We start from the raw sequence: 72089 nt of genomic DNA on the forward strand, positions 1-72089 counted from the left end.
CTGGCGGTAACTGCTCTTCCGATCTCTTGTGTTCGCCATAATTGTCTTTTTTCTTTCTTCCTGTACCCCATATTTTGTGTGCCTCCATTCACTTCTGTACCCGGTTAATTGTACTCACTTCCTGGTAATGTGTACCCTGTTCTGTTAGTCACCTTCGGTGTTTGACCGTGCTTTTCCCGCTGCTGCTGCCCCGGCGGCCCCGACCACCAATCTAGCTCGCTCCCGCCCCCTTCCAGCTCCCGCCCCCTGCCCCCCTCCCCTTCTTATGGTGACCGGGGAGGGGGAGCACGTGTGAAGCCTTGGCACTCGCCCCAGCAGCCTCACTTGTACACTACGCTCCTGACTGTCTCTCAGCTCCGGGTTCGAGCCAGCAGTCCGCCCGGCGGTAACTGCTCTTCCCATCTCTTATGTTCACCGCAATTGTCTTGTTTCTTTCTCCCTGTACCCCTTATTTTGTGTGCCTCCATTCAATTCTGTACCCCGTTTATTTTACTCACTTCCTGGTATTGTATACCGCGTTCTGTAGGCACCTTCAGTGTTTGGTTGCGCTTTTCCTGCCTGTGCTGCCCCTGCGGCCCCGCCCACCCATTCAGCCCGCCCCCTTCCTGCTCCCCCCTCCCCTTCTTATGGCGACCGCTGTGCGGTCGCGTGCAGCAGGCATGCCGCTAGTGTGCCAAAGGCATGCCTGAGGCAAGCCCATCTGCACCTGTCCGCGCCTGGACCGTGCCCAGTGCCAGAACCCTTGGCCCCCGTGAACGCCACGAAGCCCGGCTCTGCTACGATGCCAGCACCCTCCACGCACTCAACACCGGACGAGAAAACACCTGCTTTCAGGCCACCCCAAAACGCACCCATGGACCCTTCTCCTGCCGGAACTGCAGCTTAACGAGTACCAGAGCCACCAATCCGCCCACCAGGACAGGACCCAACCACCTCCGGTGCATACTCCTGAACACCCGCTCCGCACGCAAACACGCCGTCGAACTCTGGGACCTGCTCGACACATAATCCCCAGACGTTGCCTTCCTGACAGACACCTGGATGAACACCTCCTCGGCACCTGACAGCGCCATAGCCATCCCGGATGGCTACAAGATCACCCGCAGAGACCGCACCAATGGAGTGGGAGGAGGAATCCACCCTCAAAGTCTCTACCAACTCCAACGACACCCTCAACACCGCGGAACACCTGCACTTCCAGATCCACACCGACCCCAACACCACCCTCAGAGGAAACCTGATCTACCCGGACCCCGACCACAGTTCAGCGACTCCATCGCCTACTTTGTCGGTACACACGCCCTCGCCTCCACAGACTACATCCTCCTCTGGGACCTGAACTTTCACTTTGAAAACAACAACGACACCGACTCCACCACCCTAATCGACAACCTCGCCAATCTCGGATTCAAACAGCTCGTGGCTATCTTCTCTGCAAGCTCCCACGTCTCCTTCATCCACATCTCCGAACTGCACTGGACATACCATCGCTACATCCCCTTTACCTTCCAGAAACCGACCTCGCACCACCGCTCCCAACAGACCCCGCCACTGCTGGAGCAAAATCACCGAAGACCAACTAACCACCACCCTCGCCCGGAGCCCACTCACTGAACCCACCGACCCGGACACCACAGCCAGCAACCTCAGATGCTGGATCGACGACTGCCCCAACACCCTCGCCCCGGTCAAGAACCCCTCCAACAGACGCTCCAACAGGAACCCCAGCTGGCTCACCGCAGATCTCCAGACCGCCAAACAAAACTGCCAAAAATTGGAGAAGAAATGGCGCCACGAACAGACACCGGTGAATCAAGCAGCCCACAAATACGCCAGGCGCCAACACCATCACCTCATCAGATCCACCAAAAAGGCCTCCTTCAAAGACTGTCTGGACAACAACGCACACAACAGCAAAGAGCTCTTCAACATTGTGAAAGAACTCTCCAACCCCAGCTCCAACACCAACGACATCCCACCATCGCAAGACCTGTGCAACTCCCTTACCTTCTTCTTCCACCGCAAGATCGCAGACATCCACGACAGCTTCGACATCCAGACCCCCACGTCAGCCAACGACAACTCAGACCCCACGACCACCGCCAAAAAGCAACCCCCTGCTTGCATGGACTAACATCAACGACGACGATACCATCAAAATCATGAGCACCATCCACTCCGGCTCCCCGTCAGACCCATGCCCTCACCACATCTTCAACAAAGCCAGCGCCATCATCGCATCCCACCTCCGCAAGGCCATCAACATCTCCTTCGAGACCGCGACCTTCCCAGAGAGCTGGAAGCACACCAAAATCAACGCATTGCCCAAGAAACCCAAGGCAGACCCAAGGGACCTCAAGAACTTCCGGCCCTGCTCCCGTTCCCGGCGAAGGTCATCGAGCAGCAACTACAGCACCGAAACAGCCCTCACCGCGGCCACCGACGACATGAGGGTCCTGCTGAACAACGACGAGACCGCAGCCCTCATCCTCCTTGACCTCTCAGCCGCTTTCGACATGGTCTGCCCGAGCTACCCTACGCACTCGCCTCCACAACGCAGGAATCCGCAACAAAGCACTGGACTGGACCGCCTCCTTCCTCTCAGACAGAACACAGAGCGTCCGCCTCCGCCCTTCCGATCCGAAGCATCCAAAATCATCTGCGGCATACCCCAAGGACCATCCCTCAGCTCGACCCTGTTCAACATCTACATGGCCCGCTCGCCCGCGTTGCCAGACTGCACAACCATCTCCTACGCCGACGACACACAGCTGGTCCTTTCCCTCACCAAAGACCGTCGCACCGCCAAAACTAACCTCCACGAAGGAATGAAAGTTGTCGCTGAATGGATGAAGAACAGCCGTCTGAAACTGAACTCGGACAAGACGGAGGTCATCATCCTCGGTTCCGCCCCCTCAGCCTGGGACGACTCCTGGCGGCCGACTGCCCTGGGCACTGCACCGACACCCACCGACTACGCACGCAATCTGGGATTCATCCTCGACGCAACACTCTCCATGACAAAGCAAGTCAACGCCATCTCATCCTTCTGCTTCAAAACCCTCTGCATGCTCTGAAAGATCTACAGGTGGATCCCCACCGACACAAGAAGAACGGTCACCCAGGCTCTCGTCAGCAGCAGACTGGACTATGGAAACGTACTCTACGCAGGAGCCCCGGCCAAACTTCTGCAAGGACTGCAACGCAAACAGAACGCCTCCGCACACCTGATTCTTGACATCCCTCGCCACAGTCACATCACACTCTACCTGAGAGTCCTGCACTGGCTTCCCGACAACAAAAAAATCACATTCAAGCTCCTCACCCACGCACACATAGCACTCCACAACACCGGACCAACATACCTCAACAGACGACTCACTTTCTACACCCCAAACTGCCAGCTTCGCTCCGCAGACCTCGCCATCGACACCGTCCCCCTCATCGGAAGAACAACCACCGGCGGCAGATTGCTCTCCTACCTCGCCGCCAAGTCCTGGAACGCCCTCCCCATCCTCCTACGTCAGACCGAAGACCTTCTGACCTTCAGGAGGCTATTCAAGACCTGGCTGTTCGGGCAGTAGCAGCACCGCCCCCCCACCCCCCACAGTGCCTTGAGACCCTTACGGGTGAGTAGCGCGCTCTATAAATGCCTTGATTGATAGATTGTTGAACCATTTAGCTGAGAATGGACATAAAGTGTCTCCGACCAACTTACTGTACTGTAAGAAAGAAGTCCAGTATCTAGGACATCACATTGAGAAAGGAAAAAGGAAGGTGTCAGAAGAGAGAATCTCAGCGATTTGAAAATTACACCTGTTTCCGTGGAACGTTCAGCACAGCAGGGGAATTAACCCCGCATGTGAGCGTTCCACGGCTCATGACGAGCTCAGCTCGTCATGAGCATAGAAGGTGTTAGAGCAGGTTGTGTCAAACAAAATGAGGATGACATTTGGGTTTCAGGAGATGGAAGACCTGTGTAGTCAGATAGCTAGCTATCTCCATTGCTAAGACATTATCTTAGACCTGATCACGTAGGTAGAGAAGCCATGGTGCGCTTGTTTAGGCATACTTGGCTTAACACATGATTTAGACTGATGGCAGAAGGATTGTGTCACAGATGTGTTACGTGCCAACAGCAGAATGTAGGCAGGAGACAACAGAGTATCAGCAATTGAAGTCGGTACTGAAAGATCCCATCCTATTGTTGCTCGAATATGAATTTACCTTAAATAAATGAAAAGACAAGAGGCATTTGGCAAACCATGAATAGATTGGTCTAAATAAACACTGCAGCTGGGAAAGCCTCGACAGAGTGTGTCTTCTCAAAATCTCTCACTGTACAAAGTTTTGGCCATTGTTATATTCAGTTCATGAGGTACAATAAAGCAATTTCTACATTCCCAAAAAGCATCTCAGTCATAAATTAACAAGTGCTGGCATCTGATAAGGACACAGATGACTCTTTCAAGAAGAGCTAGTTTGGGCCAGTGTGAATGTGTCCAGATGTCTGGCATGAAGAGCGCTTGATCAATATGTGTGGTGTGTGTCGTATCCTGATTGGTTGTGCGTTTCTATCTACTTGTGGTATCTAGCTTTGTGGTATTTTTGGGCAATGCAAGCCTTTGGTCAAACATGTTTTATTGGGGCCAATTTACTCGCACCTGTTTGTGGCGCAACTATCTATCTCTGGAATCGATCGGGGTTTTTCTGGGTGCACATTTGTCTTTAGGTTAAGAGAGACCCCACCTGTGACTTGGTTTTCAATAGGAGTGGGTGTGGGTCGTAAGACTTGTCTAGCCACGTATGTCTGACTTGGGGTTGATGGGGAGGTAACCTTGGGTGAATTTGACAGCAATTATGTGAGTTCATCAGAATGCCTGAAAATAAAATGGCAGTTACTGGTATAATTTTTATCGGCATCCTTAAAATGTACACGTAGTTGTCATAGTATACACTGGCATTGTTCTTTCTGGTATTGACATGGTTATGTTTGCTTAGGTCATAACTTGCATCAACATTGTTATTACTAGTAACTGTATGGTAATTTGTGCATGGATTATGAGATACAATGATATTGTCATTTCCAGTGTCTGCGCTACTGTGCTGGTACAGGTAATGACATACATTGACATTGCAGTGACTGGTATTGGCATGGTCATGAAGGCACAGGTTAAGGCATACGCTGATATTGCATTTATTGGCATTGCCGTTGTCGAGCCTGCACATATCATGCTATTCATTGACATCTTATTTACCCATTCCAACATACCCCCTCTTGTTGATTCTACTCTATTCTCCTCATATGTCATGACAGTTACATTATAAGAAAGTGTGTTTTGTGTCTGTACCCTTTACCTAGCTGTGTGCATACTACCTACTTTGAGGACTGCTTTTTTAAAGCAGGAAACCCCACTTGCAGGAAACCACATAACAGAATTACAACAAAGGGACTCGGCATTAGTGATGTGAATTTTTGGGATACCCATAAGGGGATCCATGAAAAGATATAATGCAACCAGTCCTACTCCGGGGCACCTCCCTCCTTCTTAACGCTGGGTTGCAGATGATACAGTTCTTTGATGGCATGAGATAATATCCTGTTTTCCATATTATTTCAAGGAATAAAAGTACAACAGGAAGCACCAATCTTGGCACACACCCCACCGCCTATTGTTGTCATCAAGTCTAACTCATACCGATGTTGCATCACCATGAGGCAGATGGCTCTCAGTTCCTCCTTGGTAGCGTTTAGGCCAAGCTCAGTATTTTTATAATTTTCATCATCTCCCGTCTGGTTATTTGGTACCAGTGGGTGTTCGCTTTTGTTTGCATTATGAAAAAGAATATTGATCCTCCGACGTTTACTTGAGTCTCTTTGAACAGTCTTATTTCTTCTGGAATGTATGTCCTTTTACAGAGCCAAGCCAAAATAATCAGCAGTTCCTTTCCTTCAAGCCTGTTGCAACAGAGTTATTTTCTTCTGTAACGAGTGTTGAGACAACTCATATAGATCCTCTCCAGGGATAACCAGGGTTGGATCACTGACAAAATATAGAATACAAAAATATAGAATACTAAAAATATCGAAGTAAAAATATAGAAAGCAAAAATATCGAAGTCCTATCTACAAATAGGTAAGTACAAAAATATTATATCAAAAATATCGAGAAAAATATATAGTTAGTCAAAATATCGATTTTTTTTAAATGTCTTAAAAGTAATTTAAAATTAATTAAATATATATTTAACTAAAACATACTTAAACATACTTAAATAACTTTAAAAGTATCAAATAATTAATGTAAGTTAAAAAAGTAAACATACAATTTAAATTTTAACACATATATATATATATATATTTACATAATATTAATTATTAATATGCAATATTTTTACTGTAGGATAGCGGGAGGGTAAAATTTACTATTACCACTCCAGAAACTGCAACAGTAGGATAAACGTTGGATAGCGTAGGAGTAAAAATGACTATTCCCACTCAAGTGAGTGCAACAGTAGGGAAAGCGTTGGATAGCGTAGGGGTAAAAATTACTATTCCCACTCTAGTGAGTGCAACAGTAGGGAAAGCGTTGTATAGCATAGGGGTACAAATGACTATTCCCACTCCACTGAGTGCAACAGTAGGGAAAGCGTTGGATAGCATAGGGGTAAAAAATACTATTCCCACTCCAGAGAGTGCAACAGTAGGGAAAGCGTTGGATAGCGTAGGGGTAAAAATGACTAATCCCACTCCAGACAGTGAACAGTAGGGAAAGTGTTGGATAGCATAGGGGCAAAAGTTACTATTCCCACTCCAGAGAGTGCAACAGTAGGAAAAGCGTTGGATAGCGTAGGGGTAGAGATTACTATTCCCACTCCAGAGAGTGCAACAGTAGTGAAAGTGTTGGATAGCGTAAAGGTAAAAATTACTATTCCCACTCCAGAGAGTGCAACAGTAGGGAAAGCGTTGGATTGCATAGGGGTAAAAATTACTATTCCCACTTCAGAGAGTACAACAGTAGGGAAAGCGTTGGATAGCGTAGGGGTAAAAATTACTATTCCCATTCCAGAGAGTGCAACAGTAGGGAAAGCGTTGGATAGAGTAGGGGTACAAATTACTATTCCCATTCCAGTGAGTGCAACAGTAGGGAAAGAGTTGGATAGCGAAGGGGTAAAAATTACTATTCCCACTCCAGAGAGTGCAACAGTAGGGAGCGCGTTGGATAGCGTAGGGGTACAAATTACTATTCCCATTCCAGAGAGTGCAACAGTAGGGAAAGCGTTGGATAGCATAGGGGTAAAAATTACTATTCCCACTCTAGTGAGTGCAACAGTAGGGAAAGTAAATACTTCATATATTAATAAAAATAAATTAAATATTAATACCAATATAAAATTAATTAAAAGTAATTACCAATTTAATATAATATAATAATTAACCAATAAAAAATACAAATAAAAATTAATTATTCCAATTCATTAGCTATTAATAAAAATTAATTACCAATTAACAATTATTCAATTAGCAATTAAAAATTAATTAACAATTAATTCAAAATAACTACCAATAAATATATTAAAATATTTAATTAATTACAATTAAATTACTTCCCACCCTATTCCCTTATAAACCCACAACCCTCTACGGGAAATAAATTTATTAAATTAACATAATTATCAATTAATCAATTTAAAAAAAATAATTACAATTAAAATTTAATTAATTACCAATTAAACATTATTTAACAATTAATTCAAGATAAATACCAATAAATAAATACAAATATTCAATTAATTATAATTAAATTACTTCCCACCCTATTCCCTTATAAACCCACAACCCGCTAGGGAAAATAAAATAATAAAATTAACATAATTATCAATTAATCAATTAAGTAAAATTAATTGGCAATTAAAATTTAATTAATTAGCAATTAAAAATGAATTAACAATTAATTTAAAATAAATACCAATAAATAAATTTAAATATTTAATTAATTATAATTAAATTACTTCCCATCCTAATTCCCTAAAAACCCATAACCCGCTACAGAATTAAATTACGCAAAAATTAAATACCATAAAATTCATTACTTAAAAAAAATTATAAAATAAATATACACTTTTCACACATATACTAACATACAAAACACTTTAAAAAATTCAATATTATTAAAAATTCGATATTTTTAATACCTATATTATATACTTCGATATTTTGACTTTCAATATTTATGAAAATCGATATTAAATTACTTATCTTAAATTCGATATTTTTGTTGAATATATTCTGTCCATTCGATATTTTGTCTATTCTATATTTTCACTTCGATATTAGTGCTATTCTGTATTTTTGATTCGATATTTTGTCTGTATACCCAGGGTTGGGGTGTGTATGGTCACAAGGGTGCAGAGGCCTTGACATCTGGGGATGGGCTGGATGTAGTCAAGGTCCCCACACTGCCAATAATAATCCATCAGTGGGGAGTTGCCCCATTGTAGGTCTGGTATGTGAATTACCATATTTCAATTCTCATTGTTGCCCAATGGTATGGTTCCTTTGCCTCTGAAACATAAATAGTACAATGTAAGTCTCCGTACAATTAGGGGTTGCCCTCCCCCCTCCAACTATGTGTACCTATCGATCTTGCTACCACAGATTTCATGGCATGAGGTGTCTACGCTGGTGTTTGATCCCTTCTGACCCGCTCCCATGGGACCAATTTCCCCCCGCGTGATTATGATGAGCAGCCCTGCACTGGAATTTCCTGTTTGGGGTCCATTTTTCATTAAATAAGGATAGCCCCAAAGATGTTAAGGGCTACCCTGGGACCATAGGCGGAGGCAGGAGTGGACGTGTTTGTGCACTGGTGCGGTGGTCTTGCTACCTCCAGGAACCTCTCTTCTACAAAGTCCCAGGACCAAACAGTGTCCTTCTATGGTGCCCCTTCTGCCCTTTCTGTCTTTAGGCTCATGGAAGAGATACAGTGCAGTGGGGTTGGTCTCATATTTTTTTTGTGATGTTTACTAGTGTCCTACAGAGCTCTACTCTATTGGGTTGGATTTTTGCCCTGATTCTGCATGGGTACAGATGGACAAGGGACTGTGCTTTTTCGGAGGCTTTCGTCTGTGATAAGTAAAGCCTGCCGCGCCTACATTGTGAGGTATCAGTGAACACATATAACATGACTAGTTAATTGTTTGTGTGTCAACATCGGTCATGTATTGATACCAGGTGCTGTGTAGGAGTGCGCTGTGTAGTGCATGAGGAATACTAGCGTTTCGTTCAGTGTAGGTGCATGTGAGGTGAGAGAGGAATCTCGGCATATCCATTGCAAAAATGTAGAAGTAGAGCTCATGCGATTAGGTATACTTTTGGCTCCGAAGGGGCTCAAGAGCACCCCGGCTAGAGATAGCATGTACAAAAATACAAAAACACATAACTTAGGAAGCATTTTTTAGGCTGTAGGTCTGTCTTTAAGGGAGATGTCTGGCCTGTCCTTTGTTGTCTGTTGTTTGTTGTCCAGTGTCTGAGCGTCCAGAGGTGTCTTGCCCTGATGCGGTGCAGAAAAATGCCCTTTAAGACAAGTCTAAAAATGTCAGCTCAGAATTTACATTACTTGAGCGATTGGCCTTGTAAAAAAGTCTTTGAAAGTTTTGATCAAAGGAATGGTGGAACCCTGTAGTGTTGGTGCACTTGTAGTTCTATCGCTGACCTGATTATAAGATCTACAGGTTTTTGGTTAGCTTGGAAAAAACACATTATTGGGCAGTTTTGGGACATTCCTAGAATTGTAAATGGTACGCTCTGGATTTACTGGGGGCAAATTTTTCTTGTTGTACTGGTTGGAGGTGATCGAATTTTAGTGGAATGGTCGGGTTTTTACTAAATTTGAGTAGGTTCTAGAATTTTGGAGAAAATGATGACTTTTAAACTTTTTAATGCTATTTGTATTATGTTTCCCCCCTCTCCTTGCCACAGCGGGGACAGTACTCTTTATTGCCGACTGCTATGTTTAAAGGAGTGATGTTTTAACCAGCATGGGGGGGTGCATGGGCAGCGTACAATTGTGAGGAGAGGTGGATGTTGGATTTTAGGCTAATTTTTCCATTGACACATTGGGGTCGATTCCGATTCGGGAGAAAAACCGTCCGTACGATTTGTATCCGGAGCCCTCTCCGTACGAATTGTACCCGTCCGTCCAAGTCGCGTAGTACGATCCGTATTCCGTGAATCCGTCCGAATCGTCGTGATCCGTACGTATTGCAAGGCTGAAACCGTGAACCGTACGACTCGTACACATGCCGTACGACCCGACGAGTACGATCCGGACCGGGGTATGAGGACACGATTCGTACGGTCCACGTCAGGTAAGGGCGAGTTGTACGGAAAAGCACACAAACACATACACACCAAACGGTGCGTACCCCTGCGATCATGGGGTGTACGAGCCGTACCCCATGTACGATGGGTACACCCATCGTATATGGGGTACGGCTCATACACCCCATGATCTCAGGGGTACACACCGTACCCCTGCGATCATGGGGGGGTACGCACCGCACCCGGGGGGGGGGCATTCTGTACCTGTTTCGCACGAACTCTGCTTTTACGGCAGCTTTCAGCTCCCGTAGAAAAAGGGTCGTACGGTGCATACCCGACACGTATCGTACTTGCTGGGTCGTAAAAACCAGCCGCGAACCGTACAGATGTCACGTACAGCGGGTTCCGAGGGAGAATCGTACGGAGATTAGAGTCGTACGTTCTCTGTACGACTCGTACGGAGTACGGCTCCTGGTACAAATCGTACTTCGTCGTACGTACGGGGGATGTTGCAGGGTACGATTCGTACAGGAAAAACGCTCCGAACAGCTATTCGGAGCGGTTTTTCCCGAATCGGATTCGCCCCTTAGTATGTGCCGTAGTGTGGAAAGAGGTTTCTTTCTAATTGGGCTGAGTTACTGGGTTATACCCTTCTTCTGGAAGGGTCGAGAATCTTTGTGCTGTTGTCAGGCTGTTTTGTGCAGGTCTCAGGGGGCGGTTACTTGTGGTTTTGGGTGTTGCTACCTTCAACTAGGGATACTGGAAGTTGTGTGTGGGCCCACATTGGAACTTACCGACAAAAATGGCTGGGACTATGCTGGCTTGCGGTGTTTTCACGGGCAAGAGTCAGGGATCTCATTGGGCCTTTTATGTGCTCAGCCTGATGGAGTTGGTGCTACTGAATTTGATCGATTTTTCCTATTGGATACTGCTGTCATTATGGCCATCACTGGGCTGTGGTCTCTGGCTTGGATGTGGCCATGGCTGGTGTCGGACTGTCATGAGGTCCATTGAATGTTATTTTGACTAACTGGGCATGGATAGTGAACCTATCCCTGCACCCCAGGCACAGCCTGCAAAAGTCATCTGTGGAGACCATTTTCGTTCCGCCTTAACTCCCCTCTCCTTTGGACCTATGAGGTTCTGGTTTTGCTGTACTTGGTGGTAAACAAAGATTTCCTACCGGCCTATCTAATGGGCAGACCTTAGATGTTTTTGGAAGCTCTTAGGGAAGAGGAGTAGGAGGCCGAATGTTTTGCCCACAATGGGAGTCAGGTGGGCAGCCGGTGCTTTCCGTTGTGTGAGTAAGTGAACGGAACTGGCTACTCGCCTAGGTGGATTTTTCCCACTGCTTGATGCCAGATCTGCACATGTCTGACAGAGGTCTCTGGCATTCTCAAAAACTCCTTCCCCCAAATAACCGGGAAGGCTGCCTGCTGCCACTAGAGCAGTTGCCTTCTTTTGAAACTATAGGAGGGCCTCCATTTGACGATAAACCCTCAGGCGGTTGAGACTTACATAGCCCGCCCAAAGTTGGACTTGGGTGAGTGGTCCTGAGTGCCAGTTTTTATGCACCAGTGGGGGCCCGTCCTGCTCCTTCATTAGACTAACCTCCCACAGGAGCTTGGTCAGTCAACCCTTCCCTTTGTGACCATCAGCAGAGTGGGACCTGTGCACCCTGCGGGCACCCAGATTGCGAACTCTAGTGTGCTTCCCGGTTGACATATCATGGCTGTCCTGAAGACCGGCTTCGGAGGCAGGTAAAGATGTGTGACTATGAGTGATATGAAAGGGGTAAACCATTTTGGGCAATGGTTTGGACTCATGGCATGTTTGTACCCTGTGATTGTGCTAGGGCCTTGCCGCCCAGACAGTTACCCCACCTTGCCATAACTGGGGGTCTGGCCCCTGCTGGACTGAACTCCCTGTCTGTTGCAGCAATTGCTGTATGCTTGGCCCCCAACCCAGTGAGGTGGGTGCAGTCTGATTTCCTTAAAGCTGATTGGGTGATGCAGATGCAATGTTCGGAGCTTGGCTTTGGGGGTGAATGCTTTGTGGGAGCTGCCCCTGTACTATTTCATTCTGGTCATGGTATATTTTTAGGCAGTACCATTTGGTAATGTGGCCCATTCTGTGAAAGAAGTGGCACTCTAAGAGGCCGGCTTGGGCCCAGCCACCCTTATCTCGGCCAGTAGGACTGGGTGGATTCCCTCTGGGGGTCCATATGGAGTGCTCTACTTGAGACTGCTGCCATGTGGACGTTCAGAGCAAACACAGTGCCCGCGAGGGTGGTCTTTTTCAACATCTGTTGGACCAGCTTGGAGATGTCTCTCTGGGCCTGGTCCTGCTTCTCCCTGTCCTTCTACCGTCTCTTCCTGTAATAATATAGTATGTGGACCTGTATTTCCCTCAGGGTTTGGTGTCTAGCCCTGCTACGCTATCTATCCTGGTCTGGATCTCTGTGGGTAATCCCCGCTGGAATATGTTGTAGAAGAATGCAACCTGGGTACCCATGTCAGTCCAGGGCTGTCCTGTCTCCTGCCCCCTCCATTCTCTCATTCTGTCTAGATACTCAATCACGGTCTCCCCAGGCTACACGCTCTCTACCATTAATCCTCCTATGTCTGGGCAGTCAGGGAAGAGCACCCTCAGGGCCATCTAGATTGGGTGTCTGCATTAATTAAATGCAGCCCATCATGCTCGGTGTTCATGAGTGTGACTGCGGGATGTGGACTCAGGAGAGCACTGTGTCGGTCTGCCCACAAATGATGCTGCCGAGCAGACTTTTGATGTCACCTACAGCTAAGTTTATCCCCACAGTGTTCTTTTCAAAACATGAGATCCATTTTCCTGCCCCATCCATCAATAGGGCCAGTTTATTCATGAACCCTTCTGTGTCCATCTGTGCCCAAGGCACATAGATGGTTCCTGCTGCACCTTCATGGAGTAGAAGACAAATCCTGGTTCGGGCAGCTCTGTTGGTTTCTCCCCGATGTAGCACTCCCATAGTATCAAGCACTCCTGCAAGTAGGGGTAGCTCCATTTTTAATCTCCTCCTCCATGCTGAATGCAGTCTTCCACAATGGCCATGTGCTCAGGTTCAAAGGATCCCTCCTCTGGCCAACTGTGATCATACTCGTGGCCCTTACTTTTAGTCCAGCAGGTCAGTAGATGACAAAAAAGCAGTGTTAAGGCCTCGCCCTCTTCTCTGGATATTATCTCTCTAGGGGTTGGTCGTCATTCTCCTCATTCATGCGCAAAGGTGCCATGCTGCTCCTTCTGCGTCTCAATTGTGTCTATGTCATGCTGTTCTTGCTAATTATTTCCTGTTTGGACCCTCTCCAATGTGGATGGCCTGTTGTTGTATGGGCCACGGTTAGGGGCCTTCTTCTTCCGACTTATCCCAGGGTTCATCTCTATATGGTGCTGAGGCTGAGCTCCTGTTTTCCTCCGGGGTAGAAAGTTGTTCTCCCTCCTTGCTGGGCTTCCCAGGTGAGTACTCTCTCTCTCCATCCTTAACTCTTGCCTTTCCTCTAACTCCCACCTGGGTTGCTCTCTTCTCTCAGTGCTACACGCTGTTCTTCTAGGCAATGTTTTGGCCTCAGTCTCACTCCCTGATGCTTCCTCTGTGGCATAGGCCTGCCTCGGTGGAATGTAGCCTGCGGATCCCCCATCAGAGTAGGATCTTGAGGGACTGGTGCTCCTTTTTTCTCCTCCACTGGTGAAATCACCTTCTAGGAGGGCCACCAACCTCCCTTATGGCACTCAGTGTGGCTTTCAGGAGTATGTGCTCCTTGTTTGGTTCAGACCCGCTGGGTCGCGGCCGATTGTTGAGGGATCGAATCCCGAGGGGGCTTTCTACTGGTCTGAGTCGGGCTGATGTTACCCGGGCTCATGGAACTATGGGATCCTTTTCTCCACCCGGCGTTAGCAACCTCCTCGACCAGGGGATTGGTGTAACCCTGCGAGGTGGCAACTGGGATGGCCGGCATTAATGAGAGCATATCCCTGCCTTTGTATGGTGGGGGAGGCCCTGATGCCCTACCCATGGGTTCAGGTATTGTCTCATAAGCTGGGGCACCTCGAAGATGGCCTACAGTTCTAGTTGGGCCTCCAGCTTAGCCTTCTTATGTCCTATATACTTTGTCTGTATATGAGTCTTTGTGTGTTTTATGGTTTAGTTGTTGAATGTACCCCCTCAGGTCAGGGAAATGCATGAGCTTTGGTATGGGTGTGCCACTCGTGACATTTTTTCTATAATTTCCTGGCCTGTGTGGGGAACCATGCTTGCACGTGGTCTAGTGGAGTCTCAATGGTAGATTGAGAAGTTTTGTTTTTTAAGGTCTTTGCAAAATGTTGATTGTCTCAAGATTTTTAAATATTCACAAATTCTATTTGAATTTTGGGGATCTGTGTACACAGGGTGGTACTGAAAACCAACCTAATTGGTCATTAGTTCAAAAAATATTGATGCATCAAAAGAATTGATTAACACTAAATAGAGAAAAAAAATGCTAATTAATAATAACAGCCTGTAACAAAAGTGCAATTGTTAGTTCAAAGCAGTACGAATTGATTTGTGGTTTAATCTAGCAGTCATAGACCTTGGATATGAAAAAAAAAGGTTAATATTACATAAAGCATAGACGTAACATTTAAACATGCAGCATGATTTGGAAAAAATCTAAAAGAGACTAAAAAGCTTGACAGAATCTTTTTTGTATTATGTACAAAAAACTGGGCCCTCTCCTAGATACTATAGCCCGTGGAGAGGGGATGCTCCTCATAGTATGCGGAGCTAGGTGAGTCTGATAATCTGTCACTCTCAGCTCAGCAAACAAAAATTAGCAACAATTTAAGTGGAGAAGAAGGAATAACCTGATAACTATCGGCCCCCTATGGCCTTACAAAAGCTACACCTGATTCACCAAGGTCCAAATTTTCTCTCATTTCTGAATTACACCCTATATCACACCCAGGGGTTGAGTCTATCACTGCCCAATGGCCACCAATCCAAGCGGACAGCAAAAAAAAGGGAACAACTCTCACTTCTTTTAGATGCTACCAGTGTGGAATCAATAGCAATAAGAAAACTTTTGAGTCAAAAAAAAATAAGGTTGGGATGTTAGCTTTATATCATGTCCAGAGCCCATGCATTCCAACTTGCCTCCACACCCAGCGGTCCAAGCTGGGTGTGGAGGCAGAGAGTTACAGAGACAGAGTTACAGAGACAGAGTTACAGAGACAGAGAGTATCCTCTATTCCACGCCCAGTGGTACAAGCGATCCCTTACTAACAACCAGGGATGAGGGGTACCTTGTGCTCCACGCACAAGGTCAGGCACAAAAACCGTAGCTACCTTCGCCTTTTTCTACCGTGCTGACAAGAAGAAAAACAAAAGTGATCTACGTGTTTGTCCTAGTTTGCCATAAGCCACATGGTGGGACTAAGTATCAGATGTAGTCTCTTACCCTATGACAGCTGTCTTCAGACAGACCACCGCCCCACAGAATCAGCAGAACTTCTAATCAATTATGGCATTTGCTCACCGATTTTTTTTGCGCATATGTGAATCCGTTCGGGCTGAGGTCCTTCCTTCGACAGCAGTCGGGTTTGATGAACCAATCTCTCCTATCTGGCTCGCCAAAACGTTGCAGCCAATATGAATTTGCCTTAAATCAAAGAATCAAGAGAAGTTTGGCAAAGCAGGAACAAGTTGGTTTAAGTGTACACTGTGTCCGGGAGCATCTTGACTGGGAGCGTCTGCGCAAAGTCTCATGGTGCACAAAGTTTAGGCAGTTGTTATATACAGTTCATGAGGGACAATAATGCAATTTCTACATCCCAAACAAGCATCTCAGTCATAAATCAAGAAGTTTGGTCATCTGATAAAGACACAGATGGCTCTTGAACTCGGGGAGAGTTAGTGTGGGCCAGTGTGTATGGGTCCAGATGTCCGGCATGAGTAGCGTGTGATCACTATGTGTGTTATGCATGCTTTGTCCTGATTGGTTGAGTTCTCTATCTACATGTGTAGCTTTGTGGTATTTTTGGGGAATGTGAGCCTTTGGCAAAACGTATTTTATTTGGGCCAATATTCTTAGAACTGTTTGTGGTGCAACTATCTATCTGTGTGATCGATCCGGGTTTTCCCTAGGCACACATTTGTCTTTAAGTTAAGAGAGACCCCACCTGCGACCTGGTATTCGATAGGCGTAGGTGTGGGTTGTAGGACTTGTCTAAACACGTATCTTTGACTCTGGGTTGATGGGGAGGTTACCTTGAGTGAATCTGACAGCAATGATGTGAGTTCCTTAGTACTCATGAAAATAATATTGCAGTCACTGGTTTCATTTATATTGGCATCCTTAACAGTGTGCATACAGTTGTCATGGCATACATTGATATTGTTCGTACTGGTATTGGCACGGTTATGTTTGCTTAGGACATAATGTACTTCAACATTGTTCTTACTAGTAACAGCATAATCAGTTGTGCATGGATTATGACATACATTGATATCGTCATTGCCAGTGTAGATGCTACTGTGTAGGGACAAGTTATGACATACATTGAAATTTCATTGACACATATTGGCATGGTCATGCGGGCATAGGTTATGGCATACTTTGATATGGCAATTATTGGTATTGGTATTGTCGTTGTCGGGCCACACATATCATGGTATTCAATGACATCATATTCACCCATTCCAACACTGTAGTGTTGACTTAGCCAGATTCAGACCCTGCCGAAGGGCATATTGCACAGGTAACGTGAGTTGTACCTGGAGACTGATGGCCAAGAAAAGAGAACAAGAGGGGGAGAGAGCAAGAGAAAGAGAGAGAGAGAGACGCTGTTTGTCTGAAGTGCATATGCCACACACTAGCCCTGAAGACACTGAAGGATCTGGTCTAAGTGACAGTGATGAAGAAGGGCCATCAGTAAGGAGATCAAAGAGGGCTAGATTACCTTGTTGGAGGTATTCCTCACCCGAATGGACATAGCTAGCTGTAAATGACTGAGCAAGAACATTTGCACCTTTTGCTATAACAATATGCATCCAATTGAGCCTCCTTGAACTGAACTTTGTGGCAGAACTAAGTTCCAACATTGCATTGCCACTAAATAGACTGAGTCAATTTTTTCTGGAAGTGATCATTAGAGAGTTTGAACTGAGAATTTATTAGAGAGAGAATTTTATAGATTTGCCCAAACTACTAAGAAGAGTACCAAGGCCCAAGACTGCTGGAGAAGCATCAGGTTGTCCCTTAGAAGGACACGGAGTAGAGCTAACGAAGTCTCATGAAGATCATTGTACATACTTTTATTGCAAAATACGTTAGAACTTGGTTTGGTGTTTGCGAAAGTGGAAAAGCTGCAATCTAGTTAAAAGGTCTGACATCAGAAGAACTCATGGAGCCTAACCCAAATACTAGAAGACCTAGACAATTATGTGTAGGAATATTTGTCATTGTGACATTAGTACTAATTGGTTTGCTTGTAATTTTGGGTTTAACCCGTTTTTGACAGGTAGAGGAGCTTAAGTCTACAAGTGTTCTTCAAATATCACTTCCTACTGACATAGTTAATAGCAATAGATGAGAAAGACGTACATGTAGATGCTTCTAGAGGAGATTATTCATGTTTATTCAAAATTGTTTTATGAATATATTGACACTATGGATGCTAGGGACTTCAACATGTGTATGCAATTGCCTGCATCCATTGCTGAGGGGATTATATATCATCATCGTCCCTTGACATATGGAGTTACTTGTAGCTTATTGTTCAGCTTGTTCTTTGGAAAGGGACATTTTCGATACTACTACTCGAATCATGATTTGTTTTTTCAGAAGTTCCAGTGCTGAAGCCTTTGAATCGACAGCCTGGTGCTAAAAACTCTGAGATAGTGGGACATTTCTTTAGACCCACCATGACATTAGATACAGCTTATTCACATAGACATAACATAAGTTGTTTCCTAACAGGTGTAGAAAAGACATTTACAGATTCAGTAGAAGACAGATGAAGAGACATATTGGCTAAAGCAACAAATTATTCAAAGGTGCCACAATGATTGATTGGAAACTTCTAGAGCGCAACAAATGCCCATGGGCCTCAAGGTGCTGTAGTCCTACTACCAGGCAGGAGCTGAAAAAGGGAAATAGATGAGAAAAGATTCCCAAAAGTTGGCTGCGCTAACTATAACTTGCGTCCCTCGCAATGCACTGCATATCACCTCCCATATTACACCACTCATGACATTGAAAATGACATCACTGTTGGCATCTCAAATGACATCACTGATGACAACATTGATGACATCTGAAATTACATCACTGATGACACCATCATGTGATTGTGAGATTTTTCTAAAAGTTACTGAGTATTAAACATATATACTGAAATAACTCACTGTGGAAGTCCCTGTATCGGTGAGTGAGTGGATGTGTAAGAGTGAATGGGTATATTAGAGACTGTCTACATGAGATAGTGGGTTTGTGAGTTTTTGTATAGATAAGCGAGTGGGTGTATCTGTGTGTGTATGAGTAAGTCAGTGGTTGTGTGAGTATCTGTAGAGTTGACTGTGTTGATGTATCAGTGGCTGTAAATGGTGAATCAGAGGGTGCATGAGTGACTGAATAGGTGTTTGAGCAGATACCTAAGTGTCTGTATGGGCGAGTGACAGAGTGCAGAATTGGCTTTCTCATTGCATCAATGGGTGTACATCTGGGTGCATGGGTGAGTGAGTGTGTGTATGAGAGTCTGTATGTGTGAGTGAATGGATGTTTGAGTGGTTGTACAGGTGAGTAAGTAAGTGTGAGAGAGGGTATATGGGAAAGTATTTGGTTGTCTCAGTCACTGTATAGGTTGAGTAAGTATATATATATTAGTATACACATAAGAAACTGAGTGGCTGAGAGAGTAAATGTATGGGTGAGTTAGTGGCTCTGTGAGTGACTGTATGGGTGAGCGAGTAGGTGTGTGAGTAGGTGCATGGTTACCTGATTTACTGTGTCAGTAGCTTTATGGGTAAATGAGTGGGTGTGTAAGTGTGTCTAGGTCTCTATACCTGAATCTGTAACTGGCTGTATTGGTAAGTGAGGAGGTATATGAGTTTCTATATATGTGAGTTAGTTTTTCCCTTAATGGCTCTAGGGGTGAGATGATGTGTTACTGACTGTATGTATGAGTGACGATATGTGAGTGTTTGTGTAGGTTCTGTAAATGAGTTTGTTAGTGATTGTGTGGAACTTGGTCTATGGCATGTTTTATGGGAGTGTAAGTGGGTGTGTCAGTGTTTCTCTGGAGGAAGTCATCAGTGATGTCATTTGAGATGTCATCAGTGATGTCACTGACCATATCATGAGTGATGTAATATGTGAGGTCATAAGCAGTGCAATGTGGGGGCGCTAGTTATAGTTAGTTAGGTTAACTGTAACTGCTGCATTTCTCTGGTTTTGTATAAGTGAAACCTCCCCGTAACCTTTGTATTTTTCAGTAATTTTTTAAGGCTTTTTTAATTATATTTCCTAACTATAACATCCCTATAACTTTCGTTTTTTTCTGTGAATTTCTAAGGTTTTTTTAAATGCTAATTCCTAATTGTAAAATCACTATAACCTTTGGTTTTTTAAGTGAATTTCAGCCACCAACACGTTCAAAACTTATAACTGCAAAATTGATTATAACCAACACATTAAACACATTACTATCTAAATGTCTCTATAATAGCATGTTTTACTCCCTTAATATTTCTATAACACAGTGTATGACTCTTTCAGTGGAATCTGTTTCTGCATGCATCATTGTATCAGCCTAGCAATGGTTCTGTAATGAACTGCCTGACTGTCTCAGTGGATCTATGAGTAGGTGCATCAGTGTCTCAATCAGTCTGCAATTGGTTGAGTCTGTCAGTCGATCTGTGAGTAGTTGCATGAGTGCCTTTGGGCATTTGTAAGTAAGTATATGACTGTGTGACTGCATCTGTGAGTGGCTACATGAGTGTCTACGTGGGTGTCTGAATGGGAGAATGAGTGGGTAAATGAGTGTCTGAGTGGGTCTTTGAGTGAGTTCATGAGTCTCTCAGTGGGTTTATGACTGGGAGCGTGAGTATATGAGTGGCTCTGTGAGTGAGTGAATGAGCCTCTGCGTGTATCAGTGACTGGGTGTATGAGGCTCTGAGTGGGTCTGTGAGTGGGTGTATGAGTGTCTGAGTAGATATGTGAGTGGGTATATGAGTGTCTCAATGGGTCTGCAAGTGAGAACATAAGTCTCTGAGTGGGTGAGTGAATGGGTGCATGCATGAGTGTCTGAGTGGGTCTGTGACTGGGAGGGTGAGTGTCTGGGTGGGTCTGTGAGTAGATGAATGAGTCTTTAACCACATGGCTGCTGCGGGGATTTTTGCCCTGTGCTGGAAAATCATTGATGCCATTATTCATGACGAGCTCAGCTCGTCATCAGCACACGACACCCGTGGGTGATGACGAGCTGAGCTCGTCATCAGCAGCGAAAGGGTTAAGTGGGTGAGTGAGTGGGTGCATGTATATGTGAGTGAGTCTGTGAGTGGATGTGTGAATCGCTGAGTGTATGACTGAATGACCTAGTGCATAAGTCTCTGAGAGTGTCTGTGACTGAGTGTGTGAGTGACTATGAGTGTGTTAGTAAGTGTGAGAAGTTAGCCTGGCATATGATGTCCACTAGTTCTAGTAGGCACCATGAACCAGTCTAATCGACCCTTATTGATGGTGGTTGTAAAGTCAACCTTATAGAAAGCTATCCTAGTGGTAGCATGAACCAGCAGTCTTCAGGCTAAGACTTCAGTAGGCGAGTTAAGCAAGTTGTTTTACCATATATAATCCCTTGAGTACCAAATGAAAGGACACCATACAAGGTATATATCAAATATATATATGTATTTAATCTAAACACAACCCCTCTGCACTCTTTAAGAGGTCAGAGGTCAAAATACAATACAAGTCACACAGTTAATATACAATAAGTTGCACAGTATATGTTATGCCCCAGGGGCCTCACAAACCATATACTAAGAAAGTGGTATAAGTACCACAAGAGAATTAGAAAGCAGGCCTAGGGCCTGTGGAATCGCTGGGGCTACACTAAACAACCAAAGGTTAGGAAGTAGGAGGCCCGCGGGAGACGCGTGCAGTGTCTAAACACAGACGCGGGTTACCATTGACTTTCTATGGGAAATGAAGAAGTTACAATTATGCAATTTAAGGACCCTTCCGGATGGACTAGGATGAAACCCTTTTAAACTAGGACACTTCGAGAGTCAAGACCCACGGTAGCACCGGAGTACTCGTGTTACCTCACCTGGTGAAGCCGGGTGCATAGGTGTCTTTTCGTGTCGGGTTTCGTCGTCGTTTTCTATGGAGAGCTGCAAAGAAATGCTGCAGGCGACCAGAGGAAAAGTGTCCGGTTGGATCCAAGGGTGGATCGGAGATGTGAAGAACCTGAAAGCAGAGGGGACAGAGTCTGGGTCACCAGGAAGGTACCAGGAAGGAACCAGGTGATGTCGGGTGCTTGAAGGTGAAGGCGAGGTCCAGGAGGCATCAACAATGACCAGGTGCTGGATAAAAGCTGCCCCACAATGGATCTAGATGACTGCAGTGTCAGTATCCGATTTGGACCCAACAAGCCTTGGCAACCGCAACCCATGCAGGATGTCGAGATTGGCTCTGTTGCAGACCAGCAAGGTCTGTGGTGCTTCTCCTTTTCAGGCAAGCTGTAGCAAGCCTGGAGCAACCAGGAAAGCAAGTTAGATTCAAGATGGCATCTTTAGGGGGTTCACTAGCCAATGTGCAAGGAGTCAGGAAGACGCATCGAGCTCAAATGCAAAGGTGGGGCCCACGGGACACTCGCAGAGTGTGGGGGCCTGGTCTTGCAAATAGAGCGCAGGGCTGGGGCTTCTCGTACCCCAATGCACAACTTACTGAGGCTTCAAGAAAGGAGTGCAGGTAGCAAAATGCAGGATGTCCAAGATGTCCGGTCCCACGTCTCTCGTGTCTGCCACGGGTCTCAGCTTTGCTGTGGATATGGGTCGGGTCAGAAAAGTCTGGAAGTCCAGTTCTTGAGTTGCAGAGTGTTCGGGTTCCGACGGGAGCCTTGAAACTGAAGACGGGTGAAGTTGCTGTTGGTGCCTGTTTGCACAGGGTGGTCACTCCTTGACCACAAGGGAGATGCCTTCCGTCTTCCAGTCAGAAGGGAATGTCGAAGGTCCAAGATATGTCTTTCAAAGATTCGTCCAGGATAATCTAACGTCCCAGGGACACAGCTCCTATCTAACGTCCCAGGGACACAGCTCCTATATTTATACTAAGGATGGGGGCTGGATTACCTGCCTAGGTCCCTCCTATGGGTGGACCTGAGAAGGGAGTGGTTACACCCCTTTCCCTTTGTCCAGTTTCACACCAGAGCAGGGCTGGAGTGCCCCAGCAACTGGTTTTAACCGGGCTATGCATGGAGCACTTTGTGTGCCCCAGGCAGTGTCTGAAAATGCATCTGCTGATGCAGCCCTCCCTGCCCCAATACACAAAACCCTGTCTGGGGAGGTGCTGGCACCTCCCTGGACAGGAAACCTATTGTCCAGGCCTCCCCTGCAGGAGTTTCGTCCAGCAGCAGGAGGTCAGACTTGTGTCTGTGGCAGCAGCATCCATTTTGTGATGCTGAGGCTCTGTTTAACCGGGTAAAGCAGTAACTACATGTCTTCTCCCTCTAGAAGGGTGGAATGCTACCCCCCACCACCAGAATTGGCAGGGGGGTAGTATTCCAAAGTGTTTGACACCTTACACGACATGTTTTGATAAAGCCAAACCAAAGTTAGCATTATCCGCGAGGATTATAATGCACTTAAGAGTATATGGTATGGCTATATCATAGAACAGCTATAAGGAGATGGTTCCGAAAGCTGTAGAGGGGCTCAGCTCATGCTAGGGCACCCTGTCACATAAAACCAAGCACTCTGCCTCCAGGATTGTTGAGGCCTACCATAGGAGTGGCTTATAGGTGTATATGTGTCTATAAATAAAGGTAGATATAGGAATACTATATCTAAGTAAGGGGTGATTACACCACCTTACCCAGGCTGTGTGAACAGACCTGTGGTGTCAGTTTGGAAGGCAAACCAGGGGTGGCACAATACATGCTGCAGCCCCTGGCAGGCCCAAGGGGCACCTATGCCCTGGGTACCTATGGTACACTATACAGGGGCTCACAAGGGTGACCCAGTAACCAATCTGGTATGTACCTAAAGTACATGGTATCAATTTAGAGAGAGAACAGCTGGGCTGTGGGTCTGATTAGCAGGCCCTCAGCCACACTAAAGTGGAAAAACCAGAGAATCACAGCAAAAAGTGGGGGTGACCATAGGAAGCAGACCCTAATCTCCTACACAACCCCCCCCCCCCAAACGCAGGGACATTAAACTAACCTTGACCAGTTAAGCCTTCGTGTTCTAAGTGGAAATATCTGGAGAGTCATCTGCATTGTCATGGTCAGTCCCAGGTCTATGTTCCACTGTAAAGTCCATCCCCTGTAGTGAAATGAACCACCTAAGCAGTTTGGGATTTTCACACTTCATCTGATTTAGCCACAAGAGGGGCTTACGGTCTGTCTGAATCTTGAAGTGAGTACCAAACAAGCATGGCCTCAGCTTCTTCAGTGCCCAAACCACAGCAAAGGTCTCCCTCTCAATAGCTGACCAACATTTCTCTCTAGGGGTCAGCCTTCTGCTAATAAAAGCTACTGGCTGGTCTTGACCATCTTTATTCAGTTGTGAAAGCACAGCACCTACCCCCAACTCAGAAGCATCTGCTTGAACAATGAATTCTTTGGAGTAGTCTGGACTTTGCAGAATAGGGGCAGTGCACATGGCCTGCTTCAGGTCATCAAATGCCTTTTGACAGCTGAATGTCCACTGAACTTTCTTTGGCATTTTCTTGGAAGTTAAGCATTAAGGGTTGTCACTATGGAACCATACCTCTTGACAAATTTCCTGTAATACCCAGTCAGGCCCAAGAAAGCTCTGACCTGTGTCTGGGTGGTGGGAGCAGTCCAGTCCTTTATGGTCTGGATCTTGCTCTCCAATGGTTGAACCTGACATCCACCTACAAGGTGGCCCAGTTATACAAACTGACTCTGCCCTATCTGGCACTTGGTAGCCTTGATAGTTAGGCCTGCCTTCTGCAGGGCCTCCAAAACATTCTTCAGGTGGATCAGGTGATCTTCCCAAGTGGAGCTAAAGACAGCAATATCATCTAGATAAGCTGCACAGTAGTCATCCAGACCTGAGAGGACTTGGTTCACCAACCTTTGGAATGTGGCAAGTGCATTTTTCAGACCAAAGGGCATTACCACAAATTAATATTATCCACCTGGGGTTGAAAATGCTGTCTTTGGCTTTGCATCACCAGCTAGTCTGATCTGCCAGTAGCCAGCTGTCAGGTGAAATGTACTCAAAAACTTGGCAGATGCCAATCTGACAATGATTTCATCTGCCCTGGGTATTGGATGGGCATCTGTCCTAGTGACAGCATTGAGGCCTCTGTAATCCACGCAAAACCTCATCTCTCTCTTGCCATCTTGGGTGTGAGGTTTAGGCACCAGGACTACTGGACTGGCCCAAGGGCATTCTGAGGGCTCAATGACTCCTAAATCCAACATCTTTTGGACCTCTGTCCTGATACAGTCCCTGACATGATCAGGTTGCCTGTAAATCTTACTTTTAACAGGCAGGCTGTCCCCAGTGTCCACTTCATGAGTGCACCAGGTAGTCTGACTTGGAGTCAGTGAAAACATATGTCTTTAGGACGGTAGAACTTGTCTGCAGTCCTGCTGCTGTTGGTCAATATGGCTGCCTGCCAAGGCTACACCATCAACTGAACCATCATCAGGGTTCTGAGAAAGCAGGTCTGGGAGAGGGTCACTCTCTTCCTCCTGTCCCTCATCTGTAGCTACGAGCAAGCCCATGTCTGCCCTGTCAACATATGGTTTCAATCTGTTGACATGAAGCACCCTGTGGGGGCTCCTGGGAGTTCCAAGGTCAATCAAGTAGGTGACTTCTCCCTTCTGCCCAACAATAGTGTGGGGTCCACTCCACTTGTCTTGGAGAGCTGCTGGTGCCACAGGCTCCAACACCCACACTTTCTGTCCTGGCTGGTAAACAGTCAGCACAGCCTTTTGGTCATGCCAGGCCTTTTGCAATTCCTGACTAGCCTCAAGGTTTTATGATGCCATTTTTATGTGCTCGGCCATCCTGGAGCGGAGACCAAGTGCATAGTGCACAATGTCTTGTTTGAGAGGTTTTAGGGGTAACTCCCATCCCTCCTTCACCAGACAAAAGTGTGCCCAAACAAAAGTTCAAAAGGGCCGTAGCCAACCCCCTTCTGTGGGACCTCTCTGTAAGCAAACAAAAGGCAAGGCAGCAGGATGTCCCATCTCCGCCTAAGCTTTTCAGGGAGACCCTTAATCATGCCCTTTAAGGTCTTGTTGAATCTCTCAATTAGACCATTGCACTGTGGATGATAGGGTGTGGTGAACTTGTAGTTCACTCCACGCTCCTTCCACATTGCAGTCAGATATCCAAACATAATGTTTGCACCTCTGTCTGAGACAACCTGCTTCGGAAAGCCCACTCTTGAGAAAACTCCCAGGAGGGCTCTTGCCACAACAGGTGCTGTTGTGGTCCTTAGAGGAATAGCTTCTGGGTATCTGGTGGCATGTTCCACTACCACCAGAATAAATCTGTGCCCATAGGCTGTTTGCGGATCCATTGGTCCAACAATGTCAATCCCTACACGTTCAAAGGGAACCCCCACCACAGGTAGTGGTATAAGGGGGGCCTTTGTGGTGCCACCTGATTTGCCACTGGCTTCGGAGGTGACACAGGAGCGACAAAACTCCTTGGTATCCTCTGACATATGACGCAAGTGAAAGTGAGGGACAAGCCTGTCCTAATTCTTGTTCTGGCCAAGATGTCCTGCAAGGGGAATATCATGGGCTAGTGTGAGAAGGAAGCCCCTGAATGCCAAAGGTATAACCAACCTCCTGGAAGCTCCAGGCTTGGGGTCTCTAGCCTCTGAATACAGGTGCCCATCATCCCAGTAAACTTTGTGGGTCCCACTAGCATTCCCTGCAGCCTCAGCAGCAGCTTGATGTCTGAGGGGTTCAAGAGAATGGCAGTCCAACTGCGCCTGCCTCAGATCTGCCCTGGAGGGTCCCCCTGTCCCAAAAAACTCAACCTGATCAGACTCAAGCTCTTCTAGGACAGTTTCCTCCCCGGGACTCACAATCAGCTTCCTGAGAAGGCTGATCCTCTTCCTGAGGCAAGGGGGAAGGCACTGCCTTAACCCTACTGCTTCTCCTCCTGGTAGGCAACTGGTCCATTGTTCCAGAATCCAGTGCCTGTTCAGTGTTGCAATTTCTGACCTGTGACCTAGTCACAGCAAGGACATGTGCTGATATCCCTAACATTTCTGCATGGGTCCTATACTCCACTTCAGCCCAAGCTGAAGTCTCCAGGTCATTGCCAAGCAAACATTCTACAGGGAGGTCTGAGCTAACCACCACCTTTTTGAGGCCAGTTACCGCTCCCCAGGAGAAATTAACAATTGCCATACTGTGAGTGGTAGTGACATTGCTAGCATTGGTCACTAGGTAATGTTCACCTAGTATGATCTGTCCAGGGTCCACAAAGCCAGGCGTCATCATTGTGACACTATCACATATGTCCCTGTAGGCCTGAGCCACTTTGTCATTAATTAAAGGAGTTTGTCTGTACTTGTCCAAGTTATTGGGACTCACAGTAGAGGACAGAATTGCGTCCCCATCACAGATCAAAACAGCTTGAGTTGGTATTCTGACTAGGCCAGAATCCATCTCAGTTCCCAGGGTTAAACCTACTACACCCTATTGTTGAGAACCACCACTTCACTTGGAGCTGAACTAGGGGGAACAGTTGCCTTAGGGACAATGGTGGCTGGAGCTGCCTCCTTCTTGGTGCATTCACTGGTCCAGTGAGTATTTACCTTACAAAACTTGCACCATGGTTTCTTTGGGCCTTTTTTCTTCTTAGATTGTTGGGAATCCCCACCATTAGAAGCTTTTTGGGGACCTTGAGAAGACTTCTGGTCTTTTGCTTTCTCCCCACCCTTTTCGTCTTGCTTCTTCTGATCACCACCTTGGTTCTGTACCTTCTGTTTCACCCTGGTTCTGACCCATTTGTCTGACTTCTTTCCCAATTCTTGGGGAGAGGTCAGATCAGAGTCAACCAAGTGCTGATGCAATAACTGTTTTTGACAGTTGTTAAGAGTTTGTTCTCTCATAATAAGGTTATACAATCCTGTATAGTCACTTACTTTACTGCCCAGCAACCAGCCTTCCAGAGCCTTAGTAGCACAATCTACAAAATCAGTCCAGTCCTGAGTCTGTGTCTTTTGGGTATCCCTGAACAGCAACCTGTACTGCTCGGTGGTTAGGCCAAATCCATCTATCAGAGCACTCTTCAGGACATAGTAGTTGTCAGCATCCTGTTCATTAACTGTCAGGAGCTTATCTCTGCCTTTATCTGAAAAGAAGAGCCACAAGATTACTGCCCACTGACTTTGGGGTACCTGCTGTACTCTGCAAGCCCTCTCCAAAGCAGTTATCCATTTGTGGATGTCATTCCCAATCTGATAGGGAGGGACAATCTTGTTCAGGTTTCTATGGTCATGGGACCTTTCCCTATCTCTAGGAATTATGCTGCCACCAGTGGGCTCTAGCCCACACAATTTCTTCTCTCTCTCAAGAGCTAGGGTCTCTTTTGCAAGGGCAACTTCTTGCCTCTTGATCCTAAGCTTGGCCTCTAGAATCCTAGCTTTATGCTCTCTTCTCAGAGGGGAAGTCATCCTCCTCAGAGCAGAGGCATTGGACCCTACTGAGGAATCAGAATGATCAGAACCACTGGAAAGTGACCTGTGCTTTCTGTTTCCACTGTTAGGCCTATATGGAAGGTTAGAGGGGGGCCTACCATGGCCCTCGCCACCGCCAAATAGTCCTGTGTTGCCCAGGTCAGGTTCATCAACCTCATCCTGGTCAGCATCCACTTCATCATCAGAGACCACTGGATCCTCTCCAGTATTCTCTTCTGTTGAGTGATGGCCCCCCTTTCTACTACCTTGGTTACCTGGGTCTGTTGCATTATCTACATCATAAGCCACTAAGATATCTACCAGGTGGTTAAAGGTTGGACTCTGTCCCCGTCTCAGTCTTCTGACCACACACAAGCTTCTCAGTTCCTGAAAAGAGAATGTGTCATACTTAGAAGGCAACCTTTGGTTGTCTTCTGGCAGAGGCCGACTAGGCCCTGCTTCCAAGGACATTGCTAGTGAGGTGTGGTGTGTGCACCTACCTACACTACTTGATTTCCTACTAGAACCTCTCTAGGAGTTGTAGTCAGGGTGTGCTAAGCTCTTACCACCTACGACTACTAAGTTCAATAGAACCTATGTATATAAGACTTGATTTATATGTACCTACACGTACATTGATGTGATCTTTCAGATGATATCTCGAGATTAGTTGGTAAAACAATTGCAAGCTCTTTTCCCAACCGCTGCACACCAATGTGAGAAGTTAGCCTGGCATATGATGTCCACTAGTTCTAGTGGGCACCATGCACCAGTCTAATCGTCCCTTATTGATGGTGGTTGTAAAGTCAACCTTATAGAAAGCTATCCTAGTGGTAGCATGAACCAGCAGTCTTCAGGCTAAGACTTCAGTAGGCGAGTTAAGCAAGTTGCTTTACCATATATAATCCCTTGAGTACCAAATGAAAGGACACCACACAAGGTATATATCAAATATATATGTATTTAATCCAAACACAACCCCTCTGCACTCTTTATGAGGTCAGAGGTCAAAATACAATACAAGTCACACAGTTAATATACGATAAGTTGCACAGTATATGTTATGCCCTAGGGGCCTCACAAACCATATACTAAGAAAGTGGTATAAGTACCACGAGAGAATTAGAAAGCAGGCCTAGGGCCTGGGAATCACTGGGGCTACACTAAACAACCAAAGGTTAGGAAGTAGGAGGCCCACGGGAGACGCGTGCAGTGTCTAAACACAGTCGCGGGTTAACATTGACTTTCAATAGGAAACGAAGAGGTTATAAATATGCAATTTAAGGACACTTCTGGACGGACTAGGATGGACCCCTTTTAAACTAGGACACTTCGAGAGTCAAGACCCACGGGAGCACCAGAGTACTTGTGTTACCTCACCCAGGGAAGCCGGGTGCATAGGTGTCTTTTCGTGTCGGGTTTTGTCGTTATTTTCTATAGATAGCTGCAAAGAAGTGCTGCAGGCGACCAGAGGAAAAGTGTCCGGTTGGATCCAAGGGTGGATCGAAGATGTGAAGAACCTGAAAGCAGATTGGACAGATTCTGGGTCACTAGCCAGTGACCAGGAAGTTACCAGGAAGGAACCAGGTGATGTCAGGTGCTTGAAGGTGAAGAAGGTGAGTTTGTCTCTTCAGCTACGAGGGCCAGACGGCATCAACGATGATCAGGCACTGGATTCGAGCTGTCCCAGGATGGATCTAGATGACTGCGGTGTCAGTATCCAGATTGGACCCAACAAGCCTTGGCAACCCCAACCCATGCAGGATGTTGAGATTGGCTCTGTTGCAGACCAGCAAGGTCTGTGGCACTTCTCCTTTTCAGGGAAGCTGGATCAAGCCTGGAGCAACGAGGAAAGCAAGTTATATTTAAGATGGCATCTTCAGGGGACTCACTACCCAACAGGCAAGGAGCCAGGAAGACGGATCAAGCTCAAAAGCAAAGGTGGGGCACACGGGACACTCGCGGAGTGTGGAGGCCTGGGCTTTGGTGCCAATGGTGCTCGGGCTGGGGCTTCTCATATCCCAATGCACAACTTACTGAGGCTTCAGAAAAGGAGTGCAGGTAGCAAAATGCAGGATGTCCATGATGTCCGGTCCCCCGTCTCTCGTGTCCGCCACATGTCTCAGCTTTGCTGTGGATGTGGGTAGGGGTCAGAGAAGTCTGGAAGTCTAGTTCTTGAGTCACAGAGTCTTCGGGTTCCGATGGGATCCTTGAAACTGCAGACTGGCGAAGTTGCTGTTGGTGCCTGTTTGCACAGGGTGGTCACTCCTTGACCACAAGGGAGATTTCTTCCATCTTCCAGTCAGAATGGAATGCTGAAGGTCCAAGATATGTCTTTCAAAGATTCGTCCAGGATAAAGTAAAGTCCCAGGGACACAGCTCCTATACTTATACTAAGGATGGGAATGGATTACCTGCCTAGGTCCCTCCTATGGGTGGACCTGAGAAGGGAGTGGTTACACCCCTTCCCCTTTGTCCAGTTTTGTGCCAGAGCAGGGCTGGAGTGCACTAGCAACTGGTTTGAACCGGGCTATGCAAGGAGCACATTGTGTGCCCCATGCAGGGTCTGAAAAAGCATCGGCTGATGCAGCCCTCCCTGCCCCAATACACAAAACCCTGTCTGGGGTGGTGCTGGCACCTCCCTGGACAGGAAACCTATTGTCCAGGCCTCCCCTGCCGGAGTTTCGTCCAGCTGCAGGAGGTCAGACTCATGTCTGTGGCAGCAGCATCCATTTTGTGATGCTGAGGCTCTGTTTAACTTTAACCGGGTAAAGCAGTAACTACATGTCTTCTCCCTCTAGAAGGATGGAATGCTACCCCAGCTGCCAGAATTGGCGGCGGGGGTAGTATTCCAAAGTGTTTGACACCTTACACAACATGTTTTGATAAAGCCAAACCAAAGTTAGCATTATTCGAGTGGATTATAATGCACTTAAAAGTATATGGTATGGCTATATGATAGAACAGCTATAAGGAGATGTTCCGAAAGCTGTAGAGGGGATCAGCTCATAGTAGGGCACCCTCTCACATAAAACCAAGCCCTCTGCTTCCAGGATTGTCGAGGCCTACCATAGGAGTGGCTTATAGGTGTATATGTGTCTATATATAAAGGTAGATATAGGGATACTATATCTAAGTAAGCAGTGATTACACCACCTTACCCAGGCTGTGTGAACAGACCTGTGGTGTCATATTGGAAGGAAAACCAGGGGGGGCACAATACATGCTGCAGCTCCTGGTAGGCCCAAGGGGCACCTATGCCCTGGGTACCTACGGTACACTATACAGGGGCTCACAAGGGTGACCCAGTAACCAATCTGGTATGTACCTAAAGTACATGGTATCAATTTAGAGAGAGAACAGCTGGGCTGTGGGTGTGATTAGCAGGCCCACATCCACACTAAAGTCGAAAAACCAGAGAATCACAGCAAAAAGTGGGGGTGACCATAGGAAGTAGACCCTACTCTCCTACAGTAAGTGTATGAGTGTCTGAGTAGATCTGTGAGTGGGTATATGAGTGTCTTAGCGGGTCTGTCAGTAGGTGTGTGAGTGTCATAGTGGGTGTGTGTGTGAGTACATACTCTTGTGTGTGAGTGGGTCAGTAAGTGGGTGAGTGAGTCTCTGGCTGAGTCTGTAAATGGATGTGTGACTCACCAAAAAAGTCTATAAGTGAGTGCATGAGTATCTGAGTGGGTCTATGAGTGGGTGTATGAGTCTCTGAGAGGGTGTAAGAGTCTCTAAGTGGGTATGAGACTGCACATAAATCTATGAGTAGGTCTCTCAGTAGGTGCATGAGTCTCTGAGTGGGTCTGTACATGGGTGCATCACTCTCAGAGTGAATATGTAAGTGAGTTGGGGCTGCACTGGCAATCGTGGTGTTGTCATGAATGTAGCAGGCGATTAAAAAAATACATTTTGTACACATAACTTGTGTCACTAATACCCCCATTTCTCAAACATGGGGTCAGTGTATCTCCACACTGACTCCTTATGTTGGCTTTGACACAAATTTCCGACCCGGGAACCATTCCCAATCAATTAAATGGCAGCCACAACTTTCTGTTCAGGTTTTGTCCAGCCAATCAGAGCATTTCCGTTGGAGCGTGCATTCGCCATTTACCTCCAGAACATCACGATTTAACCAAGATCAATATGAAACCGCTGCAAAATATCCACAGCCCAAAATATCATTATATTGTTCGGTTCACATTTCTCAAAAACTACAAAAGAAATTTGTACCAAATAACAAAAAGCAAAATCTGCGTAACAACATCTAACTTTCTGGCAAATTTGGTGTAATTCAATCCACTGGTTCGGGATGTATGTTCCACAACGCGTTCCTATGGGAATTAACATTACAAACCCACCCTTCTTTTCCACCCCCCTTTCTCAGTCCCCACTGCAAGGATCACCCCCACACTTTCCATGACACATAGACCCTACTTTGACACTTATTTTGGAAAATGTCATGAAGATTGGTCAAATGACGCCAACGTTTTAGGCATGTCAAAAAATGTTTTTCATTGGAAACTAGGTCCTAACTATAACTACCTTCTGGCGATATATATATTCCAAAACAACTTCTCTTTGGCTGGAAGCCCACAAACCTAGAAGGGCAGCATCAGGGGTGGGAAACGTCAACCAGCTATTTATTAAAACACTCTCCAAGACAGAGGAAAGCCATTTGCCTGATTCCAGAAGTTTACAAACATAGGCACTTTATTATCTTGGTGCTTGGCAGGTCACCCTAGTCCAACACATTTCGGCTATCTTAATGAGCCTTGTTCACCGATGGGAATTCTCATTCCCACCTTCAACTTTTCAAAAGTGGCCACACCTCTGAAATGGATGAAAGACTAACATTAGTTCATATACTCTTTCTTCTGGTCATTCTATATATTTTACACTAGTGCTGCTAATGCCAATTTCGTTATAGTAAGGTCTGACTTTCCGTATCAAAGGCCTTTTTTATTTCTTTATTAATTTTGGTACTGTTTGTTGAATCTGCACTAAACGTTCTAAAAAAATTAATTTACTTACCTTGACTCCTTTATTGAAAGTAATCTGCAGGCCAAGAAAAAGGAGGGGTGACAAAACATTGATTTTCAATGTTAATTCCCAGAAAAACTTTTTCTCTCCAAAACTGAACAAAACGTCAGAACAGAAATTTGGTAGGAAGTTAGAACTTTACTCAGAAAGCATGCTTTTCAATATTTGGCGTAAATTCATTAAGTGATTTTTGAAAAATTTGCATTTAAAGAGGTGCTGGGTGTGATCATGATGAATTTAATTTTTGTACTTATATCTGGAGCGTTAATTACTACAGGCTTTCCATGGAATTCTGCAGTACCAAAAATGTAAAAGTACTTGATTCTCATTGGCTGCGGTAGCCTTTTCTACTGTCAACGAATGTGGTACAACAGTCCCCGGGCCAGTACCATGGTACCTAGAGATCCTCTGGCTAGACCCTGCACCCTACCCGCTGCTGGTGTCTAACCACCACTGCACCCCGCCTTCTGCTTTGTGCAGCAAGAGTTGACTATGTCGCCAACATGCCACGGGTGGCCAAGACCCATGACTCCTAGGCAGGGTTGTGTTGAATACCCACCAGGTCTATTGTGCTACAATTCTCTGTGGTTTTAAGAAACCATTGTGCTGCCTGTGATTTTAACCTTGCCGCATTGTATGTTTTTAAACTTGATAATTTTTACCGGGGTTCACTGCTTAGCCCAACCCTCCAGGTTTCCCTCGCTGACGCCGTTCACAGGATCAGCTAATTGGAGAGACAGGGGGCGAGGAACTCACTGTTGATTGGGTGGGCGGACGGGCTGTCAGCAGATTTAAGCACTCGCTGGTGCGACCGCACAGTGACCATTGTGCTGCCTGTGATTTTAACCTTGCCGCATTGTATGCTTTAAAACTTGATAATTTTTATGGGGGTTCACTGCTTAGCGCAACCCTCCAGGTTTCCCTCGGTGCCGCCATTCACCGGATCAGCTGATTGGAGGGACTGGGGGGTGGGGAACTCTCTGTTGATTGGGCGGGCAGACGGGCTGTCAGCAGATTTAAGCACTCGCTGGCGCGACCGCTCAGTGCTGACTCCTGGGCAGGGTTGTGTTCAATACCCGCCAGGTCTATCACGCTACAATTCTCTGTGGTTTTAAGCGACCATTGTGCTGCCTGTGATTTTAACCTTGCTGCATTGTATGTTTTAAAACTTGATCATTTTTATCGGGGTTCACTGCTTAACCCAACCCTCCAGGTTTCCCTCGCTGATGCTGTTCACCGGATCAGCTGATTGGAGAGACAGGGGGGCTGGGAACTCGCTGTTGAATGGGTGGGCGGACGGGCTGGCAGCAAATTTAAACACCCGATGGCGCAAGCGAGAAGCAGACGTGCACGGCGGGCACGACGCTGCCACGCCAAAGGCGTGCCTAAGGCAAGCCTGTCTGCGCCCATCCGTGCTCGGACCGGCTCAGAGCTAGTCCCCCTGGTTCTTGCAGGCCAGACGCTCTAACTTATTTGTCTAAAGCGCTTAGATGTCTGGACCCTGAAGGCGGAAACGCCCACTGCCCTAGATTTTTGCCCAGTACAAGTCCGGGAGAGTTAGAAACGGTTTGCGATCAATGCCACCGGTCCCTCCCTCATATTTTGGCTCTTCCAAGCAATTTTCCTTTTAAAAAGGAGGTGAACCCTCCGAAGTTTGGTGCAGCGACCCATCTTAAATGCCTACTGTTAAATGCCAGGTCACTGGTCAAACATAGCCTGGAATGTAATCTTTTTATTGAAGATCACCAGATTTTGATGGCATTTATAACAGAGGCGTGGACTGACAACACCTCAGGTCCTGATATTGTGAAGGCCTTGCCTATGAACTTTTTGTGCTATACTCTGGGTAGGCCTTTAAGGAGAAGAGGGGGGTTGGCTGTTATATATCACAGCAGTTTTGAACCCACCTTCTCGAACGCCTCCAACCAAGCGTGCCAAGCATTGTCTATCAGGGTTCGTCTTTCTCCCCAAGACACATTTAAAGCTATGTTAATCTATTGTCCTCCAGGGAGCAGGATCACATTTTTGGATTCGTTTGGTACTCTTTTAGAGGAGGGGTTATGTGCAAAGTCTTTTAAGGTCATGGGAGACTTTAATTTCCATCTAGAGAATGTATTAGACCCAGATAATAGGAGACTTATGGAAATCATGAGTGAAGTGGGCTTAGAGCAACGTGTAGTTGGTCCCTCACATGTTGCGGGGCTCACCCTGGATGGGATTTTCTCTAATAATAATGAGCTGGCTATATCTGCAATTGTCCAGGTTCCCTGGTCTGACCATGCGGCTATTATCTTTATGCTTGGTCAAAATCCACGAAATCTGTCTAATAACAAGCCCTGGGAGAGAATCTCCATCCGGGCCTGGAAAAGCATGGACAGCATAGAGATGAGGAAGTTCCAGTCTATAAAAATGCCTACTTTTCCAGCTAATGTTGTAATAGCTGCGGAACCTAACAATGCTTGACAGCTTTTGATATTCCGCCAGAAGTCTGCAATGTTATTTTGGCAGCCTGGCGTCCCTCCACCAAGACAGTGTACACCTGCAGTTGGGGGAAATCATGATATGTTGGTCAGAGAAATAAGTTGACCCTCTTTCTGCTCCCTCATCTCACGTTCTTTTGTTTGTTATTTCTTTGCCCATCACTGTTAAGGGATATCTTTCTGCAATATTTGCTTTTCTGCAGTTGCCTGACCAACCTTCCCTTTTTCAATCCCCTATTGTACAAAGGTTTTTGATAGGGCTGCGAAGCAAAACCAAAGGGGATGATAGACGGAGCGTTGACAATACAAACACTCACCCCCAGTCAACTGATCTGGGTTTAATCCATCACCGTTCTTTAGCTCACTCCGCCACCCCAGTTCAGACATGGCCATATGCAAATCAGTCTGACCCTGTGCCTCATGGGAACAGTCGAGCCCGAACTGCCAAGCCATGTCTTCCATGGACCGGAATCAAGCTTCCCAGGACCGGTTTCTGGCATTACAGCCGTCTTCAGCCGGGCTTGCTTGAATCCAGTGGCAAAGTGAGCAAGGGACTCACGTCTGAGCAGGCCATGTCTGAACTAGGGTGGCAGAGTGGGCTAAAGAACGGTGATGGATTAAACCCAGATCTGTTGACTGGGTGTGAGTGTTTGATTGGTTCAGATGCTCCGTCCATCACCGCCCCCTTTTGTACCGCTTTGTTCGCCATAAGTTGGCAGGGTATGCGGAGACGTGAGTCCCTTGCTCACTTTGCCACTGGATTCAAGCAACCGGGCTGAAGACGGTTGAAATGCCAGAAACTGGTCCTAGGAAGCTTGTTTCCAGTCCAGGGAAGGCATGGCTTTGCAGTTTGGACTGGACTGTTCCCATGAGGCACAGGGTCTGACTGATTTGCATATGGCCATGTCTGAACTGGGGTGGCAGAGTGGGCTAAAGAACGGTGATGGATTAAACCCAGATCTGTTGACTGGGTGTGAGTGTTTGATTGGTTCAGATGCTCCGTCCATCACCACCCCCTTTTGTACCGCTTTGTTCGCCATAAGTTGGCAGGGTATGCTCAGACGTGAGTCCCTTGCTCACTTTGCCACTGGATTCAAGCAAGCCGGGCTGAAGACGGCTGAAATGCCAGAAACCGGTCCTAGGAAGCTTGTTTCCGGTCCAGGGAAGGCATGGCTTTGCAGTTCGGACTGGACTGTTCCCATGAGGCACAGGGTCAGACTGATTTGCATATGGCCATGTCTGAACTGTGGTGACAGAGTGGGCTAAAGAACGGTGATGGTTTAAACCCAGATCTGTTGACTGGGTGTGAGTGTTTCAGATGCTCCGTCCATCACCACCCCCTATTGTACCGTTTTGAAAGGGTTGCAACATATGTTTGTTCCTTTTCCCTTCATTATGCCTCAGTGGGACATTAATCAGGTCCTGACGTTCCTGATGTGCACTCCATTTGAGCCCTTCCATAATTGTCCTCTCTGGCTCCTTACCATCAAGAAAGCCTTTCTAGTGGCTAAAACATCTGCCTGGAGGGTCAGTGAGCTTTAGGCCTCGTCACCCAAGCCTCCTTGCCTGAACATCTACGAAGACAAACTGATGCTTCATATGATGGCTTCCTTTGTTCGGGAAGTGGTCACTCCATTTCATTTAGGTCAAACCATCACTCTACCTACTTTTTAGGCTCCGCCTCTTCCCTTCAAAGAAGAGGAGCAACTTCCCCATTTGGACCCCAAAAGAGGGGTGTCTTTCTACCATAACGCACACAAGAGTTCCAGGTGGACAACCAACTCTTCGTGGGGTATGTCAGAGTGAAGGGAGAATGGTCAGTGCAGAAGCGTACCATCTCCCGATGAATCATGCTCTGTATAAAGATCTGCTATACATTGGCTATGAGACAATCTCCAGAGGATTTACATGCTCATTTCACCAGAACTAAAGCTGCCAACACTGCTTTAACACGCAGAGTTCAGATCCTGGATATCAGTCAGGTGGCAACGTTGGCTTCTTTGCACGTTTGCCAAACCCTACTGCCTACACAATCAGGTCTGGAGGGATGGGCATTTTGCCTGTTTGGTCCTTAAGACTTTCTCATGTGAAAATGGTTCGCAGACCTACCTCTGGGGAGGTATTGCTTGGGTATCTATTCTAAAGTAAGAAATATGCGGTTAGAAATCTCTATCAGATCAACAAGTTACATACCTTTGGTCAAACCTTATCTGGTAGAGCTGCAGATTTCTTATGACCCACCCATCTTCCCCGCTCTGCAAACGGTTTTTTAGGGAGTTGGGTTTTCCTCTTTCAGGACCCTAGTTTTCCAAACCAGTGGTCAGTGTACTCCATGGCTCTGTACCTCTGGCATGGAAAGTCACGAAAAGTATCAGATGCCAGCGTGCCTGGGTGGAGGATATATAGTCACCGTGAAAGTAATTTCTGGTGTGGACAAAGCCAATAATACCTTGCAGAGCCGAACTACGCCACCTACCGCTGCGAAGGGGTACTGTTCAAAGAAAGTTTCCATGCCAAGTCTGATGCCTGGGTATAATTCTAAAGTAAGGAATCTGTGGCTAGATAACGTCTCTACCAGATAAGGCGCTACCGAAGGTAAGTAACCTTCTAATTAATACTTTATTTAAAGAAACTGCATCTTCACAAACAGATGCGGTTGTCTGTTGGTTTTAAGAAATGTGCTGTTTTGCTAATAGTTTTCATAGTGAATGTTAGATAAAGCAAGTGTATGGGCACATGTATTCGTATATGTATTTTTTGTTAATTTTTTTACACTTTTAATAGCACAGGAAGACATTCCCATTTTGTGTTGGTATATCTGGAGCTTATCTTTGCAACAACTGCTGGGATGTTATTGCTTTCACTTTCAAGTAAGCCTTTTTTTCACAGAGGGCTACTACTCTTTAAACTCCCCCATCCTCATTAATTACCAGCATGGGTTTCCTCCTGTCATGCCAGTCTAGCACACTGCCTTTGTGGGATGAATTCGCTGTTTGGTCGACTGGTCCATCATTTTGCAGTGCTTCACTGTATTTCAAGTTTAATTTAAAAAAGGCTTGTTTACATATTAAAACAATATTTCTGAACCAAAACCATCAAGTCAATCCTGGCTCTCTATAAGTTGCTCCCCCCATCTGCCTGCCACAAAAACGAGAAATCTATAAATGAAATTTAGGAGGAAAAAGTGTGATAAGAAAGCAGGACAATAAACCACTTTTTTATTGCATTTACCCAACCTCTACGCTACGCCTGCGCATTTTAAATATAGATTTCTACACCGGTTCTGCACTAGTGCAGAAATAATTTACATATGAAGAACGCAATTTTTACTCATGTTTTTTCCCATTTTTTCCTGCACTACAGCGAAGTAAAAAATAAGGCTGTAAGAAATGTAAAAATTTTAAAAACTGTGCACCCAGGAAGTGGAACAGCATCCATGTACCCAACAGGGCCACACCAATGCTGCTTCAATTTAGGAAAGAGTTGAAGACTCGCCTCTTTAGAGAACACTATATCACAGTGCATTAACAATCCAATCCACATTCCAGCTTCCTCTCCTACTCGTTGACTTTATGGTTGCCTTTGAAAATGCACAGCCTCCGTTGCCTTTTGGCTAGGTTTGCACTATAGAAATACCATATGGATCCATACATACATGCTATGTGTTACCATATCTGCAATGAATGGTGCTCTTCTGTACATGATTGAGGGGTTACTTCTCAGTTTGGTCCTAATTTTAGGATCACCCTTTAAGAGATGCCAGTATTCAGAGAAAATGTTGCATATCTTCTTATTTTCTTTACTGTATCAATAATCAGTCTCATTTTGCCATTTGGTTCTGTTAGTAACATGCTTTGTTTCTTAGTAAATAGTAGCTCTTCACTTCTACTTTGTTTTGATCTTTTATATGATTTTTGTATCACCTTTGGCTGGTAACCCTGATTGTAGAATGTTGCCATATCGAACACCTTCAAGCAATCGGGGATTGTATCTAAAAGGATAATGAACAAGAGCAGTGAGAACTGTACCATGAAGAGACAAAAATTAGGTGTAACATCAAACAGCCTTCTTAAAACCTTGGGCAACACACCATCACAACACGTTGAAAACTCACCGCAATGCCTATGGAATGCCTCCTGGGAACAGAGTAAGGAGACACAGTGATTTGTGCTGCGTTGCCTTGCTTAAGATTTATGAGGCTACTCAAAGCCACTCAGGGTAGCATTGCGTGGCTTCATAAATCTGATATGAGCCCTGCTTCAAGCATGTAACACTTTATCTGGTGCAAAAGTGACGCAGGGCTCTCATATGTAAGCCTCTAAGTGACTAAATATTATTTATGGCTCAGTATGCTCAGAGTCTGGAGTAGAGACCCCATATGTTGAAGGTAAGGGGCTAGCTAACCCTAGGCATCTGACTGAAGAGGCAATTTGACCAGGTCACCAGCTTTGTTGGTAGGCTTTTACATACTCATATGAGATGGACTACCACCACATACCCACCACTCTATTTCCTACCACTAGATCTCCTAGGTTAAGATTTATATGCACCACTAAATCAACCTGCACTAAATGGATTCTACCCCAACACTATTTTGTTACATGCCCTTTTTTAAATTCTTAATTATTTTCAGAATTGTAATAGCAACCCCTTTATTCTGTGTGCAATTTACATATTTAATTATTTTGGATCACATACCTTAACCTCTAAATATATTTACCTATGTTTCAATTATTTTGATATTGTCTCTGAACATTTCAGTACACACAAATAATTCACATTTGAGTTTAATTGATAACCATAGTAATAGTTTTATGAAGCCAAGTGTTAATTAAATGTAAAAATATTTGTTTTTTTATTAAGATCTTAACACTTTCTAAATAGAACTTAATTTAGACATTTATGGTTCTTTATTTCAGTTCCCTCTACCTCCCCATTCAAGGTTTTTTAGTAAAAATGAATATTAGTTTGATAGTAATGCACTCACAAAAATGTGATATCCCTATTTAATGTGTAATGTAATTATTTACAAACACCTAACCTTTATAAATAATGTATCTATTTATTCTCAAGCTTATAAAAAATATATTTTTTACTTAATGTATGCTTTTTAATTAAGGTATCTTGCTTTTTATACAATACTTTAAATTTTATCTTATATTTTTAAAATACATTTTAACCATTTTACTTTTAATATGTATATGAAATTAAAATATCTTAGCGGAAACTGCCTGATCCCTCTTCTTTCTTACTTTTTTATTCTATTTGAAGAAATGTATTTTTTACCCGGTAATATCCCTGTAAGAAAATGGGTTAGTAGTTGGGGAGGATGTGAAGACTTTCCAGGTAGTCACTGTAAAACTTCAACATGCAACTTCAATAAATAAATCAGGGCTCAAACCCTGATTGTTATGGCACAGAGAAAACAGGCTTAATCTAAGGAAAAGTGCGTAAAGTATTAAACAGCATGAAAGAAAAAGGTTAAAAAACAACACAAAAAGAGTCTTGCAACCAATTTTAATAAATTGATAAAAATGTAATAATAAAAATAACACTAAAGTGACTAAAGTCCAAATGGGTACCAGCGATCTGGATTTTCAGGGTTTTAGGTCAAAAGGCGCCACATTACGTGTCATTTCGTGGTCTGACCGGCGGGCGGAGCTGCAGTCCTGCAGCTGTAAAGTTCTAAAACTCATATGTGAGGGGCCCTGTAGGGCTCCCTTAGTTTCCTCATCGCTAGCATTTTCATGGCATGAGCAATGCCATGAGGACACTTGGGGTGAATAAACACATAATATGCATGCACACAGAGGGGCGCAACATGTGCCCCCTGCATGTATCCCCAGGCCCTGAGGCAACAGGGGGTCTGTAGGGCCCTCTTAGTTTCCTCACCATCAGCATTTTCAATGGCTTGAGCACCGCTATGAGATCGCTGGGGGTAAGGAAACTCATAAAATGCTTGGCGGTGCCACGGCGGCACCACCAAGCATATTGTGGCCTCAGTCTGCCATGCCGCCGTCGAGGAATCTGTGATCCCCGGCTGTTGCAGAGGTCCCATGGCGGTTCGACCACCAAAATTGTAATACATAGTCGGACCGCCAGTTCGCCGCCACCGTGAGTCAACTCATAATCAAGCCCGTAGGCCTACAGAGCTCAAAATTCTCCAATGGGGCAAGTGTAAAGCTGTATTCAGCAAAGTCCTTTCAAAATCTGTCACATTTGCTGCGAAGACCCGCTGACGCCCTGCAGGGCTTGAGAGTCCCAACTTTTTCAGACTTTCTGAAGCATTTCACTTTAGTCTTTTCTAAGGCTCTAAGGCTCTCCAGGACTGCATTTAGGGGCAGTACTCAATCTAGTAAAGGCTACCAGCAAGTTCCAGTTGCTACTGGTCATTTGGGCACTCCAGGAAGGAAAAATACCTTTTGCAGCTTGTTGTGTCCCTGTAGCAACACAGGAGGCATGCCAACTGATTACTGGAGTCAACTTCTCAGTCCTGGGTACCATTGGGAAGAGACCCGTCAGGTCTTCATACAGATTACAGACAGCAGGTCCAGTCCTTTTCTGTTTTTTTCTCAGGATCATTTGTGTTCTGGTGAGTTGTAGGTGAGCTGCCCCTTTTGTAGGTTTTACTAGCCAGTAGGTGGGGGTGACTCCTTGACACTGCCTAACCAACGAGAAACTTTTTTCCCAGGGTCAAGACCTCCCAATTTAGTAGGACATAATGATTCCCTTACTGAAAACTATCCCATAGCACAATATTCTGAGTAAAATCCAAACAGCACCTTCCTGCCCTTGGAGGATGCTGGTGTGCCAACCGGGGGTTTGTTTAGGGAAATGAGCAGTTCCCTTTTCCTATACAATACCAAGGTGGGTTCTGGGACCAGGTCACTCTAACACTGGACTAGTGACAATCTGGCTCAGATGCCCCGAGGGAACAACGGCATATCTTCCCCTTTACATGTAACTATCAATGGACAAGCCTTACCAAGGTCCATTTAAAGTTAATGAAGTTCCTGAACTCTCCCCAAATGCCCTTTATTAGCTGAGCGGAGTCACATACCTCAGATGCAGGTCCTCCAGCCAAAACACCCAAGCCATTTTTTCTTCTCTGAATGCCCTTTAAACCTTCATTAAGTGGAAGCACATTCAGCGCCCAACTGCAGGCAGGATAATGCTAACGATGAGCATACTGGAAGTTCAGGCAGAGAAAGTGTAACATTTTAAATATTACTTTCTATAAATATTAACTAAAAAGACGACTTCACCAGTGCATTGGAGTTTTAATAAACATTAAAAATAGTCATTGAATCATTTTGGTAGCTTGTCCTAAATCAAAGAAAGAGAATCAGTTTAAAAACCAGCGGCATCAGTCCACGTAAAAAGAGGAACTTTCCCACAATACGACCCACACATGATGACATCTAATTTACATTTAAGCAATATAATTACTAATATAATTATTATTAACCAAGACCAGAAAACATATTATTCAAATTACCTTTGGCAATGGGTTGTCAGTGATCAATTGACCAGGTTGTAGCTCTTCTTTTGATGTAGTAGGGGAGATGTGATGGTCAGACGAAACAGGAGAGCTGATGAAGTGGTATTAAATCAGACGGATTAATATAGGAGGTCAAACAAATGTGTTTTTAGCAATTTTCTGACTTCAAGCAAATTATTTCCAAGCCTGAGGTAGCTCCATAGAGTGTTTAATGGGAAGAACCATGAGTGAACATGAAGTGATTTTAAACTAAGGGCTAGGGGCCAGATGTAGGTAAATCTCATTTACCGATTTTAAAATACCGAGTCATACCGAATCGGTATTTCATAATCGGAAAACGAGATGTAGATAAAAAATCGGTAAAAATTACCGATTCGGAATCAGTCGGTATCCCATCTCGGGATTTACCGAGTCGGAATTTACCTACTCGGTAAAATCCGATTCGGTAAAACCCAAACACACCAACGGCTCCATGGCCCATAGGAATGAATGGGCAGTACCGTGTCGGAAAATACCGACTCGGTAAAAACCGACTCGGTAATTCCCGAATCGGTAAAATCCAAGTCGGAAATTTGAAACTGACAAACATGTGAGCCTGTGAACCAATCAGGAACTCCAACCACACCCAAATCCAAATCCACTGGGGAACCAACCAATCAGATCCAAGCACCCCTCTCCAGTACCTGGGACTGGCCACGCCCATGCAGGTGCAGAAACCAACAGTCAGGAGAGCTGGAGGACTGGAGCAGGCTTCCCTGAGCTAACCAACACAGCGCCATGGAGAGTCAGGAGGCACAGAAGGATTCTGCAGAGAGCAAGAGGAAGCAGAAGTTCAGCCAGGAAGAACTTCATGTGCTTGTATCAGAGGTGACAAGCAATTACAGCAAAAATTTTGGCAAACAATCCCAGCATGTTGCAGAATCTATCAAGCACAGCACCTGGATGGAAATACAAGGCAAGGTAAATGCCATTGGTGTCACCCACTGTGACCATGAAGATCTTAAAAAAACGGTGGTATGACATCCGGATAGTTACAAAGAAGAAACTTGCTAACCACAGCAAGGAAAGTGATGCAACAGGGGGAGGAAGAAACCGAGCCCCTAGACTCAGCGACATCGAGGAGACGGTGGCATCCACCCTTGAGAAGGAATGCATCCACGGCATCGGGGACGCAGACAGCTCAAGAAGAGGCGCAAAAAAACAAGGTAAGATGCAAGTACATTGTCATTTACCCATGTACCTATTCCCCTCACACACTCTGTGTGCCCAAATCAGACTCCAGAACAGGTTTAACTAATGTCCTGCAATGCATCCTGGGAAATGTAGTCATGTGTAGATACCTCAGAGCAGTCAGCATGCATTGCAGCAAGGGGACCAACAGACAAGTAGCATAGGCAAATGAGAGACAGGCAAAGGTGCAATATAATTGTGTATTATCATGAGACACAGGTGAACAACTCCACTGACACAATGTCCATGTCTGTCCACAGGAGAGTCAATGCTCAGCACACCAGAGGATAGAGAGAAGAGGAAGGAAGGAGCAGGACCAAGCACATCACACGGTGGGAATGCCCAAGAGCAGGCAGCCGTGTCAGCAGAGGAGCCTACATCACCACATCCACAGTCCCCTCTCCTATTCGAGACTCAGGAGACAGGAGCGACAGGACATTCAGCCACACCCACAACACCATCCCCAGTGCTGGGAAGGGCAAGGTGCCATGATGGGCCCCCTCATAGAATATTAGAAACATCTGAGGAGGAGGAGGAGGAGGAGGAGGAGGTTAACACACAGGAAACAGGCAACACCGAAGAGCTGCCCACTCCCAGAGTTACGCGGGCCAGTGTCCGAGGGCGAAGGCCATGGGAGGCTGAGGATGTGCGTCAAGGTCAGGGTGTCTTCTGCGGACTGGAGGCCACCATGGTCAAAGTTCAGCGCCTGCAGGCAAAAGCGATGATGGGGGTTCAGAGGCAGGCACACACAACAAACAAGAAACTCGATGCAGTAGGCAAGGGCATAGGGGAAATGGCAGAGAGCATGCAGTCTATGGCGTCTGGAATATCTGACATTACACAGTGCATGACTGTCCTGTGTGACAAGTTGGACCGGGACCATTTACAGAGACGCAAGGCCCGTGCGGATACGCGGCAGCAGATAATGGCCTTGAACAGGTTTGCCAGTGCTACGAACGTGCTGTGCAGATGGTCAGTGAGGATGCAGGATGCAATAGTGCAGTGCTGCAACAATTTATCTGAAGGAATGGCCCGGATGACCTCTGCATTGGAGCTTGTGTTCGCTCAACAGACTGGCACTGGAGGCGACACTTGTGTGTTGGAAAGTGAGGGGTCTACCAGCAGGAGTGGTGCAAGCACTCCTGTGCAAGACTTACGTCGGAGCGGCAGGCGTCGTGTAAGTGAGACAGGTAACACTGAGATCATTGGCTCACAGCCACAGCAGTCCCGCCCTGTGGTCCGTGGCCACAGACAATGACATTGCCCTCCACCCAAGGAAGAAGTCACGGTGGTGTTAACCGTGACAACACAGTCATGGACTGTTTGACATTGTGTGCCCAATGTGTGCTATCAATGCTGTGGCGTAGTGCAAATTAAACTACTTACACAAATTACTCTGCCTGCCTGTGTATCATTACTCAGAAATATTGCTGTGTAATCTCTTCCCGTCTCAGTCTCCCATCTGTAGCTGCTGCTGCCACCGTAGCATGGGGCTCTGCCTCCTCTGTGTCATCATCAATGTCCTCAGGATAAGTGATCTCCACCTCTGTGCCTTCCTTTGTTGCGAGATTATGTAACATGGCACATGTCACTATGATCTTGCAGCAGATTAATGGGGTGTACTGCTGTGCCCCTCCACTCTTGTGGAGGCAGCGAAACCTGCTCTTAAGGAGTCCAAATGTGCGCTCCACCACGTTGAGTGTAGATCTGTGAGCAACATTGTAGCGCCTTTCACTCCTGGTGGATGGGTTGAGGTAGGGAGTGAGCACGAAGGACCGCAGGGCATATGCACTGTCGCCTAGGGGGGAGAAAGAATGACATTAATTGCATGTACATGAGACGTAGAACTGCTGTGAGTGTTATGGTGTATCAATGTGAATTACCTAGCAGGTATCCATTTCCGAATTCTCCGGCAAGTAGGCGTGTGTAAATTCCACTATTCTGGAATATATACGAATCATGGGTACTCCCGGGGAACTTGGCGACGATGTCTGTGATGATGTTCCCTGCGTTACATATGACCTGGACGTTGATGGAGTGCGTAGATTTCCGATTCCTGTAAATGTGCTCTGTGGCTGCAGGTGGACAGAGTGGGACGTGGGTTCCATCGATGCAGCCTATCACGTGAGGAAAGTGTGCCAGGTGATAGAAATCTGTCTTGGTTTTTGCTAATTCTGCTTGTGTAGCAGGGAATGAAATGTAATGCCCCATCCTCTGCATCATGGCGTCAAGAAACCTCCTGAAGAAGCGGGACAGGCAGCCCTGGGACACACCACCGACTGCAGCTATCACGCTCTGGTAGCTCCCAGAGGCCAGCAGGTGTAAGCAACATAGCACCTGGACATGGGGTGGGATGGCATGGGCCCTGGGTGTTGGGTGGTCCAGGAGTGGGTGTAGGTCCCTGATCAAGTCCTTGATGGTGTCAGGGTGTAGCCTGTACCTTTGGAGTATTTCAGGCTCTGTCAGTTGGAACAGTGTTATCCTTTGCCTGTACACTTGTTCCTCCCTTAGCCATTCTCTCTCTCCTGCTGCCTGTAGTCTTCGCCGTCTTGCTATGACGTAAAAAGCCGCCATTATGGGTGCAGAGGTGCATTTTGGGACTCTTTTTGCAGCCCTCCCCTGGTTACCACCTGCATTCACTTAATGGTAAATACCGACTTATGAATACCGAATTTCTGCAAATTCGGTATTTTTGGGCTTACCTACATCTCCATGGCCTTTTTTTACCGTATTTTATTTACCGATTCGGAAACTTACTATTCGGTATATCTCAAATCGGTAGATTCCGCCACGGTAATTTTGCACGTTCATATTTACCGAGTCGGTTAAATTCCGACTAATATTTACCGAGTCGGTTAAAATCCGACTAATATTTACTGAGTCGGATTTAATCCGACTCGTGTTTTCCGAATCGTAAAATTTTGGCCTCCTACATCTCATTTCAAGGATTCCGGTCGGTAACGGCCGATTTTACCGATTTTCGGCCGATACCGACCGGTAATAGGCGACCTACATCTGGCCCTAGATGTAGGTAATTTTATTTTACCACTTCTTAAATACCGGATTTTACCGATTCGGTATTTAAGAAGTGATAAAATAGAGGGGGGGTGTAGGTATTACAGAATCGGTAAATACCAAATCGTTAAGATTCGGTATTTACCGATTCTGTAAATACCGATTTGGTAATGCCCATTGCTTCCTATGGGCATTGAAGCCCATAGGAAGCAATGGGCATTACCGAATCGGTATTTACAGAATCGGTAAATACCGATTCCAGCAAGGGTGCAGGGGGTGTCACTTTGACATCCTCTAGCACCCCAAATACAGGCATGTGTGCCATGTGGCACACAGACATGCCCTAAGGGCATGTCTGTCTGTCACATGGCATAGGTGTGCATGCACACATGTGCATGCACACCTGGATTCGGTATTTTACCACCCAATTGGATTGGGTGGTAAAATACCGAATCTGAAAGGGCTTTGGGACTCAGAAGAGTCCCACCTACATCTAGAAGTTACTGAATCGGTAAAAATACCGATTCGGTATTTTACTGAATCGGTAAATTTACCGATTCGGTGAAATTGGCCCCCTACATCCCAAAAACCCATTTACTGGTCGGTAACGGCCGAAATCGGCCGTTACCGGCCGGTAAATGGCCACCTACATCTGGCCCTAAATGTCTTGCACTAGCTGGCTGTTTTTGAATAGCTGATTGTACGTTTATGGCTGGAAAGTATGAAACAAATAGATTTAGAGCTAGTCTGGTAAGTGGCACTGTAATGCATTCTATAGGAAGCAGAGACTTCAGAAACAAGATGTTTACATAATAGTGGGCCAGTGTAAGGACATCAGCGTAGGTGTAATGTGAACATGGAATTTCAAGTCATATATGAGGGAAGCAGCCTGGTCCCGAACATGGTGGAGTATACACTAGTCCTGAGAAATGTATAAAGCTTCTGTGATGGCACTTATAAATTACGGTATTTTGCCTGGCACAGGATTTAGGCAGAGATTTATTTTCCTTGGGTCCATAATTTATCAGAAACCCACTGTCTATGTAGCTACTAGTTCTACCAAGCACAGACATTTTTGATGAATACATATATCTGAAGCTGCTGAGAAATAAGGTTCAAGAGAATTATGGTATTGACTGTCATATTGGATTATTTCAATCTTTGGCTTTATACCTAATATAGTAGAACATGTGATTTACAACACAGAGTATGGCCTTTATATAAACAATATTTGAATAATGTGGGTGAAATTATAACAGTTCTTGAGGGAGTGCATTTGGGGTGAAATTTTGAATAACTAATGTGACAATGAGTATGCATGGTATAAGATGATGCCAATCATTCACCCTTCAAACATATCTCAAAATGTATGTCTTTTTCGGTATCCCAGAGTAGTCCATAGAAGATCTAATGCAGCTTTCTTGGAGCTACATGATCTATAACATAAATACACACATTCAGTGGGTATTATTCACTTTTTTCTTTGGTTGCAAGGTCTGCCATTTCCCAGCTCTCGTGCAGGGACACACACACTCCCTCCCCACCTCTTCAGTGTTTATCACAAAAATACCAAAACATAGAGAGAGCACAGCAAACAAACAAGTAAATAGCTGATTGAGCCCAACCAGCAACTATATTTAATGTAGAGATTGCAACAAGTAAAATCTGTTCAGCAAATCAATCTTCTTTTACAGATGTTCTTAGTTTGCAACATGGGTACAGGTACAGCCGTCACGTGTTTCGTCGCCGTAAAATAATTTTTTGCGACTTTTTCAAGGCTTTCCCAACGTTCTCATGTGACTCCTGGAAATTCAATATAAACTAGAAGGCTCCATATAGTTCGCAACCGGATAAGATAGTCCAGGTGAACAAACAACAAAGTGACTTGAATATGTGGGTCACTTAAAAGGAGGCCAAAAAATCCTTTTGTTCTAAGGTGGGTGCATGAGAAATGGTGGTCGTCTCTTGTAGTATGCGACCAAAAGTTGGTAATTTCTATTTGCTCGGTGCTCTCACGGGTGCGTAAAATATTGATCACTACGATTTAAGTTACTGATGCCGAAAAGACGGTCGGAGATTGGAAAACGAAAGCGGTGCTAGACCCGGGCTGACATGGCGGTGTGAAAGTTATCAGAGGTCCCCGGAACACTATTAGAGCGTGCTTAGAAATTACGGACAAGAAACTCATCAATATTTTACGCACCCATGAGAGCACCGAGCAAATAGAAATTACCAACTTTTGGTCGCATACTACAAGAGACGACCACATTTCTCATGCACCCACCTTAGAACGAAAGGGTTTTTTGGTCATCTTTAAAGTGACCCACATATTCAAGCCACTTTGTTGTTTGTTCACATGGACTATCTAATCCGGTTGCGAACTATATGGATCCTTCTGGTTTATATTGAATTTCCAGGAGTCACATGAGAACGTTGTGAAAGCCTTGATAAAGTAGCAAAAATTATTTTACGGCGACGAAACACGTGACGGCTGTACCTGTACCCATGTTGCAAACTAAGAACATCTCTAAAAGAAGATTCATTTGCTGAACAGATTTTACTTGTTGCAATTTCTACATTAAATATATTTGCTGGTTGGGCTCAATCAGCTATTTACTTGTTTGTTTGCTGTGCTCTGTCTATGTTTTGGAATTGTTGAGACATTCGGAGTTTCCGACTGTATTAAGTGATACGGTGGGTGGCAGAGTATCAGACATAGAGCACGCCCTAAAGAAATATAATCCAAAACTACTTCATTGCCTACATTGAAACAGAGGTGCTGGTTATTGTTTGGTTACCACATTGCCACTGTTGCTTTTCTAATTTTATCACAACAATAGTCCCCTGTAAAAGAGGCTCTAGCCTCTGTGCCATTGAGGCCGTGAGCAGCCCTCACTATGCCTATTGTTGTCATCAATGGTGTCATTTCAGATGTAGCATTAATGTCTATCAATGATGTCATTGAACATGTCATGGGTAATGAAATGTATGAGGTAATAAGTAATATGTGTCGGATGTGATTTATAGTTACCTAAGTTAACTATAACTGGTGAAGTGCAGTTGCTTTTGGGGAATAAAATGTAACTTTTAACTGACATTTTCAACTAGCTAAAACCTCATAATAAACTTTGGTTTCTTCTGGGAATTTCTCAGGTTTTTTTACTGTAAAGTAAGATATTCTAACCATATCTAACTATAACGTCACTATAACGTTTGTTGTTTCCAGTGAAATTTATTTATTTTTAAATATATGTATTGTCAATATACCACAGTTATGTGGAAGGATGTATAGTAAACCAGTCAATACCTATATATACTTACCTTAACAATTTTTTGTTAGTTCATATTTTTTCTATGATATTTTTGTAGCACAATATTTGTCCATGATGTTCCGGCATTAAACTTTTAGGCAAGTGAAGGATTTGGTGGCAGTAGAGGTGATGAGAAGTTTAGCCTCGAGACGAGCAGTGAAGTGGTTATTGTGGAGGACTGAGTGCGTAGAGTGCTATGGTGGAGGCATTAGTAGGGGTAAGTAGAGTGACTGTTATTAAAGGGCAATAGTGCCACGTCTTAGGTATGTCTAAATCAACAGGACAGGTTGCTATCTGTTGCCAAACAGTAAAAGAGCATCCATGCCTTCTGCCAAAAGAGCAAAGCAACGACCCCTACCTGCTGTAGAAATCATGTTCCCTTTCTTTGTGAAGCACAACAGTGAGCATCGCCTGTTTGCTGAAAGACAGCAAGGAGACATCCCCTGCCTTTTAATGCACAGCAGGGAGACATCTTCTTCCTGCTGATACAAAGTACATTGCCAACATCCTAAAAACATGATCATATTCTGAGGAATACCTCTGCGGTCAAAGCCTTGAATTGTATTCTGTCGTAAGAATGATCCTGTCGTCATGCTATGTCTGACACATTAATCGATTTCATGGCTGCCTGACATGGACAGTGATTGCCACTTCTTCCAGAGCGTATCTTCTTCATGAACGCAGGTTCATGTTCCAGACATCGACGGATCCCTTCGCTGAGACAGGAGGACAGTTTAATAGTAAATAGCCAGCTTCAATTTGAAACATTTTAGCAAATTTATTTGTATCCCTCTAGTGAGCAGGCCAGCTGGGGTAGGATTATGTGAAGTCTAAAGAGTTACAACACGGGTGCAATACTTACGTAATGGAATGAAGCATGGGAAAGGGAGGAGACTTTTGGAATAAGGCAAGGTGAGCATAACAGAAAAGTCATTTGTTTAAAGGTCATAATAAAGGACACATATCAGATTTCAAACATTAGCAGGAAATACTCGGTAATGCCATAACGTGCCAGGACAGCGTGCCAAGTGCAGACCTGATGTGCGTCATTACTGGTGGAGCCCCGTGCCAAGGCGTATTCTTGGGCTTGGAGCAGAGATAAGCGTAGAACTAAAGGGGCTCTGCGCGAGGGTGCAGGTGAGCAGGGTCCACCCATGCCCCGCACACACTTTCAGGTCATTGATTAGAGTGGGAGACAGTACATTCCTGAATTGAGGTGCGTGCCAATTAGGAAAGAGAACGTTTTCCTAATTAAACTATCAACATGTGGGCTCAGGCCCTGATGATCATGGCTCTTATGCTGGCATTGGCTGGCACCGACTAAAAACATCCTGTGCAGTTTCACGTACAACAGCAAAATGAGCGATTTGTAGCTGAAATTCTTAAATCTCGATTCACAGAATCAATGTCCAAGGACTTTTACAAACCTAAATCCCACTTTTAACTGCAAAAACATCCACCTATATGTGGAGGATCATGCGTGTGTATTTAAGTTGGAAAATGGGCTTTGCGGAGTGAAAATTGTGAGAAGGAGGCCACTGGCAAGATGGTGAAGCCCGATGAAACAATGGGACGAGTCACAAAAGCATTTATGACTATGCCTTCATGTACTCTTTCTTGCCTTTGTGAATGGACTTGAAGCGTCCAACTTCCTACTAGTAAAAGTGCAAAGAAGACACAGCCCTTTATATGTGTGCTAAATGTATAAGTATTCCCTGAATATTCCCAAGTTATTTCCATTTTAGATGTTTTCAGGCCAATAACTACAGTAGCACTACTTTACATATTCCTGCTGGCTTTTCAAAAACAGTTTGCAAAGTCAACTTTAGACAAAAAAAGCAGAATTAAGTGCTTAAATGTGTATAGGTCCCTATGCACCGCCATATTTTCTAGAAGATTTGGGGAAGGCTTTTATTCCAGCATATTTTTTTAATCTGAAGAAAAGATTACTGGATGCCTTGCTCAGCACATGGCTAAGTGACCCCACTGTAGAGAATGCCCTTGCATTTTAGGAAAAGTGTCCTTCTTGTCTGCATATATTTTGTGTCAGGACTCCATTATTTTTGCATTGCCATTTCGTGTCAAACAAACACCTCTGCATGACCCTCCTGGTCGTTTCTGCTGATGTCTGATGAAACTCTAATTGTCACGACCACCCTGTCCTTCCTGCTACTTTTGGTTGAGCCAATTTCGAAAAAGGGAACAAAGAATTGGCCTCACCACCCTCGGACTGAACTCCTGCACACACCCACCCTGTTTCGCAAGACTTGGTCACACCACCGTCCCAGAACTTGTTTCTTTCACATATCCTTTTGTTCAAGATCTGTCTGTTCTCTCACGTACATATCCCGTTTTGTAAGATCTGTCCGTAATCTTTTGTACCATCTGTTGCGGCACCGTCCAAAGAATGGCGTAACTGCATTCTGACTGGGAGGCGCCAGTCCCCCATCCAAACTTGTTTCTTAAGGTGGGAAATGTGTATATAAGTCCTGTAAGCTGCCAAGTGAAGCAGCAGCCTCCTCTGTCTTGTCTCCGACGAGCTTGGGACTCTATTCCATAGCCCGGGCTATTCGAATAAAACTTGGATCCTCCTGCAGACGAAGGCTCCTGTGTCTCCTTTTTCTATATAAGGAGGGTATGGAAGACTTGGGCGGTTCCCCCGCCACCGAGACCCAGTAAGTGGGTATAAACGGTTCTTCAAAATTTTAGAGAACATGGCCACCCATTCTGCGAGAGCATGAGATGTCAGAGGAAAAGGATGGTAGAGGGACTACTGAGTAGATCACTATTCAGAGGATGTAAAACTTCAGCTTCTTCATTGTAAATTAAACTTATGGCATGAGTTTCATGAAAAAGGTGTGGACAACCATAATACACTGCTCTTTCCAAGATGGTGCCCTTTTCTGGAATTCAGTTGGAGGGTTCCAATCCAAGACAGAGTGCAGTCTTTTCTCGTGATGGCAGTTCCTGTTTGAAGCACATGTAAGGAGGCATTTCAAGGTCATGAATGCGCCACAACGCATTTGTTCCCTTATTTTTCGGCACATTCTTTACCCCACTTGCAACTGTTTTTGTCCCTGACTTTTGTTTCTTTAGAAACTTCTACTGGCTCTACTTTGGGATGATCTTGTTTGATCCTTTCCTCTTTCCTGATATCAGGGCAAGCTTAGAACCTTGCTAATAATTCCTGTATTCATCTTTGTAAGTGTTAGAAATGATATCACTAGTTGGCAATGGTTTGCTCCTTTTCCAAGTAGGGATCCTCACTGTAGTCAGGGTAAGGGGGTTACACAGCTAAGATAACCCCAGCCCACCCCTTGGTAGCTAGGCACCAGCAGTCAGGCTTATCTCAGAGGCAATGTGTAAAGGATCTGTACATATACACAGTAACACAGTGAAAATACTACAAAGTCCACTCCAGTTAAGAAAAAAAGCCATTATTTAACTGAATAAAACAAGACCTACACAACAAAATTCCAACATACACAAGCCAAAATATCACTTTTAAAAGATTAAACAAGTTTTAGTCCATAGAAATCAATGCATGCATTTGTTTTAGCACAAAGTACCTTAGATGCATCAAAATTCAAAGACGGTACAAGGCACAGTAGAGGCGCAGCACCGGAAAAGCAAAGTGATGCGTCCGTTCTTTACTAAATAGGAGAGGTGAATGCGTTGGTTCCTTACTGGCAGGGGAGGTGATGCGTTGGTTAACAGACATGCAGCTTGGATAGTGGCAAAGCAGGCACTGCATCGCTTTCACAGCCACAAAGCAGGCACTGCTTCAATTACTCAGCCATGAATCGGGTGCAGCATCGGAGTGGGAGCGGGTGTCACAGACATCAGTAACAAGGTGCTCAATGCTCACGTTGCAGTGGTTTTTCTGATGCGGTGTAATGGCACGCTGAGGCCAGCAGTGAAGACTGCATTCAATGCCCGGAAGCGGGAACAACACTTTGGGGCCTGCAGCGGCAATGCAGCGATCTTTTGCAGCGATGAGTCAATAAAACAGACAATGGAAGTCGATGCATGAATTGTCTCCTTAAGATAATCATGTTACACTTCCAAGGGCCCAGGAACTGGTTTTGGAACCACTTAGCAAGCCAGGACTCCCAGTGGAAGAGCCCAGGCACTGGCATGTGAAGTCTTTTTTTTAAGGTTCATCATCATACTGTATTCGGCAAATATAGCTATAAAATGTAGCACCATAAAAACATACAATTATAAATATAAAGTGCAACTCCCAGCAGAAGAGCCCAGGCACTGGCAGGTGAAGTCTTTGATGGCCCTGCTACTTCTTAACAAGAGGCAAACACACACAAGTCCTTGGAGAACTTTGGAAGCACAATGTAAAAAGCAAAGTCCAGTCCTTTCACTCCCAGGACAGAAGCAGAAACCAATCACCAATACAATTCAGAAAGAGAGCATCTGTACTTTAGCCCCTGTTAGAATGGTAAAGTGCCAGAGTCCTAAAGCCAACAAAATCAGGTCAGAAAAATTGGAGGAAGAGGCAAACACTTTGGGAATACCCCTGCAAAAAGGGCCAGGTCCAACAGGAAGAAATTGGATTAATATTTGAGGTGAGCGACAACACACCTCACGAAACAAACCCAACCTTGTCAGGGTGAATCCTCAAAGTCAGCAAATAAACCTGAGCACAACCCCCTGATATATATGGCACTGAGTTGACAGGTTTTACTTAGGGTAATGGGTAAAGTACTTCTGCAACACCAAAACAGTAGTAAATCAAAAATGTAATACAATAATAATCCCAAACTGAATTAGAAAAATCAAATAAGATTTTATAAACAAAATTACACCAAAATTGCAAAGACCCCATAAACCAAACCTGGGCTATTACATTTTATTGTTATATGTAGAAATAGTGGAAAGACACACTAAGTGCCAATGATAGTAAATGGCTGTGGTTGATGTGGTAGACCGGGACCTGGGCGCACTTTGATGCTGACCGCAATGGAGCTTGGGTCGAATACACCAACTAGGTTCATCCTGGTCAAAGATTTTACCTTCTGACTTCAGGTGTCAGGCAGAGGCCCACAGCAACGTCCAGCTCAGGCCCCGTTGGCACTGATTAGTTGAGCAATGCCTCTTGTAGCTTGTTGCATTTCTGTACCTTTGACAGGAGTTCCGCCTTATGACCTTTGTAGTCCACTTCTTTGTTCTGGGTATAAGACAGAGAAAGTCCAGTTCTTCAGGGCTTCTCTCAGATCAAAGACAGCAGGTCCAGTCTTGTTCTGCAGTGGGTGCCTGGTTTGAGACAGTGGGTGGGAATAACTCCTGGGCATGCCTTAACCAATGAGGTAATAGTTCTTTGGGCCTAGTCTACCCACTTTGGGCATTTTCAAGATGGAGAACGTCTTTGGCCACACTAAATTTGGACTTTGAGAGCTGGTGGTGTGCAGGGAGTGTACTGTGGTAACCCTAATGACCACCCACATCTAATACCAAATTCCAGTTTGGGGCACCCACTATACCCCCAATCAACCCAGAGACAGAGGTTTGGTAGACAAATGTAGCGTTTTCCAACAACCAGACAGTGGATACAAAAGAATGATTTTGGCATCCTTTTACCCTTCATTTCAAGTGTGCCCCCAGTGTTATATGTAAACACCCAGCAGGCCTGTCAAGCAGGAGTTGACAATTAAGGAAGATTTGACAAAGTAATGTCAACAATGATGCTCAAAGTCCCCACCCTGCATATTCTGAGATCTTCAGAGGAGTCATCAATGCCCATTCCGGTCAACCTACCATTTGCCTCCGGGTTGCATATCACACCTTTTCGAACTTTCATTACTGGCTAGCAAATTTAGTCTCCAGGAACTTCAGGCAAAGAAAAGGTAACTTTCTTAAAGTTACTTTTCATTAAAATCTATTATTAATCCAGCTTCACCATTGAATTGGATTGTTAACAACTAGGGGTGGGCGTAGTTCACAAAGTAGTGCTACACGAAGCTACGCGAAGTGCACTTCGCACTACGCGAAGTGCACCTCGCACTACGCGAGCTACGTGTAGCACTTCGCCAACTGCGTAGTAGCATGTACGTACTGTACAAGATGTCGTTTTCAATGATTACACAGTGCAGACAAGTATCCGACACTGTACAATCATTGAAAACGGCATCTTGCACAGTGCGAGTTGTACTTTTCTGCCGCTCGAGTAGATTTTTATTCGAGCTGCAGCTTTCTCAACGCGGACTGGTAGTTTCTCTTCGCAAGCGGTCACGATCATGCGCGACCACTCGCAATGAGAAACCTGACCTCCCTGCATTGAGAATCTCGCCGGGAGGTTTATTTTCCAGGCTTGCGATCGCGTACAAGGAAAAAGTCTCAGGAGGATGTCATTTTGCTTGCTCGCAGTCGCCAAATGACGTTGAGGAACGCGAGCAAGCAAAAAATGACCGCTGCAATACGCTTTGCATGTTTGCACTGTGCTACGTGCAGTTCGCGTAGTGCGAAGTTGCGCAAAGTTCGCAAACTACGCGAGCGTAGCGTAGTGCTTTGCCCAGGGTTATTAACAACTATTAAAAATAGTTTTTACATTATTTTGCTGGCTAGTTCCATTGATTTGGATTTTTAACAACTAGTAAAAATAGTTGTTTAATTATTTTGCTAGCTTGTCCCATTCCCAATATTCAGCATCAGATTTTTAGTCTGTATTCTGGTTTTCTAAACAGGACAGCTGGGCCTGCCTCATTGTAAGCTAGTTTCTGGGTGCTAGTCGCTATAAGGACATGTCAATTACAAGGCCTGTATAGGTGTAATTTATTAATATTTAAATGGGAGGTTTTGAACTGTCATAAGGTTTTACTTTTACAGGTCAAATTGCAGTTTTTACACTGTTACAGTCTGGCTAAACAGGTTAGGCCTGAAGCCATATTTGCACTACTACTGCAGTGGATGGCCCAATAGGTCCTGCAATCCGTCAATGGCTTTTACCTTCCAAACCATAATTACATCATGTACTATATACTAGAGACCTATAGGTCAGTTAAAAATACCAGTTGGGAGTATGCATATTAGATCATGTTTAAAGGGGAAGCACAGACACTTTACAGCTGGTTAGCTGGGTTAAAGTGCACAGAGTTCTAAATCGAGCAAAAACATAGGGTCCAGCAAAGGAAAAATATGGAGTGACCATGCAGAATAGGTGGATTTCCTACAATCGTCATCTTCAATCAAGAGTTACAAGAGTGCAAAGGAGGTCATTTACCCTTTGACACTTTTCCTCCTAACTGGGACCCTCATAAGGAGATGCGTGACACTTATTGAATGCATTATTAGGTGCAGGATAAAATGCATTATCAGTAATTGTGGCAACATTCTGGGTATCTCTGACATAATAGTGGTCCAGTTACAGCATATAAAGGCCATTTCGAATGGCATTCAGGCTTTTCATAAGAAAATAATGACCTAACCATGAAGATTCTTGGACTTTATTAGCATCATACTAGCTATCACTTGAATAAAAAAGGTGCGTCCTAGACATATTTTGGGCCCTGTTAGTGAAATACTCGCTCTCCCTAGATTAACAATAGTACAAATTATGATATATTGGGGCATTATTGGAGACACTCTGCATTATAGTAGACTATTCACAATATATACTGGCAACATTCTGGCCTTCTCTTATATAACTGTTGGTAATGCTCTACATACATCTGGACTCTTGGACACATTTGTGCTTTCTCTAGCATAATAGTGGCCCATCCTTGACAAAAGGTAAAACCTTAAGGCCATGTTCTAACTACCTCTGGGACAAAGAATAGTGGCCTATGCATGACAAATCCACTTCGTATTAGTGGCACATCTTTGGCATATTGTGGGGTTTGTTGGAGACAATCTAGCTACGCCTCTGATAACAGCAGTCAGATCATGACATATTGTGATATTCTGGGTGACATTGTGACTTTCCTAGCATCATAGAGACCCATCCCAGAAATATAATGGGCAATTTTGGTGGCAGTCCTGCTATCTCAATTGCAATAGTGACCCTTACTTGACAATGCACTGGCTATCCCTAGTTTACTTTTGGAATATTTGTGACATGATGTGGCCATTCTTATCAACATATATGTACCTGGAATAAAGGTGATCATCATTGACATAGTCGTTTTTTCTTGACATAACTTTGTATTCTCTCCTGCATTATGCTGGTCCTTTCACAGTGTCCGTTTGAAAGCGACGCACTATGCACAGGCCCCCGCGGAGGGCTCTATAAACCACAGTGATATATAATATCAAATGTTAATGTTTCAAAACAATATATATAAAGGTTCATTCCACCAAAGTATTGTCCATATTCCTCTGCATCAAGAAGTATAAACAAATCAAATGAAGAACATCATGTTTTAATGGTAATTTTCTTTTCCTGTACTTTCTTCTTCCTTCTTGTGGTACATTACTTCATGTACATCCATTCATCTTTTTCAGTTAATCCCAATGCATTTCGGTATAACAATACCTTCATCAGGGGAATACTGTATTCAAAATCAACACAATAACAATAATCAGAATTGGGGATTAGGGAGCCACAGACTCCACCTCGTGTGCATGTTGGTTCTAGTGCAAGTTTGTCGTAACAAGTACCAGCTTAGTTCAGCCTTCACCAGGGTGTCTGAAAGCAAAGTATAAAAACCACCACGTAACACACTGTGTCCATATCCAAATGAATACTATAATAAACGTGTACCTGACTCGATGCAATTCACGATTGTGCTGTAAAAAGTGTCGTTTTCCTAAATTGGTAAAAAAAGGCTTGTAACTATCTGTGCTGGCCATTTCTGAGAACTCTAAAAACAAAAACAAGCTGCCGCCTACCTATGTCGATGAGCGTTCTCCCATATGAGTGAGCGTCAATGTTGCCTGGCCACTCGAGTTCTTTAACTGAAAAAAACACACAGTGCCGTTAATGCCCCGCTAGCGAAACCTGTCTTCTCCCCACCCTTGACCCGCATCAGTGCCTCTCGTTACCTTGCTACCGAAAATCTATCACTTCTCTCGTCGTCTTGCGTTCAAAGGCGCTGTCTCTCCACCGTCCTTATGCGCTACCTACTATTTCCGCATAAACACAAAGAACGGACTACATTCGCTAAGCACTACGACGGGGGCCATTTTAAGCTAGTCAATAATCTGCTAGTGCGTGTGAACTTGCATTAAGATGGATAACGAGACAAATTGGACACTATTAAAAAATGTGTACGTAAAAAATGAAAAGGGTGCTGTTGGAATTAGGTAGCCTGGCCTAGGGCAAGACTAGCATATCAGAGGCACAGTGTAAAGGTTGCAGACCACCCAAGAGTAATTCCACGCAATAGCACTCAAAAAGAAAACACTACACCAAAATTATATGAAAATACGTACTGCTTTATGTAAAAATAATATTCTCTTTGTTGTCAAATATAAGTAGCTCACATATAATTAGCTCAAAACATTTCAAATCACTTTTAGGTTCAGCAGTTACACTTTTTAAATTACTAGCAGATTATCACTTTCTAAATTACTAGCAGATTATCACTTTTTAAATTACTAGCAGATTATCACTTTGGCTCTTTTGTGCTCCGAATTCCCCACTTGGTACATTTCAGGGTGTCTTAGAATTTAGCAAGTACTTCTTTTAAACTGCAACACAATTTACCCTCTTTTTGTCACATCACAGTACATCTGCTTATTAAATCAGTAATAACCATCAGCATTTATAGAATAGATAGATCCTTTAACCAAGAATTGGCAGGTAGCTCTTATTCTTCCTTTTACTCAGTTAAGCATTTACTGTGCTCCGCTTACTTTATATCAATCCTAAACACAGCATTACATTAACCTTTGGCCAGACAGCATCTGAATCACCTAAATCAGTAATGGCACTTTCAGAGATATTAAATTAATCATCAACATTAACAGTGCAGTTAACTAGACTCCAGAGTCACTGGATATGGTTAATATGCTGTACCAATAACTTCCTCTTTCTAGCCCACAGTCAAAGAGGGTTTCCTCAGGCTCCCCACCACTTTATGAATTACAGTAGCTGAGAGAAGCAACAACCATTAATGGATCACCAATTGATTGCAGGCTCTAGCGCCACCTTCCCCCTCCAGATGACCTCCTTACTGTCACTTTCAGGCTCCTTCGAGGTCCCACCGGCCTCACTCCACTCCCTCCCGCCGAGCCAGCTGCCTGTTTAATGCTGGGGCGGGGGAATGGTGAAGCGCACTCGACTCCTTGACCCTGGGGCAGAGGAACAGTGAAGAGCGCACCCACGAGGCCCCCTTTCCGCTCGCGCCAGATCCTTCCTGAGGCGCCTGAGCGAAGGGGGAAAACGAAGCTTCACACTCCCTGGCCGGGGACGCGCTAATCACGGGGACATGCGCAATGCTCTCCTCGCTCCTCAGCAGTTGCTCCCGCCTTCACTGATCCGGCTCCACCTCACGGAGCCCGGCGGTGCCACGGAGCATGCGCGAAGGATCAGCGTCTCACCGCTGGAGACCGCGCTGTGTTTCCGATGCTGCTCTCTCCTCCCGGCACACTTTAAACGCTGCCAAAGACTTCCCCGGCTCCGCTCCTCACCTCGGGGCACACGATTTCAGCACCAGAACGGCGCCACTTGCCCTGCACCAGATTTGGGGGGTTGAAAGGCGGGACAGCCCGTTTCTTCCTGGCTTCTGCTACTCTCCTCAGTGGCGCTCCACCACAGCAGGTGAGAGATAACGCTCCAGGGGTTTACAAATTAGGGGTCAGTCTAGGACAATTTACCAGTCTCTGGACTCTTTATGCTGGGCAGAGGACTGCACACCGCAGCGCTGCAGTCTCCTTCTCCTGAAGCTGTCCCTGTATAATTTTAGACAAGGGGTCAGCTTAGGCGCCCAGGGTCTCCAGTAACTTCCTACAGTGGGGCCAAGACAAGTAACTAAAAGGGGAGTTGTGGGTTGGACCAAATAGGCAGCTTCCCAGTCTAGGAGGTCAACCCTAAGTCTAACCTTTTCCCACCCCTAGTTACCACCTGTCCTCCAGCTGACTTCCACAGGTAGACAAAATGGCTGCCCCGCATTCCGCCTTATATAGACTGCCCTTCAGTGGTCCAGAATGGACCAGAAGGTTCTGGAATGCCCTATGTTAGGCTATGGCCAGGTTCTGTTGGTGACAGTTGGGGCAGTTGGTGGCCACCATTTTAGGTGGTGCCAACTTTCCTGTCAGAACAGGCCTCTGGGCCTAAGGTAAAAGATTATGAGGGGGAGAAAGAACACCTATCCCCCTGGCCAATACCTACAAAAAGTCAGTAGACACAAAAATTAATAAGGGTATGAGGGGCAAAAAGGGGACAAAATAAATAAAAATTAGGAGGGACTTCGCCAAAAAGCCAGACAGGTCTAACACGCGTCCCCCCCAGCTGAAAGTGGGGAGAACTACCCAACCCCTTGGGAGTCCTCATCACTAAGGCGGAAATACCTGGAGAGACCGTCTGCATTGACGTGGTCCACTCCAGGCCGATGTTCCACCCGAAAGTCCATTCCCTGTAGGGAGATGGACCACCTCAACAACTTGGGATTTTCCCCCTTCATTTGCATCAGCCAACGAAGGGGTCGGTGGTCAGTCTGAACCAGGAAGTGCGAGCCAAAGAGGTATGGCCGCAGCTTCTTCAGAGCCCACACCACCGCAAAAGCTTCCCTCTCAATGGCACTCCACTTCTGCTCCCGGGGAAGCAGTCTCCTGGATAAGAAGACTACAGGTTGATCCAGGCCCTCTTCATTGAGTTGCGATAACACTGCCCCAATGCCATGTTCTGATGCATCTGTTTGGACAATGAACTCCTTGGAGAAGTCTGGGGCCCTCAGGACCGGTGCCACACACATTGCCTGTTTCAACTTTTCAAAGGCTTGCTGACAAGCCTTTGTCCAAACTACCCGTCGAGGTTGTTTCTTGGAGGTGAGCTCTGTGAGGGGCGCTACAATAGTGCCATACCCCTTCACAAAGCGACGGTAGTATCCTGTGAGGCCCAGGAAAGCTCGGACCTCAGTCTGTGTCTTGGGGGGGTTCCCAGGCCATGATTGCCTCAATCTTCGCCTGCAGGGGCTGCACAGTCCCCCTACCCACCAAGTGTCCAAGGTACACAACCGACCCCTGCCCGATCTGGCATTTGCTGGCTTTGATGGTCAGTCCAGCTTGTCTCAGGGCCTTGAGAACGGCCTGCAAATGCTGCAGATGGTCCTCCCAACTGCTACTGAAGACAGCAATGTCATCCAAGTAAGCAGCAGAGAAACTCTCCATTCCAGAGAGGACCTGGTTCACCAGCCGCTGAAATGTGGCAGGGGCGTTCTTGAGCCCAAAGGGCATCACACAGAACTGGTAGTGTCCCTCAGGCGTGGAGAAGGCTGACCTTTCCCTGGCTCCATCTGTCAAGGAGATCTGCCAGTACCCTGAAGTGAGGTCAAAGGTACTGGGCAGCTCCTAGCCGGTCAATCAATTCATCCGCCCTAGGGATCGGATGAGCATCAGTCCTTGTCACTGAATTCAGTCCTCGGTAATCCACACAGAACCTCAGTTCAGGTGTGGTGCCTGGGGGTGCGGCTTTTGGCACGAGCACCACCGGACTGGACCAAGGGCTGTTGGAAGGTTCAATTACTCCCAGCTCTAGCATCTTGGCAACTTCTCCATGGATGCTAGCCTTCACCTTGTCAGACAGCCGGTAGGTCTTGGACTTCACTGGTGGGCTGTCTCCTGTGTCCACATCATGGGTACACAGGTGGGTCCTTCCCGGGACAAGGGAGAACAACGAAGAGTACTGCTCCAGGATCTGGCGGCAGTCCTCCCGTTGCTCAGGAGTTAGAGTAGGAGAGAGAATTACTCCCTCCACTGACCCATCCTTCTCTTGGGACGAAAAGAGATCTGGGAGAGGTTCGCTTTCCGCTTCCTCTTCCCCGTCAGTCACCATCATCAGCATGACGTCGGGCCTCTCATGGTGGGGTTTGAGTCGGTTGGCATGCAGCACCCGTAGGGGCTGTCGAGGGGTCTTAAGGTCCACCAGGTATGTGGCCTTACCATTCTTCTCCAACACCTCAAAGGGGCCTGTCCAGCGATCCTGGAGGGCGCTAAGCTCTCCAGGCTCCATCACCCACACTTTCTGTCCAGGCTCCAGTTCCACCTGGTGAGCATTGTGGTCATACCACTCCTTCATGACTGCCTGGCTGGCCTCCAAGTTGTCAGAAGCTTGCTTCCACAACTTCGCCATTTGGCTCCTGAAGGCCAGCATGTAGCTCACCACATCCTGGGGGGGTTTCCTGGGAGATTTCTCCCAACCATCCTTCACCAGGCTGAGAGGACCGCGTACAGGGTGCCCATACAGAAGCTCAAAGGGGCTGAAGCCCACTCCCTTCTGGGGCACTTCCCTGTAGGAAAAGAGTAAACAGGGTAGGAGGACATCCCATTTCCTCCGCAGGCTCTCGGGCAGACTTCTGATCATGCCCTTCAAGGTCTTATTAAACCTCTCAACCAGTCCATTCGACTGGGGGTGATAAGGAGTGGTGAACCGGTAGGTCACTCCACACTCCTTCCACATGGCCCGCATGTAAGCTGACAGGAAGTTGGTCCCCCTGTCGGACACAACTTCCTTGGGAAATCCCACTCGGGTAAAGATTCCCATTAGGGCTCTTGCCACTACAGGTGCAGTGACTGTCCTCAGAGGTATTGCCTCTGGGTACCGTGTGGCATGATCCACCAGTACCAGGATAAACCTGTGACCAGCTGCTGTTGGTGGATCCAAAGGCCCTACAATGTCGATGCCCACCCTCTCAAAGGGGGTGCTAACGACTGGAAGTGGTTCCAGGGGAGCTTTTAGCTTCACCCCTGTTTTCCCACTGGCCTGGCAGGTTACACATGTCCTACAGTATGTGTTGGACGCCGCTTTCATCTGAGGCCAGTAAAAGTGGAGGACAAGCCGTGCAAAGGTCTTATCCTGGCCTAAGTGTCCTGCCAGGGGTATGGCATGAGCCAATTCCAAAAGAAAGGCTCGGTACTGTTGCGGGACTACCAAGGCCCTCCATGAACCAGGCGAGGGTACCTTGGGTTCACTGTAGAGGAGTCCATCCTCCCAGTAAATATGGTAATGTCCCGTAACATCACCTGCTGCTTGGGCTTCAGCCTGTCGCCTCAGTCCCTCAAGGGTGGGGCACTCCCTCTGCCCCTTACAGAATTCCTCTCTGGTAGGACCTCCCTCCACATGCCACTCCGCAGGGATGGGTAAATCCTCCAGAGAGTCTACTTCCCCCTCCACGGACTCCTGGTCCACCACCGCAGGTGGCCGATCTGTCTCATGGGGTGTGGAAGCCGGAGCAGGCTTTCTCTGTCTCCGGGTCTGTCCCTTCTTAGCAGCGGGTTGGGCCATTGTTCCAGGCTCCAACCCAGGCGAACTCCCTCTCCGGGCAGTCGCAGACCGTGTGCTGACACAGGCCCAGTCAGGTGTACCCAGCATCGCAGAATGCGTCCGGTATTCCACCTCTCTCCAAGTGTTGTGTTCCATGTCATTCCCCAACAGACAATCGACTGGCACGGCAGGGCTTACGGCAACTCGAAGTGAACCTGCAACCCCCTCCCACTCAAAGGGAACCTCAGCCACTGGATAGTGGCCCATTCTGCCGTCAGCCATCGCGGCGGGGTGGAGTACATTAGGAACAACCTGCTCTGGGGACACCAGCTGACTTCTCACCATAGTCATACTGGCTCCTGTATCCCTCAGAGCCTCCCCTCTCTGGCCATTGATGGTAACCCACTGCCCATACTTTGTAGTATTTGGGGGCACCTGGATCTTTGGCACCATCTCCCGCTCTCCCAGGGACACTAAGGTGACACCCGCCCACTCACCCCCTTATCTAAGGGCAACTCCTCCCCGAGCGCTACACTAGCTACTCCCGGTGACTTTCCTCCGGTGGGAGGGGGTGGTCTCTTTGGGCATCTGACATCTCCCTTATAATGTCCAACGCCACCGCATTCAAAACAGTGGAGAACCCTGGGCTGCTGGCTTTGGCCAGGATGAGGGTTCCGGGGCGGGTTTGCCCTAGGGGTGAAACCTGCTCCCTTCCCTTGGAAGTTATTTTGGGGACCTTTAGAGAACTCTTTCTTTTTCTCCCCCCCCTCCTTCTTCTGGGGGGCGCCCTGTCCGGCTTTTTGAGATTCCCCTCCAGTCCCCTTGGTGGACACCCGGGTACTTGTCCAGATGTCCGCTTCCTCTGCAAGCTTCCGGGGATTGGTCAGCTTGCTGTCTACCAGGTGTTGGCGCAGCTCGGGAAAACATTTCTCGAGGAGGTATTCTCTCAAAAACAGATCGTACAGCCCCTCATAATCCTTTACCTCACTGCCCTTGACCCAACCCTCTAAGGCCTTTCTGGCGTAATCAAGGAAGTCCACCCAGTTCTGAGTGCCCATCTTGTGGCTCCCCCTGAACTTCTGTCGGTACCTTTCCGGGGTGAGCCCGAACTTCCTCAATAACGCCAGCTTCATGGTGGGGTGGTTTGTCTGCTCCTCGGGATCCAGGGCCAGCAAGGTGTCCCGACCAGCAGGAGGCATGTACTTGTACAAACTACCCCCCCAGTGCTTCTCCTGCACTCCATGAACCTTCAGAGAAACCTCATAAGCGGCTAGCCACTTAGCTACATCGTCCCCCTGACTGAAGCTCGCTATCAGGTCCTTTGGGATATAGGGTTTGGTCTCCCTGGCTGACTCCTTTGGTTCGCTGCCACCATTCCTAACAGGAGAGGACCCCCGTTGCAGACTTTGGAGCTCCAGTTCCTTTAGTCTAAACTCGTGGACCATTCTCCTCTCCTCTTTCTCCTGCTCCATCTTAGCCAACTCCCACTTTAGCTGTCTTTTCTCCCTCCTATCGGTGAGCTCGGCTTCCGTTAGGCTTCTCCCAGAGATGCTACTGCCCTTTCTGGAATAGGACACTGGTCCGGTGAGTAAGTTTTCCCCCTCATGGCGGAATAACTCTTCTACCTCCCCCACCGCGTCCTGGTCAACCTCTTCATCCTCCTCCTTTGTCTCTTGGTGTGCCTCCACCCAGGCCCTAAGGCTAGTCTGGAGCTCCCCCTTCCTGGCACCATGTTTGAAAAAGACCCCCATTTGTTGGCAGAACATTCTCAATTGGGGCACGGAATAGACTTCCAGGTTTTCCACCGCGAACTCCATTGTGAGTCAGGCAAACCTGGATACACACCAGAAATTTCAGAGGGGCAAGAGCAACCTTAAGCCAACTCCACCCACCACCAGGAATAAATTTAGAAAAAACAAAAAGACTAATTGGGAGGGCCGCAAGGAGAAAACTCCTGGTGTAGGTTGGGTGTATTACGTCAAATTACTAGTAAGTAGCTGCAACCAAGTTCGCAATCCCACCGCTAGGCACCAATATGTTGGAATTAGGTAGCCTGGCCTAGGGCAAGACTAGCATATCAGAGGCACAGTGTAAAGGTTGCAGACCACCCAAGAGTAATTCCACGCAATAGCACTCAAAAAGAAAACACTACACCAAAATTATATGAAAATACGTACTGCTTTATGTAAAAATAATATTCTCTTTGTTGTCAAATATAAGTAGCTCACATATAATTAGCTCAAAACATTTCAAATCACTTTTAGGTTCAGCAGTTACACTTTTTAAATTACTAGCAGATTATCACTTTCTAAATTACTAGCAGATTATCACTTTTTAAATTACTAGCAGATTATCACTTTGGCTCTTTTGTGCTCCGAATTCCCCACTTGGTACATTTCAGGGTGTCTTAGAATTTAGCAAGTACTTCTTTTAAACTGCAACACAATTTACCCTCTTTTTGTCACATCACAGTACATCTGCTTATTAAATCAGTAATAACCATCAGCATTTATAGAATAGATAGATCCTTTAACCAAGAATTGGCAGGTAGCTCTTATTCTTCCTTTTACTCAGTTAAGCATTTACTGTGCTCCGCTTACTTTATATCAATCCTAAACACAGCATTACATTAACCTTTGGCCAGACAGCATCTGAATCACCTAAATCAGTAATGGCACTTTCAGAGATATTAAATTAATCATCAACATTAACAGTGCAGTTAACTAGACTCCAGAGTCACTGGATATGGTTAATATGCTGTACCAATAACTTCCTCTTTCTAGCCCACAGTCAAAGAGGGTTTCCTCAGGCTCCCCACCACTTTATGAATTACAGTAGCTGAGAGAAGCAACAACCATTAATGGATCACCAATTGATTGCAGGCTCTAGCGCCACCTTCCCCCTCCAGATGACCTCCTTACTGTCACTTTCAGGCTCCTTCGAGGTCCCACCGGCCTCACTCCACTCCCTCCCGCCGAGCCAGCTGCCTGTTTAATGCTGGGGCGGGGGAATGGTGAAGCGCACTCGACTCCTTGACGCTGGGGCAGAGGAACAGTGAAGAGCGCACCCACGAGGCCCCCTTTCCGCTCGCGCCAGATCCTTCCTGAGGCGCCTGAGCGAAGGGGGAAAACGAAGCTTCACACTCCCTGGCCGGGGACGCGCTAATCACGGGGACATGCGCAATGCTCTCCTCGCTCCTCAGCAGTTGCTCCCGCCTTCACTGATCCGGCTCCACCTCACGGAGGCTGGCGGCGCCACGGAGCATGCGCGAAGGATCAGCGTCTCACCGCTGGAGACCGCGCTGTGTTTCCGATGCTGCTCTCTCCTCCCGGCACACTTTAAACGCTGCCAAAGACTTCCCCGGCTCCGCTCCTCACCTCGGGGCACACGATTTCAGCACTACACAAATGGGAGTCTAGAGGGAAGACAAACAGAACTAGGACGCCCTCCACTCTGAAAGCTAATAAACAACACCAGTCCTAATTCTCATGGCAATATTCATTTGCTGGACTGTAAACATCCATGGTCGAAATTCGTTATCCACGGGATCTCTTAAGTCTGAAGAAAATCCTAAGATGTTTCAATCTATTGCCTCTTTAAAATAACAACCTCTCTGATAAATACAAACAAGACAGCACAGACAAAAAATGTGCGAAAAAGCGAGATGGCACCGGCTCAGACCGAGTGAAAAGGTGTTTATTTACCGGCTCAGAGCCGGTAAATAAACACCTTTTCACTCGGTCGGCGCTCGAGGGTTGAGAGGACGCCGACCGCTACTCCAACACCGTAAATTGCTTGAAACGGGGAGTAAGGACCATGCTCACCTAAGGGAGCTGGATTTTCGATTTTAACATAACTTCATCACTGGTATGAGAGACAAATCTGCAAGGAGGCACCCAAGCTTCAGTGTCCCTTGCAGTGGCATTTAAAATAGATTGCCCTGAAGAAATTGCCGAAAAATCAAAGGCAATGAAACATGTCGGCTGTAAGTAGAGAGAGAATCGATTGGTAGTATTTTCTCTCTTCTTTTTTAGTAATTGTGTGTTCACTGTTTTGCAACAGAGAAGGGAATGAGAATAAAAGTTTATGGCCCCAGTTGCTCAGTGACTTATATGTTAAATGTTACATGTTGTCAGTTTTGTCACATATAAGTTGTGTCCACTGCACCATCCACTGTCCTTTTATTTTTGAGGGTCGAGACACTTTTTTTTGGTTTTAGCTTGATGGCACCGATGATGAGAACAGGGCCATCCTGGTGAGTACCAACCAGGGGTCCCATTGGTGGTGCGCCCGCTTTTTCGCACATTTTTTGTCTGTGCTGTCTTGTTTGTATTTATCAGAGAGGTTGTTATTTTAAAGAGGCAATAGATTGAAACATCTTAGGATTTTCTTCAGACTTAAGAGATCCCGTGGATAACGAATTTCGACCATGGATGTTTACAGTCCAGCAAATGAATATTGCCATGAGAATTAGGACTGGTGTTGTTTATTAACACGATTTCAGCACCAGAACGGCGCCACTTGCCCTGCACCAGATTTGGGGGGTTGAAAGGCGGGACAGCCCGTTTCTTCCTGGCTTCTGCTACTCTCCTCAGTGGCGCTCCACCACAGCAGGTGAGAGATAACGCTCCAGGGGTTTACAAATTAGGGGTCAGTCTAGGACAATTTACCAGTCTCTGGACTCTTTATGCTGGGCAGAGGACTGCACACCGCAGCGCTGCAGTCTCCTTCTCCTGAAGCTATGCTATGCGGACCTTAACCTTTCTAGTGGTTTTCTCCTGAAGCTGTCCCTGTATAATTTTAGACAAGGGGTCAGCTTAGGCGCCCAGGGTCTCCAGTAACTTCCTACAGTGGGGCCAAGACAAGTAACTAAAAGGGGAGTTGTGGGTTGGACCAAATAGGCAGCTTCCCAGTCTAGGAGGTCAACCCTAAGTCTAACCTTTTCCCACCCCTAGTTACCACCTGTCCTCCAGCTGACTTCCACAGGTAGACAAAATGGCTGCCCCGCATTCCGCCTTATATAGGCTGCCCTTCAGTGGTCCAGAATGGACCAGAAGGTTCTGGAATGCCCTATGTTAGGCTATGGCCAGGTTCTGTTGGTGACAGTTGGGGCAGTTGGTGGCCACCATTTTAGGTGGTGCCAACTTTCCTGTCAGAACAGGCCTCTGGGCCTAAGGTAAAAGATTATGAGGGGGAGAAAGAACACCTATCCCCCTGGCCAATACCTACAAAAAGTCAGTAGACACAAAAATTAATAAGGGTATGAGGGGCAAAAAGGGGACAAAATAAATAAAAATTAGGAGGGACTTCGCCAAAAAGCCAGACAGGTCTAACACGTGCTAATTCATATACCTCCACTAAGTAGGTCCTAGTTGTGACAAAGTTGCTGTTCATGCTGTCAATGATAATAACATTTGTTATACACAATGCATATGTTTGTTACAGAAAACACGCACATTCAATTTTGTCGTTGAGTCCATCTGGTTCTAGCGTATTCAAACTGCGTATCCAGTATGTCTCCCTTTGTGATAATTTGGCGATTGGTGTCAGCATGTACCTCCTGATTTATACTTTCTAACACAGTGAATCGCAATTGTGGGATCGTGTGTTGTCGCTCTTTCCAGTGCATTGCTAAGTTGGATTTAGGGTTACAAGTTCTTATCAAGCTTTTATGCTCTGTTATGCGGACCTTAACCTTTCTAGTGGTTTTCCCCACATATACCAGCCCGCAAGGGCATTTAATGGCATAGACTGCCATACTGGTGTTGCAATCTGACGTGTGCCTCAGCTGTATGTGCTTGCCTGTCTGTGGATGTGTAAAAACATCCCCTACCATTGCGTTACCGCAGTGGCCACAATTGTGGCACTTCACCAAGCACATACAGCTGAGGCACACGTCAGATTGCAACACCAGTATGGCAGTCTATGCCAATAAATGCCATTGCGGGCTGGTATATGTGGGGACAACCACTAGAAAGGTTAAGGTCCGCATAACAGAGCATAAAAGCTTGATAAGAACTTGTAACCCTAAATCCAACTTAGCAATGCACTGGAAAGAGCGACAACACACAATCCCACAATTGCGATTCACTGTGTTAGAAAGTATAAATCAGGAGGTACATGCTGACACCAATCGCCAATTATCACAAAGGGAGACATACTGGATTCGCAGTTTGAATACGCTAGAACCAGATGGACTCAACGACAAAATTTAATTTGCATGTTTTCTGTAACAAACATATGCATTGTGTATAACAAATGTTATTATCATTGACAGCATGAACAGCAACTTTGTCACAACTAGGACCTACTCAGTGGAGGTATATGAATTAGCACCCTTTTCAGTTTTTTACGTACACATTTTTTAATAGTGTCCAATTTGTCTCGTTATCCATCTTAATGCAAGTTCACACGCACTAGCAGATTATTGACTAGCTTAAAATGGCGCCCGTCGTAGTGCTTAGCGAATGTAGTCCGTTCTTTGTGTTTATGCGGAAATAGTAGGTAGCGCATAAGGACGGTGGAGAGACAGCGCCTTTGAACGCAAGACGACAAGAGAAGTGATAGATTTTCGGTAGCAAGGTAACGAGAGGCACCGATGCGGGTCAGGGGTGGGGAGAAGACAGGTTTCGCTAGCGGGGCATTAACGGCACCGTGTGTTTTTTTCAGTTAAAGAACTCGAGTGGCCAGGCAACATTGGCGCTCACTCATATGGGAGAACGCTCATCGACATAGGTAGGCGGCAGCTTGTTTTTGTTTTTAGAGTTCTCAGAAATGGCCAGCACAGATAGTTACAAGCCTTTTTTTACCAATTTAGGAAAACAACACTTTTTACAGCACAATCGTGAATTGCATCGAGTCAGGTACACGTTTATTATAGTATTCATTTGGAT

This window comes from Lissotriton vulgaris, chromosome 3_1 (genome assembly GCF_964263255.1).
Source record: "Lissotriton vulgaris chromosome 3_1, aLisVul1.2, whole genome shotgun sequence".
NCBI lineage: Eukaryota > Metazoa > Chordata > Amphibia > Caudata > Salamandridae > Lissotriton > Lissotriton vulgaris.